Source organism: Pseudonaja textilis, chromosome 3, assembly GCF_049901715.1.
Source record: "Pseudonaja textilis isolate UNSWEBS1 chromosome 3, rPseTex1.2, whole genome shotgun sequence".
NCBI lineage: Eukaryota > Metazoa > Chordata > Lepidosauria > Squamata > Elapidae > Pseudonaja > Pseudonaja textilis.
This window is the reverse complement of record NC_141992.1, coordinates 197,370,837-197,442,925: the sequence shown is the minus strand read 5'-3', so window position 1 is coordinate 197,442,925 and position 72,089 is coordinate 197,370,837. Positions and strand designations below refer to the sequence as shown.

The 72,089-nt window shown below is 43.5% G+C and overlaps 1 protein-coding gene and 1 long non-coding RNA gene across 2 annotated transcripts; both read left to right on the top strand.

Annotated features, from left to right (window-relative positions):
* Positions 1 to 49,048: 49,048 nt before the first annotated feature.
* On the top strand, positions 49,049 to 50,611 carry ARC (activity regulated cytoskeleton associated protein). Its single transcript, XM_026716045.2, has one exon. It carries the CDS (start codon positions 49,266 to 49,268, stop codon positions 50,493 to 50,495), a length of 1,230 nt encoding a protein of 409 aa, XP_026571830.2. The 5' UTR covers positions 49,049 to 49,265; the 3' UTR covers positions 50,496 to 50,611.
* A 730-nt stretch (positions 50,612 to 51,341) lies between these two features.
* On the top strand, positions 51,342 to 55,309 carry LOC148126488 (uncharacterized). Its single transcript, XR_015743331.1, has 3 exons — positions 51,342 to 51,803; positions 52,376 to 52,539; positions 53,698 to 55,309. It is a non-coding gene; the product is annotated as an uncharacterized LOC148126488 (long non-coding RNA).
* Positions 55,310 to 72,089: the final 16,780 nt, after the last annotated feature.

The following is a 72,089-nucleotide window of genomic DNA, read 5'->3' as shown; positions in this document are numbered from 1 at the left end:
AAAGATAATAGAATCTTTGGTTGTGTCAATAGAGGCATAGAATCAAAATCACATGAAGTGTTAGTAAAGATTCTCCTAGCACATACGTCCTAGTTGTTTCTGGCTCTAGCGGGTGGTGCTCATCTCCATTACAAAGCTGAAGAGCCAGCACTGTCCGAAGACATCTTCATGGTCATGTGGCCAGCGTGACTAAACACCAAAAGCACAAGGAACACTCTTACCTTCCCACCAATGGGATCCCTATTTTTTTACTTGCATTTTTTACATGCTTTTGAACTGCTAGGTTGGCAGAAGCTGGGACAAGTAATGGGAGCTCACTCCATTACGTGGCACTAAGGATCAAACCGCCGAACTGCTGACCTTTCTGAATGACAAGCTCAGCATCTTAGCCACTGAGCCACCACATCACTGCATCACCCCATCAGTGAACCGCTGAGCCACCACAAAGTATTAGTACCACTTTATAAAACCTTAGTATGACCACACCTGGAATACAGCATCCAGTTTTAGTCACTACATTACAAAAAAAGATGTTGAGACTCTGAAAAAGGCGCAGAGAACAGCAACTGAGATAATTAAAGGCCTGGAGAACATATGAACAAGGGTTGCAGGATTTGGGTTTAGCTAATCTAGAGAAAAGAAGGACTACGGGGGACATGATAGCAGTCTTCCAGTATTTGAGGGGCTGCTACAAAGGGGTCTATCTATTTTCCAAAGCACCAGAAGGCAACCCAAGAAACAATGGGTAGAAACTATTCAAGGAGAGAAACAATGTGGAATTAAAGAGAAGCTTGCTAACAGTTAGAACAATCAACCAGTGGAACAGCTTGCCTTCAGAAGATGTGGTTCTTCACCACTGGAGGATTTTAAGAAGAGACTGGATAGCCACTTATAACAGCAGAATAACCATTTTTAGTGATGATCAACTCAAGAGGTGCTATAGGTTTGGAGTCCCTTTGCTTCCACAGCAGACCCGAGTTCAACCCTTCTTGAATTCCGTTGACTCTTATCTACTGCCAATACACTTGACCATTAATACATCCCAAAGGTGCTTTTCTGAAGGGCAACTGGAGTTTCTTGGTTATTTTGTCTTGAAAACATTTCGCTTCTCCTCCAAGAAGCTCCTTCTCTTCTGACTGAAAGATGGGGAAGTGGAAGGATTTACATTCTTCAAAGTCAATGGTATTCATTTGCAGTCATTTGTAGTCAAAGAATCTTTCCATTCCCCACCATTCCGTCAGAACGGAAGAAGCTTCTTGGATAAGAAGGAAATGTTTTTCAAAGGAAAAATAACAACAACAAAAATCCAGTTGGCTTTGGAAAAGTGCCTTTGGGGCAACCATGAACTGGATGGTTGAGGATTTCCAGGGACATTTGACTGTCGGTAGTTCAGATTCTTGTAGAGAGTTAGCATGAGATAATCTTGTACTCCTTGATTCTCAATTTCTTATGTCTGACATAATACGGCGTAAATGCCCCAGGGTAATGTTTGCAGGATCCAAGTTAAGTTGGTCACCAAGACCAGAGGTCTTGTCTTCCATGCTTTCAAACTCATGCTGAAGATCTTCAGGGATCTTCTCTGTAACCTTTGTAGAAAGCTAACACCCACCCCTCTCCTAGAAGAATAAAATATTTTAAGAAGGCAAAAGGCAGAATATTATATTTCCCTCAGGGAAGAATGGAAAAACATGCTCTTGGAAAGCAGCCCCCGCCTTTCTTAATACCTCCCAGCAGATATCTTGTGCCCATTGAGGAAGATTGGACCAGTCTATCTACAAAACAAAAGACTTTCAACTCCAGGGTTATGGGATGAAGGCATTACCCTTCAGGACATAATAGGATTAACTCTAGCACAAGGTCTTCAGACTTGGCAAGTTTAAGACTTGTGGACTTCAACTCCCAGAATTCTTGAGCTATCATGACTGGAGGAGGAATTCTGGGAGTTGAAGTCCACAAGTCTTAAACTTGCCAAGTTTGAAGACCCCTGATCTGGCAGCATAGCTCACCACACTGCACAATCTACTAAGGACATTGCATCACCTTCCAAACTTCAACCAAACTTAGCTCAGCCAGCTATGACCCCTACAACAGCCAATAGAACACATGTTCTTGCACAGGAACAGGAAGTTCAAGTGCAAAGCCCAAAAGAAGTTCAAGTACAAAGCCAAGCTCAACTCCATGTGGTTAGCTGCACCAGGACCACAAACATGTGGTTCTATTCACCAATAAATGGACTTTCTTTCCAATCGGCCTCCAGCCTCCATTTTGTCTCCGGTGCCTTTCTCCTGGATTGGACCCGGACCTGGATATTTCTTCCAACACCTTGTTAGCCTTTCTAGTTTTTCTAACAAGGCTACAGGATACGTTAGTAAAATTATCAGGCTTCGTTATCATTAATTGTCGTGAATGTTGGCTCTCTGCGCTAAATAATCCCCGCTTAAGACTCCTTCTCCCTTTCCAAACCCTTCCCCCTTTTTCTTTCTTCTTCTTTCAGACAAGTGTCAATTTCCCTTCCATCTAATTTGGAAGATTTCTCCTCAGAAAAGAGAACAAGTCAACACCCACCACATCCGTCTGGCATGAAAGTAATTTTGAAGCCAGATGCTTCAAGTGAAACACAGTGAAAAGGAGTTCCCTTAATTCTAGGAGAGAAAGAACAGGGATGAAAAACAACCAGAACTAAGCATTTCAGGAGACCAAGAGCTCAAGAGATCAAAGCAGGTGGGGAACATCTTATCGGTAGCTCCACCGTGTACCTTCTAGTTGTCCTGATTGACTTCTACACTTGTCTAGCCTGCTGACAAAGGAATCATGATATGGATAGTTTTCAACTTACAATCACTATGGAGCAACCTTGTTACATTAGAATGAGAATAGAATAGAGCCGGAAGGGACATTGGAGGTCTTCTAGTCCAGCCCCTTGAATCAGCAGTAGACCCTATATACCATTTCAGTGATGGAGCACCCACAAATTCTGGTAGCAAGCAGTTCCACTGGTTAATTGTTCTCACTCTTAGGAAGTTTCTCCTTAATTCCAGGTCACTTCTCTCCTTGGTTAGTTTCCAACCTAGTTGGATTAGTTTCTTGTCTTGCCCTCTGATGCAATCAGTCAATCAATCGGAATTGAGCTGGAAGGGACCTTGGAGGTCTTCTAGTCCAACCCCTATTTGCTTTGGAGAATAATTTGACTGCCTCTTTTTTGTGGCAGGCCCTCAAATATTTCTAGGTGAGACAGTTCTTAAGTGAGTTTTGTCCACTTTTATGACCTTCCTTGCTCCCGTTGTTAAGTGAATCACCACAGTTGTTGAGAGTCACACGGTTGTTAAGTGAATCTGGCTTTGCTTGCCAGAAGATCAGAAAAGGTGATTACATGACCCAAGACACTGTGACAGACATAAATACAAGCCAGTTGCCAAGCATCCAAATTTTGATCATGCGACCACAGCGATGCTGCAATGGTTGGAAGTGGGTCCAATTGCCCTAAGTCACTTTTTTCAGTGCCATTGTAACTTGGAATGTTCACTAAGTGAATAGTTGTAAAACTCTTCAACTGAATGTCAAATGTGATGACCCGGGGGTGGCACAAAAATAACAAAATCACCAAAGGAGATAAATTCCCTTTAATACCTCCAACTTGGCCTACAATGTCCAATTATCCTCGGCGGGAGATCAAACTCTTCCAAAAACAGTCTACAAAGGGAAGAAATGCAGTCCGAACCCAAAATACAGATAAAGTAGAAATTAAAAAACCAACACAAAACCCACACTGAAATAATTAACATGACAGACCAGGATAATAACTTGCGGACTTCCAAAAGATAATGAGGCACACAACAGTTGGGAGGATGCCAAAACCCAGATAAGCCTCGACAAAGATAATGCAAGCTTTGCTTCCAGCAACTTGGCCATGCGCAGTTTGCCCTTTTAAACAGTCTTCCCAGCTGCAGCCCGTGAAGAAGATCAGGGCCCTTTCCTCCCCCATAAACCATGTTGTTCCCTTATCCATTCCTCCCTGCGTGCCCTTAGGATGAAGAGGGGGTGGTCCTGGCTCTTCCTCTGAATGCCCAGCTGGCCTGTGGCCTTCCCCAGTTTCTTCCCCAGTCACAGGAGCCACACTCCCACGCCCGGTCAGCTGTTCCACCTCTCCCTCGGAATCAGATTTCAACTGGGGCATGACAATCAAGTATAGATAGTTTTGGAAACATTGAGTAGAACAAATGTCTATGGAGATTGTCTGTCACTCAGGTCGTGGTTGTCCCAAAGGTGCTTTTCCAAGAGGCAATTGGACTTTCTGTTTTTTTCTTTGAAGATGTTTCACTTCTCATCCAAGAAGCTTCTTCAGCTCTGACTGGACAGTGGGGAAAGGAAGGATTTATATTCCTTGCAGATAGAGCTGGTCATTTGCATCCATTTAGAGAGTTGTTAAGGCCACTTGGAGGTTTATCTGTGTCCTCAGGGTCACCCGATTGGCGCAAATGGGTGCGAAGCCTTCTTGGAACTGTTGAAAGGACTCTGTTGTAGACTGGACATAGATGATGTCATATCCCTCCCCCTCTCTTGAGGGAGGGCTGTTCAATTCTGACATCGATGGCCTCTTTGACCCCTCTCTCAAACCAGGGTTCCTCTCTATCCAAAACGTGGACTTTGCTGTCTTCAAAAGAGTGGCCATTGTCTTTTAAATGCAGGTGAACTGCTGAATCTTGTCCTGTTGGGTTTGTTGTGCTATACTGCGATTTTTAAAGGCAGATGGGACAACACATCTTCAAAGAAAAACCAGAAAGTCCAGTTGCCCCTTGAAAAAGCACCTTTGGGACATTGAGTAGGACATTTTCACCCAGGGCTTCCATGGCATCATTCTTGGACCACCAGTAGCATATCCAAAATTGCTCAGAGTCAGGGGTTTGAGATCTCTGCTGAACCTTTCCAGCTGACAGTACCTCTTGCCAATTCCTGCCTCCAGCTCCATTGTCCTTTCATTCCTTCCTTGTGTTGATTTGTGGGGCTCTGCTCAATTTTGGAGATGTTTTCTAATTGGTTTAGGCAACATGGGGATGAAAATGAATGACAATGTAGAAATGGCCTTAAGTCACGCAGACCTGACTTTGCCATGATCATTGCAACAAAGCAGTCAGGTAGATGTTAAATCTCTATGGGCTGCTGACATCTCTTCTGCTGCCAAAGATGAGCTTAATTGTTTCTCAGAAGTCCTCACGATGACAAGGAAAGAGGAGGGGGAGGAAAAGAGAAGGAGGAAGAAAGAAGGATGAAGAGAAGAAGAGGACAAAGAAGAAGACAAGGAGAAGGAGGAGAAGGAAGAGGAAGAAGAGAAAGAAGAAGAAGAGGAGGAGGAAGAAGAAGTAGTAGAAGGAGGAGGAGGAGGAGGAGGAGGAGGAGAAGAAGAAGAAGAAGAAGAAGAAGAAGAAGAAGAAGAAGAAGAAGAAGAAGAAGAAGAAGAAGAAGAAGAAGAAGAAGAAGAAGAAGAAGAAGAAGAAGAAGAAGAAGAAGAAGAAGAAGAAGAAGAAATAATTTCAGTAAAGATACTGCCCTCTTCATCGCAACTCCTATCGCAGACCATCTGGAGCACCTCTCAACCACAAATGTCATTCCCTGAAGCAAGAAACTGGCATGAAAACTGCAGTTAAACACACTCCCAAATAGGTTTTTCACAGATCTTGGCTTCTCTTGAAAAAGCAGAGTTGGCTGGGAGACTACCAGGAAATTCTCAACTTACACAGGAGAAAAGAGAGAGGAGGCAAAGAGGGAGGAGAAGGGGAAAGGTTGAGGAGGAGGAGGAGGTCGTGATGGTGGCGGTGAATGTGTCAATGTGTCCTGAAAGGTGAACGTGCTCTCTAGCCACAATTGTGGGATCAGAAATGCCTGTTCTGAGTTGCTAGGAAAAAAAGACCTTGAGAAGCTATGTGGAGATGCTGAGTAATGTAAGAGCACAGTGACTTCACCAAACAGTGAGAGTTAAATGTTCTCCCTCCGTGGGGAAGAAGGTATGGGGGATGGCATTACCATCCCTGCCCTCTCATCTCTTCCTACGGCATTAGTAATCTTGCCTTACCTCAGTGTTCATTTTCTTCAGAGTTGTGAGTGAGTCAGAGAGCAAAAAGAGGGCATTGGTTGGAGTAGAGTAGAGTAAAAGCTGGCATGCTCCTACTACATCCTCACCTCATGTGTCACAATGTAGGGCGCATTCTGAAAGATTTAGCTGATAAGCCTAAAAACTTAGAATGTACTTTATGCACCGGTCAACACAAATGGACTTCTGGATTTGAGGATTGTGAACGACTTCCTTTAAGGAACAGGACTTCAGAATAATTTCTTTATTTTTCTTTGTAAGGGTCTCCTCATTTTACTAAGTCACCAACCCATCCTGTTGTGTAAGGCATAGGGAGTCCTTAGAGAGGGTGATGTCAACACCAATCTCTGGAGCTATGTGTTTGACATCTGACTTTGTTCCATTTTATCCACTGTTCCATTTAACCCTGATTTGAAATTGCATTGCAGGCTCCAAAAATGGAAATTGGACATAAAGCGAGAAGGTTGGTGTTCAAATGTAGAGTAACAGAATAACAGAGTTGGAAGAGACCCTGGAGCAATGGTGGTATTCAGCCGGTTTCCACTGGATCACTTGATCCGGTAGCAAGGATTTGATGTGGGTCGCCAAACCTGTAGTAAGTTCTGTCTGGCCACATCCTCGACCCAGTCACCTGGTCACAGCTGGCTCTCTGGCTCCACCCACCTGATACTTGCTCACTCCGCCCACCTGACCTTTGCCCCTTAAGCTATTTCTTTCTTTTTTTTATTCCCTCCCGACAATCAGTTGTTTATACGATCAGCTGAGCTGGGATCCCCCTTCCTGAGCCCCAGAGGAGCTTTCTAGAAGCAAAAATGCCCTCCCCAGAAGCTGTTCTGAGGCCCAGAAGGCCCCCCCAAAACAGGTGAGGGTAGTGGCTGCAAAAAAGCCACACCCATCCAGTCACATGGCCACACCTACCTAGCCACATCCACCAAGCCATGCCCACAGAACCAGTAGTAAAAAATGTTGAATCCCACAACTGCCTTGGAGGACTTCTAGTCCAACTCCCTGATCTAGCAGGAGACCCTAAACCATTACAAATGATTGTCCTGTTTCTTCTTAAAAGCCTCCAGTGATGGAGCACCCACCATTTCTGGAGTCAAGATGTTCTTCTCATCAATTGTTCTAATTGTCAGGAAATTATTCCTTAGTTCTAGGTTGGCTTTCAACTTGATTAGTCTCTATCTACTGCTTCTTGTTCTACCTTCTGGTGTTTTGGAGAATAGGTTGACACCACCCCCTTCTCTTTGGGGCAGCCCCTCAAATATTGGAGCATTGTTATGATGTCACCCCTAGTCCTTCTTTTCATTAAACTAGACATACCCATTTCCTGCAACTATTCTTCATATCTTTTAGTCTCCAGCCCCCGATCATCTTTGTGGCTCTTCTCTGCACTCTTTCTAAGTTGGTTTTCTCCTTGATTAGCCTCCACCCGTTGCTTATTGTCATGCCACCAGATGCTTTGGAGAATAAGCTGACTCCCTCCCCTTGGTGATATCCCCTCAAATATTAGGACAATGCTATCATGTTCCTTCTCTTCGTTACATGAGAGATATCGAGTTTCCTTAACCATTCATGGTATAGTTTAGCCTTCAGTCCTTCAATCATCCTTGTTGTTCTTCTCTGCATTCTTTCTACGTTGGATCTCTCCTTGATTAGTTTCCATCCATTGCTTCTTGTCCTGCCTTCTGGTGCTTTGGAGAATAGCTTGACCTCTCCTCTTCTTTGTGGCAGCCCCTGAGACATTGGAAAACTGCTGTCACGTCACCCCTGGTCCTTCTCTTCATTAAACTGGACATACCCAACACCAGCAACCATTCTCTAAGTGCTTTAGCCTCCAGCCCCCTTATCATCTTTGTTGCTCTTTCCACTCTTAGAAAATTCCCCCTTAGTTCTAGGTTGTTTTTCTCTTTGATTAGTTTCTGTCAGTTGGTTCTTGTCCTGCCTTCAGGTGCTTTGGAGAATAGCTTGACATCCCCTCTTCTTTGTGGCAGCTCCTCAAATATTGGAAGTCTGCTATCATGTCACCCCTCGTCCTTCTTTTCATTAGACTAGACACACCCAGTTCCTGCAACTGTTCTCCATATGTTTTAGCCTCCAACCCCCTAATCCTCTTTGTTGCTCTTCTCTGCACTCTTTCTAGAGTCTCAACATTTTCCAGACTTCCCAACACTGGAAGAGCTTGGATAGTCATTTGTCTGAAATGGTATAGGGTTTCCTGTCTGAGAAGGGGAGGGGCAGGGTTGGACTAGAAGACCTCCAAGGTCCCTTCCAACTCTGTTATTCTAAGAAATACCTTTTTTGCATCATGGCAACCACAACTGGACACAGGATTCCCAGTGATGTCAGCAACCTGGAGGTTGTTGCAAATAGGGGTCATGTCCAGTGGTGGGTTTCAAATAGGTTTACCACTGGTTCGGTGGGCGTGGCTTGGTGGGCGTGCTTTGCATGTGTGCATGCATTTTGCATGCATGTGCACCAGAGATGCACTTTGTGCACTCGCAGAGGCTTTTCCTACTCACCTCCTGCAATGATCAATGCCTGGAATACTCTACCTGACTCTGTGGTTTCGTCCCCACACCTCAAAAACTTTAACCTTAGACTTTCTACTATTGACCTCACCCCTTTCCTAAGAGGTCTGTAGGGGGCGGGCATCAGCGCACCAACGTGCCTACCGTCCCTGTCCTATTGTTTCTTTTATTTTTCTTATATGTATCCATGTATTCATAACTGTGTTTTTACTTATACCTATCATCTTCTAAGCAATTGACAAACCAAATAAAATAAATAAAGTCCCTGTAGCTTCAACATTGGATACGTGGAAATCTGCTGTGCCGCGCAAAACAGCTGCTCTTCACTATGGGAGCCCAGGCTGGCAGGTGAGCCCAACAGCAGCTCATCAGAGAGAACTGGTTCGGTCTCAGCCGATCTTTGGGTATGCTGGTATGCCAGAATTGGGCCAAATCTGTTAAAATAGCACCACTGGTCATATCGTTGCCTTTTAGCAACCCATTTGTGTTGCCGCCTTGATAGAAAAGAAAAACTTGCAAAATTCCGTTTAATCTCTTCACTCTTTTTCTCCAGTTCTGCCAGTCGATCTGATTTACGTGACATTTGAACAACAGTCACTGTCTTTTGAGACTGAGATGAAACTGAAAGCAGAGCTGAAGGGAATCAGGAAAACAAAGGAAGGAAACGTGGTTATTTGACCAATTTTCAATGATACCTGCTGTTTAGGTGCAGGGGATATTTCTATTTTTGGAGGAGACCTGGAAGGCAGAAAAAGGGGAAACGATGACTCAGAAAGTTTCCCAGGGATTGTACTTTGTCTCTTGGTTCAGACCAAGCCTTTAAAGGCTTTCTGAACCTGTAACCACTCCCCAAAATAAGTTCTATCCATTGGGATCAGCCTCCTGTCAAAACACTGACCATATCACCCATTGCTCCTATTGACGGAGACTAAAACATACAATGAATGGTTACAGGAACTGGGCATGGCTAGTTTAGTGAAGAGAAGGACCAGGGGAGACATGATAGCAGTCTTCCAATATTTGAGGGGCTGCCACAGAGAGAAAGGGGTCAAGCTGTTTTCCAAGGCCCCTGAAGGCCTGAAAAGGAATAATGGATGGAAACTGAACAAGGAGAGATTCAACCTGGAAATAAGGAGAAACTTTCTGACAGTGAGAACAATCAACCAAGGAAACAGGAGTTTGCTTTCGGAAGTTGGAGCTTCATCACTGGAGGCTTTCAAAAAGAAATTGGACTGCCACTTGTAAGAAATGGTGTAGGGTCTCCTGCTTGGGCGGGGGGTTGGACTACATGACCTCCAAGGTCCCTTCCAACTCAATCTGTAAATCTGATTGCTATACAGGTAGTTCTCAATGTACGATCACAACTGAGCCCAACATTTCCATTGCTATGTGAGCCAGCTGTGAAGTGGACTTTGTCCTATTGGACGAACTTTCTTGCCTCAGTTGTTAAGCGAATCACCGAGGTTATTAAGTTTGCCCCATGGTTGTTCAGTGAATCTGGCTTCCCCATGGATTTTGCTTGTCGGAAGTCGCAACAGGATTACACTGGACACTGCGGCCATCATAAATAGGAGCCCATTGACAACCATCTGAATTGTAATCCACGCAATCACGGGGAGGCTGCAATGCTCGTAAGTGTGAAAAATGATTGTAAGTTTTTTTTTCAGGGCCACCGTAATTTCGAACAGTCACTGAATGAACAGTTGTATGTAGAGCGCTACCTGTATCCTACTCCCTAAACTGTCAGTTCTGAGATCCTGATTTTTCTCAGGAGTCGTTTTTTATATCCCTAAACCAACTGGCATTTCTTTCCCTCATGCCTTTTCAAAAGCTCAAGGGATAATCTTCAACCTTGAGTTTCCCTTTTGTAATGATGGGAGTTGTAGTCCGCTTCCTCCAAGGTTTCTGGATAGGTTAGTCGGTAACTTCGCTTTCCATCGAAGAGGTTTGGTGGTAACTTCTCTTTCCACCAAAGTTTTGTTCAAAAACCAATAAGAAATAAAAGAAACCCTTGTCCTTCTCTCCCCCCCTCTCTCCTTCCTTCCTTCCTTCCTTCCTTCCTTCCTTCCTTCCTTCCTTCCTTCCTTCCTTCCTTCCTTCCTTCCTTCCTTCCTTCCTTTTCTTTCCCCTTTTCTACCACTCTTTGACTGAAACGCATCTTTCCAGCTACCATGATAGCCGAACAATTTCTCCGGGGTCATCAAAGCTAAAAGCTTCCATTATTAACCACCCAAGCCTTCATCTCATCAGATCTCTCCAGCCTTCTCCCAAGTAAAGGGAGGTGAAAGTCTTGATTTCCAGGTTCACGTGGAACTACGTTCTTGAGGCAAAATGCTTGGCAACCCCACTACCTCAAATTGTCTTCCTGATGGCACTTGCTCTTTGCTTTCAGACAGAGATTTGTTCTTCCTTCCTTAAATTATTTTGGGAAGCGTTACAAGCCTCAGTGACCCCAGATGAGTCAAGAGCATCGACTTCAGTCGTTAATGACACCAACATGATAGCTTACATCAAGGTTTTTTAACCTTGGCCACTTTAAGGTGTATGGAATCCAACGCTCAGTATTCCTCTTGATTTCTCAGAATTAGGCACACGTCACCCTTTGCACCCTATCTACCAATAGATAAATCTATCAAAAAGAAATAATCCTGATCTTCAAACTATCTCTTCTGTTCTCCTCTCTTCTCCTATTCCATTCCATTCCTCTCTTCTCTTCTCTTCTCTTCTCTTCTCTTCTCTTCTCTTCTCTTCTCTTCTCTTCTCTTCTCTTCTCTTCTCTTCTCTTCTCTTCTCTTCTCTTCTCTTCTCTCCTCTCCTCTCCTCTCCTCTCCTCTCCTCTTCCATTTCATTCCATTCCTCTCCTCTCTTCTCTCCTCTTCTCTTCTCCTGCCCCCGCTTGCCCTCCACTTCTTTCTTTCTTTCTTTCTTTCTTTCTTTCTTTCTTTCTTTCTTTCTTTCTTTCTTTCTTTCTTTCTTTCTTTCTTTCTTTTCTTTCTTTCTTTCTTTCTTTCTTTCTTTCTTTCTTTCTTTCTTTCTTTCTTTCTTTCTTTCTTTCTTTCTTTCTTTCTTTCTTTCTTTCTTAGCAGTCTGGCCGCCATCAGCTGTCTTTGGAGCTGAACAGCAGTGAGACAGGAGCATCTGGAGCCGGTTCCCAGCCTACACATATGCAGATTTGCCAAAACAAAGGAACAATTATGAACTTAAGGGTTGACATGGGAGTAAGGCCACAGGTGGACAGTGAATGGCCTCTCCCACAGGGATTAAAAGAGGAGCAAATGAGGAAGCGGCTTTTTCAGGAAACAACTTGTTCATTGCAGCAGTGTGAAGATCTCTCTGTGTATCTCAGAGACACTGTGCTGAGTCCTTCCTTGTCAGCACTGTGTTTGAAAATATTTACTTGGCAGATCTCCAAGCTAGATAAGGTCTGTGCTCCTGATCACACCCTTGAAAGCCTGTTTGCCAGGCCTTTGACTGAAGGTAAAAGGGGTTTTTCCGGGACAAAAAGTCTGCTTAGTGCTTTTGGGGGAAGCCTAGGTCAGAACACCAAGGGTGTTCTACCAGGTGTTGGAGAAATATGGATCAAAGTCACCCAAGATGGTGACTGTGATCTGGTTGGACCATGTGATGGATGTGTGACCTGAGGGGAAGAACTTTGGGGTTTGATTTGGGTGGGGAAAACCTCGGGTTCTCCAGAGTCCAAGTTTTTGCCAGATGTGCCAATATGTGATGACCCAGGGCACAGTTCAAACCACCCCTCTATTGCTCCAAAGTTCCCCAAATGCTGCCACGTTTCTGGCAAGTCTCAAGCATAAGGACAAAAAAAAAAAACCTCACACAAACCTAAAGCAGCTTCTGGCTTCAGTTTGTCCAGCCTAGCGCTGTTTGCACCAAGGCTGCTCAGCCATAAATCCCAAAGCTATTTGGCAAATCAAGAAATTCAAGGAACAAAAAGATCCAGGTAATTAGTCCAGAACGCTCACCGGAACGCAAGGACTTTGGGGCAGTTCAAACATCGGCTTGCACACTTCAGAAACTCAGCGTTTGTTCCCTAAAAATGCCCCACCTTATAGCATTTTTTAAAGTTTCATTTCCCCCCCACCCTCAGTGTGCCTTGTGAAGACGGGCAGGACCAGAGGTGGTATGCTGCCAGTTTGCACAGATCTGGTAGCACCAGGCAGCAGTTGGCCTCACCCACCATTTCCTGTCCTTTATTTCCTTTGTTTGTAGCTCAGATCATCGGTGGTATGTTTGATCCGGTTCCGCCAAGCCGGTAGTGCCCAAGATCAGCGGAGATCAAACCGGTTCTCTTTGCCGCTCTGCTGTTGGGGCCTCCCTGCCTGTTGGGGCTTCCATATTCACTTTAACCTCTGCTTTTGAAGCTCAGCAGAGTGCAGGCTTGCAGGAGGTGAGTTGCAATGCCTCTGCGCCTGCGCAAAGTGCGCATTTGATGCGCGTGTGCATGCGAAATGTGTGCACGCGCGCAAAGCACACCCACTAAGCCACCGGCCGCCGAACTGGCAGTAAAACTTTTTGAATCCCACCACTGGCTCAAATAATAGCTGCGCCTTCGCTGTTTTACTCACCGGCCCTGAAGGTTAGGGTAACTTTTCATGCTTAAAATTCCCCTTTTTAAGAATGCTCCACGCACACACGAAGTGTGTGCCTACAGAACCGGTAGTAAAATATTTTGAATTCTACCACTGGGCGGGATGCTCCGCAGGCATGTTGACTGCTCCGTCTGCGCTGATCACACCTCCTATCCACTCGCTGAGCCCTTGGATCAGGAGGGGATGGTCCTAGCTCCTCACCTGAGCTCCTCTCCTCATGTTCCTCCTGCCTCCATCCCTCCCCGTCTGCAAGCCTTACTGCTTCACCTCGCCTGGACTGACTCTGCCCTTCCCCAGTCTCCTCCAAGGCCAACGGAGCTGACCTCTCCGTGTCTGGGCATTTCTTTGTTCCAGCTCATCTTCCCTCACAGATTCAGACTCTGAAGTGGGGCCATGGCACAATATGAGATGACTAATGAAAAGGTAAGGTCCCAGAAGTTTCCCCAAGCCACTGAGATGCCAAAGAGAGTGAGGCTTGAGACGAATATAAAAAATAATAATAGCTTTTTTAAAAATTCTTTGGCCAAAGCAAAAAGTCTGGGTGAATACTAATATCCAAAAACATACAAACAAAACGCATGTAAGGAATAGCCACACCCTGCGAGAGGGGCTCAGAGTATAATAAACATTTCATGCCGATAGAAACAAAGTGGATCCAGTCAGAGACAAAGGTTCGTCACCAATGTGATCTTTAAAGTATTCTTTGTTCAGGCCCCTGTTTCTGTCCTGTTATCTTACAGAGTATCCCTTGTCCTTGTGTGTTTGCGCTCCTAGGCAGCCCTCCCCGCATCTATGGAGCAGGGTGTTCCAAGGATGTGCCTAGCTCTGAAGCAAATTGCAGAAGCGAGAAACCAGACAGAAAAGGATACAATTCTCTTACAGAATGAATTCCTAACACATGATTCTCAACCATAGCAAAACCGTACGAGCAGCTTCTTTAACAGAAGCAAAGAGCAAAGATTAGATTGATTCGTGTCAATGTGTCCTTTCAAAATCTGTCCTTTTGAGAAATATGTTTGCCTTGGAGTTTTGATTCAGATTTACAAATAATCAGAGTTGGAAAAGACCTTTTGGGTCATCTAGTAGTAAAAAAAAAAATACAGTCCAGAAATTTGGGTTAACCAATGGAATCTGTCCTTTATTTTTAAAGTTACTTCTAGCCGCAATATCTTTTTTTATTTTTACTAAATCGGACAGTCACTCCCAGTTAATTGCAGCTAATTTCCTCCTTTGACTCCCACTTTCCAAGGAAAATTCCACTGCAGAAATTGGAGTGATCCTTACCAAGACTGAGCACGCTGTTACAAGATCTTTCCTTTCTTTTTCACTTCCGTCTCAGCTGCCTTCCTGGCTTCGATTCAGCCATGCTGGCGGTTCTCTTTTTAGTTCAGATGGAGGGATTTTCTCTGTCATTGTATTTCTAACAATACAACGGATCACCAAGGAAACAAACGGATGGATCACGAAACAGTTTTCACTAGAGGCACAAATGACCAGCTTGAACTATCCTACTTTAGACACATTGTGTGAAGACCCCACCCAAGCAGGAGACCCTACGCCATTTCTGACAGAGGGCAGTCCAATCTCTTCTTGAAAGCTTCCAGTGATAAAGCTCCCACAATTTCCAAAGGCAGCTTCTGTTCCATGGGTTCATTCTTCTCGCTGTCAGAAAATTTATCCAGATTGAATACTCTCCTTGATCAGTTTCCATCCATTATTCCTTGTCTGACCTTGGAAAATAGCTTGACCCCCTCCTCCTCTCTGTGGCAGCCCCTCAAATATTGGAAGACCGCTATCCTGTTTCCCCTGGTCCTTCTCTTCCCTAGACTAGCCATGCTCAGTTCCTGTAACCATTCATCATATGTTTTAGCCTCCAGTCCCCTAATCATCCTGGTTGCTCTTCTCTGCACTTCCATTGGGTGTGTTTGCTGAAACCCTGACAATGTCATCTCAGGGACATTGGGTGTTTCTGGAGGAACTTTCCATGACCTTGAAAGCCTGCAGAGATGCAATGATGACATATGAAAAAACAAAACAAAAAAACACCTCCCTCGAGACTGTCATTAAAAACATTATATTCCTGCTCAATGGTATGATGAAATCATGAAGCCCCAGGATAACTCTTCCGCTGTGGATGTCCCCCATGTACAAGAACCGGAACTTCCAGCTTCTCAATTCCATTTTCATTGAGTCTCTCTATTCACAACTAGCAGTATTATTATTATTATAATTATTTTTTGCTGAACAATCCTTCGCTTTGGGCTGACTTCCAGCCACCCGGAAGGAAGGAGTCTCTCTTTTCCCCCCTCCCACCTCTGAAAAAAAAAAACCCATCAAAGGAAGGAGGTGGAAATATTTAATTGAGATAATTTTAGCTGTTCAGAACAGTGCAGGCAATCTGGGAGAGGGAAAAAAAAAAGAAACCCACGAGCACATTTAGAGAGGAAAAGGAGAAAGGGATGATTGTAGGGTATGGTGCCGGATATACCAAAAAAGGCAAAAACGGAGATTAGGGAAGAAGGACAGCCTAAGAACTTAGTAGGCGGAAGAATAAAACACAGTTACATCAGACTAAACATTTTATTTTTTTTCATGTGTTTTCTAGAATGTGCAGGGTGGAAATTTTTGTGCACGGAGGTAACGGTTCAGATTCTTGGACTAACCAGAAATATAATCAAGAGGGTCTCATTCCATTCTTTCTTTGATTCCCAAACATAGAATAATAATAACACAGAACAGAGAACAATAGAGTTGGATGGGACCTTGGAGATCTTCTAGTCCAACCCCATGCTTGAGCAGGAGATCCTATATCAGTTCAGATAAGAGAAGTGGCTGTCCAGTCTCTTTTTGAAAGCACCCACAACTTCTGAAGGCAAGTCATTCCACTAATGAATTGTTCTCAGAGTCGGGAAACTTCTCCCTAGTTCTAGATTGCTTCTCTCCTCGATTATTTGCCATACATTGTTTCTTTCTTGCTTTTGGCGCTTTGGAATATAGTGTAACTCCCTCATTTTTGTAGGGGTCCCTCAAATATTGGAACACTACTATCATGACTCCCCTAGTCCTTCTTTTCATTACACTAGACATACCGAATTCTTGCAACTGTTCTTCGTACGTTTTAGCTTCCAATCCCCTAATCATTCTTGTTGCTCTTCTGTGCCCTCTTTCCAGGGTCTCAACATCTTTTTTACGTTATGTTGACCAGAACTGGATGCAGTTTTCCAAGGGTGGTCTTACTAAGGCTTCTTAATGCTGTACTACTTCATACAATCTTGATCCTATCCCTCTATTAATACAACCTAGGATTGCATTGGCTTTTTTTTTGGCTGCTGCCACACACTGTTGGCTCATATTTGTCCGCTAGGACTCCAAGATCTGTCTCCCAATTACTGGCATTAAACCAAGTTTCACCTAGCCTATACCTACACCATAGTTGGTTTTTCTTGCCTAAATGTAAAACCTTATTTTTGGTTATGTTAAATTTTGTTAGACAGGGCCCAGTGTTCAAGTCTGTCAAGATCTTTTTGGATCTTGAGCTGGTCTTCTTGGGTGTTGACCAGGAATAGTGTCATCTGCAAATTGGATGAATGCCCCTTCTATTCTCTCATCTAAGCATTTATGAAGATATTGAAGAATACCTGGCCTGAAACGGAACCTTGGGGCATCCCAGTACTTACTTCCCTCCATGTAGATGTGGTTCTGTTGAGGGCTACACATTGAGTATGATTTGTCAGCCCCTCTGGTGGTGCTGCGGTTTATGCCATGTTTTTTCTAGCTTTCTAACAAGTAGGTTGGGGTCTACTTTATCAAATGCCCTTTACTGAAATCGAAGTGTACTATGTCCGTAGCATTTTGCTGAGCCACCTTTGTCCAATCTTTGTCCAAAATCTCACATCCAGAATGTTTCACCTGTGCTTGTTGGCTGGGCTTCACCTGTGCTTGTTGGTAGTTCAATGGGGGAAATTGCCAGAGTTGACACCATATACCCTTTTCATGGTCATTGTATTCCAGAAATTCAATTAAATGGGCAATTCTGCAGTATCCTCTTACCCATTATGGAAAGGAGATGTGGCCTGGTGATAACACTACTCCCTGGGTTCCAAGTAATACACCCATAGTAAATAGAACTCCAAGGCAGGTGAATTCTTCAAAGAACAGCTTTATTTGGTATATCATATTGGCACAGGCTGGTGAAAACTGACTCTAAATGTTCCCGCGGTTTTTACCTAATTAAAAGTAAATGGTTTTTTTTCCCTTCTCCAAACAATCAGTCACATGGTCCAATCAAAGCACCATCCGGTTGCCTGGTAACTTCACTCCTCCTCTCTCTAACCACCTGTGGAAATGTCCTTGGTTCCCTGGAGAAAGTAGTTTTTTTTTTGGGCTGCAAACCCCAGCTATCTCTATTCTCCTCCTCCCTATCCCTCAGCTTCGGTGTGGCAACACTGAAGCCTCAAAATGGCTTCGGTCGGTTCGGTTTCAGGGTTGACAACCACTTTATACTACTGTTCTTACCGAGGTTTCCTTAGAAAGCATAAAACACGATCTTACATCCGGCAAACCCTCTTTTTATTTCCACGGCTGTGAATTACATTCATTCACAGCCTGCAAGGCTTCACAAACCATCTTTCAGGGGAACGTTTACAAACACCCATCTTATCACACTTGGAATGCTGCCAGAGAACTAATCGCCAGATGCAGGATAAGGCCAAACTTGACACAGAGTCAAGCAGAACTTTTCAAAGCTTGAATCGACCGGATGAACTAGTTGCTTCCTGCAAAAGCTCATGTCCCATTCACTCCTCTTTTATGTCCTATGGGAGGGGCCAATCATCTCCGAGGTGTGGGCCTTACTCCTGAGTTGACTCTGCTTTCTCAATTGTTCTTGTCTTCTGTAGCCCTGCACATGGCTGGGAACTAGTTCCGGAAACTCCTCCACCTCACTGTGGTGTGAGTCTGAAGGCAATGATGACTGCCAGCCTGCCCTGGCCCCAACTCTGCCTCTGATGCAGAGCCCTCGTCCGAGCCCTCCTCACCCTCCAAGACTGGCCCAGGTGCCTCCCCAACCTCCTCACTACTGTCCGACTCTTCTACCAGCTCTGTCAGCCACTAGTGGGCCACAACAACTACATTGGTGAGACCACACTTGGAATAGTGCAAGCAGTTCTGGTCCTCATGTTACAAGAAGATGCTGAGACATAGAAAGAGTATCTTATCTGTAGATAAGAGCAACAAAGATGGTACAAAATCCGGAGGCTAAACAGCATGATGAATGTTTGAAGGAACTATGTATGGACGTTATTACTTTCTGTAGTAACCTTTCACTCCTGATAGGGATGATTCAATCCCACCAAGATCACACCCAAAAGTGTCGAGGGCCAGTGTATGTACATCACAAAATACTGATATTGCACAACTGTTCCTCACCCACCTCCAAAGGAGGGAGATTTTACTCGAATAAAAAGAATAAGCCATGTAATTGGCAAGATGTCAGCAGAAAGGAATGGTAGGCAAAAAAAAATATAATTAGAAAAAAGATTATAGCATGGGAGACATTTCTGTCAATTTCCTGGCAATTCCTTCTTATCTGCCATGCTTTTCACAGTTCCAACGCAGAATTACAGAGTGAAAAAATTTGACAGTCAAATTGGGGTGACCCCAGCAGGATGCAGAGACTGCAGGTATGAATTCCACTTCTGTGCAATGAAACATCACATCATATTAGTGTCAGGAGTTGCCACCCCCGTAGATTTGCTCCTCACATCCATTTCCTAAAGATTAGAGGTACATAATGAGAAGAAAAAAAAAAGAGTGAAGCTGAATCCCAAACAGGGGTGGAAAAATATTTTTTTTGTCATTTTGGGCATTGGCGACTGGTTTTTTATTTAGGGTCTATCTAACTCTTTTTAGGAGTTCTGAATGCATAACATGCATCTATGGTAATGCTGCCTTTTGGTTGCTATAGAAAAGTCTTTTGCCAGGGTTTCCATTGGGAGCAAATTTGAATGAGTCATCCTTTCCTCCCAGGAGAAAGTCTGTGGTCTGAAGATCTCCTTGGAACTCAGGGAATGACTGAAAAGGTAGGTGGACATATCTGGAGGGGCTTTGTCCAGTTTTGACTGGTACACCAATGATATCACATTATGAGTTGTGGGAGCTCCATCGCTGGAGATTTTCAAGAAAACATTGGACAGCAATTTGTATGGGATGGTATGAGGACTCCTGTGTTGGGCAGGGCGGGGTTGGATTAGAAGACCTTGAAGGCCTTTTCTAACCTCATGATTCTATGTCCTTCCTGAAATATGGTGCCATTGTCAGGATTCTGGCAGTTACCCCAATTAAATCATGACTCTCGAGCCAAACTTCTAAAACTTCAAAAGGTTTTATTGGGAGTTAACATGTCCAGCACTGCCTCAGTATAGCCGACTCTGAGACACATAATTCATTGTCGCCCTTGACCCTGGTTTCTCCTCACCCTGCTGGGTATATCATAATTCATATTCTCCTATGGGACACATTCATAGCAAAGAGCCATCAATCATGTTCTCCAGTTAGAATTTTGCGCGGCAGAGACTTCAGTCACCTAGTTACTATCTTTGAACAGCTATTTATGGAATGCACTTTCAATTTCCAAACTGTCGCACTGCTCCCCCTCCCTTTTTGTTGGCAACTCTATAAAGACTGTAGAAATATTGCATGAGTCGACAGCCATGACGGTGAGCACTCATGCCCTTATTATCTCATGAACTGACTGCTACAAGGCACTCTACATGGGCCTGTCTTTGAAGGCTATCTGGAAACTGTAAATCCATACAGAATGTCATCTATGGACATGTGAGAACTTCTAGTCCAGTTGTGTGGGTGTTGTCTTGCAATCCGATTCCGAGTAGAATTCCAAATTTCATTCCTTACCTATAATATCCTTTATAACTTGGCACGTGGATATCTGAAAGGCCACCTAGGCCAGAGTCTGATCCATTTAGATGGGTCTGCCATTATGAAATGAGTGAGGACCAAGAACACATTTATGAATATGTCCCTCAACCATGACAAATTAGGTATATGGGTTTGAACAGTTCCCTACCTTTCATAGTTCCTGGAGAACGATGAAGATGGGACTCCATTTTTGAAGAGTTTTGAGCAGCTGAGGAGGTAATATTGTCACAAGATCTTGGGTCCCTCAAGAAGGTAGTTTTTAGGTGGTTGTTAACCAAGAGGAGTCTTTGGAATCAGCAGAATAGAACTAACAAATACCGCCCCCTCTCTCTGCCAAGTACCACTCACTCGTCACAAAATCTCCAGAACAGTAAAGTCTACAAACTTGAAATTTGGCACGTTTGCTCCTCTTGGCTTCTAGGTGCTCACTAAGAAAGGATTTTTGGAATGACCATCAGAGCATTACTATTTCTTAATACAGTAATTAACACGCTCTGATGCTAAAGTACCATCTGCTTTGTGTGAGTGACTGTTCAGGGGTTCAGAGTCAGCTGAAACTAAGGAATTCTATTCAGCCTTCCATCCATCCACCCGAGGTGGGTAAAATGAGGATCCAGATTGTTGGGGGCAAGAGGCTGACTCTGTAAACTGCCTAGAGAGGCCCATAAAGCACTGTGAAGCGGTATATAAGTCTAAGTGCTATTGCTACTTCCATGTAACCGAATCTGGCTTTCCCCAATGACTTTGTTTATTGGAAGCTGCTTTGAAATGACCATCATATGACATCAGGATGCTGCAACTATCGTAAAGACATACGGATTGCAAAAAGCCTGAAATCTGATCACACGACCGTGGGTATACTACAGCAGGCGTAAGTGGGAGATCCAGTTGTAGGCTGTAACTTCAAACAGTCACTAAACAAATGATTTGTAAGTTGTAGGCAGTTTGTATTGGAGTCCTGAGCACCTCGGTCTTGAATGACTGAGTGGAAACTGTGGTTTAATTTTGCAAAAAATTTAGCATGAGTTGAGGTTTCCCCCCCTTCTGTTTATGAAATTATAATTGCTAAGACAGCCTATAATAATAGCAGAACATTTTCTAGGCGACTTCAAAGATGCTTTTATGTTGGTCTTTATATTAAAGGGCCAATTTTATATTCTCCACAATATGTTGGAAAGTCTTTAGGCAGAGCAATCATTACATGCTAAAGAACACAAAGGAGTAAGTGTTAAAGAACACTGTCATCGTCTCTCAACATAGGTTGATACTAAAACACTTCCAAAAATCTCCCCCCCGCATCCTTATTTCGGTACAGACTGTCATCCAAACCTGAACATTTTCATCAAGCGTGTTATTAAATAGGAAGAATGAAGACTCGATAATGGCAACTATGTTTTTTTTTCTTCCCCAAGCCTCCTAATTAAAGAAAAAAAATATATTGAAGGATGAAAAGCAATTTGTTTGAGGAACGTGTTGTACAATTCTACTTCTACTGGAATTTTGCACTGATTTCTCTTCACGGAAGAGAACTGGACTTTGAAATGATGAGCTGTGCAATTTAACATTAATGAAGTAGCCAACATGATGTTCTGTCAATCCAGAAAGTAAGATAGATAGATAGATAGATAGATAGATAGATAGATAGATAGATAGATAGATAGATAGATAGATAGATAGATAGATAGATAGAGAGAGAGAGAGAGAGAGAGATCGATAGATCAATAGATAGGAAGACAGGCTGGGATAGACAGATAGATAGATGATAGATAGATAGATAGATAGATAGATAGATAGATAGATAGATAGATAGATAGACAGATAGATAGATGATAGATAGATAGATGATAGATAGATAGATAGATAGATAGATAGATAGATAGAGATAGATGATAGATAGATGAGAGATAGATAGCTATAGATGATAGATAGATAGATAGATAGATAGATAGATAGATAGATAGATAGATAGATAGATAGATAGATAGATAGATAGATAGATAGATGAGAGATAGATGAGAGATAGATAGCTATAGATAGATAGATAGATAGATAAGGTAGGTAGGTAGATAAGTAGGTAGGTGGGTAAGTAGATAGATAGATAGATAGATAGATAGATAGATAGATAGATAGATAGATAGATAGATAGATAGATAGATAGATAGATAGAGAAGGTAGGTAGGTAGATAAGTAGGTAGGTGGGTAAGTAGATAGATAGATAGATAGATAGATAGATAGATAGATAGATAGATAGATAGATAGATAGATGATAGATAGATAGATAGATAGATAGATAGATAGATAGATAGATGCAGATGCAGATACACATTAACAGAGTTGGAAGGGATCTTGTAGGTCATCTAGCCCAATCCCACACCCAAGCAGGGAACCCTACACCATTTCGGACAGATGGTAGTTCAGTCTCTTCTTGAAAGCTTCCAGGGATGAAGCTCCCATAACTTCTGTTCCATTGGTTGATTGTTCTCACTGTCAAAAAAATTCTCCTTATTTCCAGGTTGAATCTCTCCTTGTATGGCTTTCATCCATTATTCCTTGTCTGGCCTTTGGGTGCTTTGGAAAATAGCTTGACTCCTTTCTTTCTGCGGCAGCCCCTCAAATATCAGAAGACTGCTATCCTGTCTCTCCTGGTTCTTCTCTTCACTAGACTAGCCAAGCCCAGTTCCTGTAATCAGGAGTGGGATTCAAATTTCTTGACAATCGGTTCTGTGGGCATGGACTAATTTGCGGCTGTGACTTGGTGGTCATGTGACTCGGTGGGTGTGGCTTGCTGACTGGGGGTGTGTGGCTTGGTGGTCACGTGACTGGCTGGGCATGGCTTGTATGTAAATATTGTAAATATTTATGTAAATATTGAATTTTTTATCTATAAAAAAAGAGAGCAACTTTTACCCCAAATCAGGCAAAGCAGATAGAGTTGCTTGCAGAATCACAGATTCATTCACAGATCTACCTTTCTGTAATCTGCTGCCTGAGTCTGTGCTGAAAAATAGAAGCTTCAGTCCTAAGCAAGGTTCAGCTCTGCTCTCAGGCCGCTTCTCCCTCACCCTCCAACCTCCTGAACACCATTCCTAACTGGGCCTCAGGGAAGCCTTTTGAATGAAGGCAAAGCAGTACAACAGTGATTTAGATTAGCTAGAAAGCAAGAAATCCAACAGGAGGGGAGAGGAGGGGCCAGCCAGTGGCGTGATTTGCCGGTTCTCTGAACTGCACAACATCATAACAACCGGTTCTATAGAACTGGTCCGAACTGGTAGAATCCCACCCCTGCCTGTAATCATTCTTTATACGCCTTAGTTTCCAGTCCCCTAATCATCCCGGTTGGTCTTCTCTGCACTCTTTCTAAAGTCATATAAAGGGAGATCCAAACTAGAACTGAAATTTCCAGACAGTAAGAACCATTAATCAATGGATTGCCTCGAGATGCTGTGAGTCATTGGAGGTTTTCAAGAAGAGATTGAATAGCCATTGGTCTGAAATGATGCAGGGTTTTGGACTTGAGCAGGGGTTGGGCTGAAGACCTACAAGATACTTTTCAGACAAGTGGCTCTCTACTGTCTCCAGTCTCTTCTTAAAAACCACAAGTGATGAAGCCCACACAACTTCAGGTGGCCAGCTGTTCCACTGAGGAATTGCCCTCCCTGTTCGGAAGTTTCTCCTCAATTCCAGGTTGCTTCTCTCCTTGATTAGTCTCCATCCATTGTTTCTTGTCTTGTCTTCTGCTGCTTTGGAAAAAATGTCGGCCTCCCCCTCTTCTTTGTGGCAGCCCCTCAAATACTGGAAGACTGCTATCATGTCTCCCCAGTCCTTTTTTTCTCCGGAGTAGCCAAACCCAAATCCTGCAACCGTTCTTCATATGTTTTAGTCTCCAAGGCTCCAATCATCCTGGTTGCTCTTCTCCACACTTTTTCCAACGTCTTTTTTTGTAATGTGGCGAGCAAAACTGGATACACTATTCCAGGTATGGTCTCACTAAGGGTTTATAAAGAGGTTCTAATACTTCACGAGATTTTGACTCTATGCCTCTTACTTATGCAACTCTGTTTATACAGGCTAACTTCCGGATACTCCTGTTTGTCAAAGTCTTCCTAAAATTCAGCACACTGACTTGGGTACTATATTCTAGGATCATAAGGGCCAGATGATCTGGTTCTTATGATCTGGTCCAGATCAGTTTTTTTTTTTTTAAGGGTCACTTTTCTTGGTCTCAATCAGTGGTGGGATTCAATTTTTTTTTACTACCGGTTCTGTGGGCGTGGCTTGGTGTGCATGACATGGGAAGGACACTGTAAAATCTCCAGTCAGAGCTGGTATATGCTGGTTCTCCGAACTACTCAAAATTTCCACTCCCTGTTCTCCAGAACTGGTCATCCGCCCCCCCCAGTGCCCCGTTTTGGGTCTCGTAGTATGTACACATGATAAACTTGTAATTAATAAATTGTACACAAGTTTGAACAGTTTTTGTATTTCAAGCCTTGTTGGACGTTCGGAGTATTTGAGTTGATGTTTAGAGACAATTATTGCTTAGTAACTTTATCTGGTGTTCTTGGCAGCCTTGCAAAACCTTGGCAAGGCTCTTTCTTATCAATGCTAATTGGTTTGAAGCAGCCTTTTAACCGTGAAGGAATGGGATTTGAAAAGAAATTTGAAAAGAAACATTAAAAGGTTGTCCTGTGTTTGCTTCCCTGGAACCAGGTTTGGGTCAGAACAGTATCATAAAAATGGGCTAAGAACCTTGGATGCTATACAGAACATTAATGGAACAGTGGGAAAATGTGCATTAAAAAGATTGAAGTTTACAATATGCTACAACCTAAAACATATATATATTTTTTTTACAGAATGACATATTTGTGATAGATGACGCCAAAAAAAAATGTATTAAAGTATTTCAGATTTCCGTTGGATGTGTGGACCAGTGGTGCGATTCAATTTTTTTTGCTACTGGTTCTGTGGGCGTGGCTTGGTGGGCATGGCAGGGGAAGGATACTGTAAAATCTCCAGTTGGAGGTGGGATTTGCTGGTTCTCCAAACTACTCAAAATTTCTGCTCCCTGATCTCTAGAACTGGTCAGAACCTGCTGAAGACCCACCTCTGGTCTCAGTAGTATCCTTCTGTGGATACACCCTATCCCACCCACCCCCCATCCCAAAATCAGGATAACTTTCAACAAGCCACTAAATACAGCCAGAGGCTGAAAAGAAAATGGACTCCTGCCCACACAGTCTTTACAATTCAGGGAAGTAATGCTTGTTGACAGAAAATTGGTACTAGCTGGGAAAAATCAGCAGGTTTCCCCTTCCTTGGTGTATCAAAATTATATCTAGTCATTTTAATTGCATGTCATGAACATACTGCGAGGGTGATATGGATCTGTCCCTGGGCCCCTCTCCAGATGCCACTTCAGAGGAGGAGTGCCTTTTTTCAAGAGGCATCTGGACTTGCTGGTTTTTCTTTGAAGACGCTTCGCTTCTCATCCAAAAAGTTTCTTCACCTCTGACAGGATGGTGGGGAATGGAAGGATTGACATTCTTTGCAGACAGCTGGTCATTTGCTCCCTTTTAGAGAGTCACTGAGGCCACTTGGAGGTTTGTCTGTGTAAAAGATGTAAAGATGTAAAAGATACAGAAGCTAGCTGGATGGATGGATGGATAGATAGATTGATAGATAGATAGATAGATAGATAGATAGATAGATAGATAGATAGATAGATAGATAGATAGATAGATAGATAGATAGAGATAGATAGATAGATAGATAGATAGATAGATAGATGGATGGATGGATGGATGGATGGATGGATGGATAGATAGATAGATAGATAGATAGATAGATAGATAGATAGATAGATAGATAGATAGATAGATAGATAGATAGGATAGATGGATGGATGGATATGGATGGATGGAGGATGGATGGATGGATGGATGATGGATAGATGGATGGATGATGGATGGATAGATAGATAGATAGATGAAGATAGATAGATAGATAGATAGATAGATAGATAGATAGATAGATAGATAGATAGATAGATAGATAGATAGATAGATAGATAGGCTACTGAAGAGAAGGACCAGGGGAGACGGGATAGCATTCTTCCAGTATTTGAGGAGCTGCCACAGAGAAGAAGGGGTCAATCTATTTTCCAAAGCACCCGAAGGCCAGACAGGAACAATGGATGGAAACTGATCAAGAAGAGATTCAACCTGGAAATACGGAAAAAAAAATTCTGACAGTGAGGACAATCAACCCATGGAACAGAAGTTGCCTTCAGAAGTTGTGGGTGCTTCATCCCTGGAGGCTTTCAAGAAGAGACTGAACAGGTACTTGTCATAAATGGTATAAGGTACAGATAGTACAGTTACAGTATCCTGCTTGTGCAGGGTGTTGTTATTCTGTTAGACATGGATAGATAGATAGATAGATAGATAGATAGATAGATAGATAGATAGATAGATAGATAGATAGATAGATGGATGGATGGATGGATGGATGGATGGATGGATGGATGGAGGAATGGGTGGAGATAAGAGCTAGATAGATGATAAATAGATAGGTGGTAGAGGTGATTGATAACTACATAGCTAGATAGACAGAAAGACAGATAGATGATAGAGATAGACAATAGCTGGATGATAGCTACATAGCTAGCTAGAGAGATAGATAGATGATAGAGATAAACAATAGCTAGCTAGAGAGAGAGAGAGACAGAGAGAGAGACAGAGAGATGATAGCTAGATGATAGCAAGATGATGACTAGATAAGTAGGTAGTTAGGTAGATAGAATGATAGATAGATAGATAGATAGATAGATAGATAGATAGATAGATAGATAGATAGATAGATAGATAGATAGATAGAAAGATAGATAGATAGATAGATAGATAGATAGACAGACAGACAGACAGACAGACAGACAGACAGACACCCTGTATGGACAGAAGGAATACAGAGAGCAACAGGTAAAAACAAGAAAGCAGTGGGCCCAGGTTGCCCACCTTTGCCCTTTGAATCCTGCAATGAAGGCACATTGCAATGAAAGCTTGGGAAGAGCTCTCAATAGTAGCATAGACAGTTTCTAAATGGTCTATAGGAAGAGAAAGCTTTTGGTGGCTGAACCTTTGGACGTGTGCCCAGGGCCACTTATGCTTTCAACCAGCCCTGGCATTTAAACCAATAAGACGTTCTCCTTTTTTTTTTGTAAACCTTGTTTCAGACAGGAAAGGACACCGTATCATTATTTCTATTTAAATTTCTTAGGATTGCGTTTGCACAATACGCTTCATGTGGTTACGGAGTTGAGTTCCTGGGTTCAGGCCACCTATTTCTCCATCCGTGAACCCAGCAAGGGAGGTGGGACGGATTCAGCTTTTGCTGAGACACATCAAAAACCCACGATCAGAACTAATTGATCTTTTTTTCTAGTCACTTTATAGAGCCAAATTTTCCACAAAGTCTAAAAAAAAAGAAACCCCCACAAAAGTGAATTAAAGCTAATAAAGAAACCTAATAAAGAGCGACAAAAGAGACGAGAAAAAGGAAAGGAGAAGAAAAACGATAAACAAACAGCTCCAAATCATTTTGAGGACTTCATAATACAGGTAGTCTTCGATTTACTATCACAATTGAGGCCAACATTTCTGTTGCTAAATGGAACATTGGTTAAATGAATTCAGCCTCATTTTAAATGAATCACTGCAGTGGTTAAGCTAGTTAAGGGAATCTGGCTTTCGCCACTGACTTGGGTTGTCAGAAGGTTGGGCGTGAGGGTTTAGACTAGATGACCTACAAGGCCCCTTCCAACTCTGCGATTCTATTCTATTCTGTAAGGTTGACAAATATCATAAATATGAGTCAGTTGCCAAACCTCTGAATTTTGACCCATGGCCACAAAATCCGTAAGGATGAAAACCCGTCATAAGTCTCTTCTTTCATTGATGTTGTAACTTTGAATGGGTCACTAAATGAACTGTTGTCAGTCGAGACTACGTCTGTTATAAAGTAGTATAACATTTGTTCACCACATTATAAAAAAGATGTTGAGATGCTAGAAAGAATGCAGAGAATGCATGATCTTATAGACGACGATCTCTCATCCCTTGATTGGCAATCTCTATTCACTCGATGCAATACTGTTGAAGACCATTACAACATATTTTTACTTGAAGTCAAAAGAGTCATCAAACTATATGTACCAAGAACAACTCCCCCCCAAAAAACAAAAAAAAACAGATTTCCCATAACAATAAGGAAATTTCAATCCAAAAAGAGATCACTCTGGTGGAAAAACAAATCAGGTCACGTTGCCAATTTCAAAAGCCGATATAAAAATTTATGCCACCAGATAAAGACTGAATGCACCAATTATCACATTAAACAAGAGGAAAATCTTCTATGCACCAATTCCATCGCGCTTTTTACAACTTTGTAAACAACAAACTAAAAGGCTCAAGGTCCATCCCACCCCTGAAAGGACCTAATGGTAAAGATTGCAACAATGACACCATTAAAGCCAACATCGTTAACACATTCTTTGGCTCAGTATTTGTAAAGGGGCAATGTATCATGCCCAGTATTTCCTAGCCAAACCACAGACAACTACAATGATCTAATACATTTCGATTTTACAAAAGACAATATTGAAAAAGCACTGCGCAATCTAAAACCATTTCTATCTATTAGACTGGACGGAATATGTGCCTACTTCTTTAAAAAGCTATCCACTGCCGTAGCTGAACCTCTAAGCATAATCTTTGAAAAATCTTTCAGGACCAGCTCCTTGCCTAACCTATGGTCACAAGCCACGGTCATCTCCATCTTCAAAAAGGGAGACCCCAGCCTCGTTGAAAATTACAGACCAATCTCCTTATGCTGCGTCACCTGTAAAGTCATGGAATCAATTATTAACCAATCCATCATCCTCCACTTAGAGACAAACAACCTACTCTCCAATAAACCATTTGGTTTCAGGAAAAAAACTATCCTGTAATCTGCAACTTTTACACTGCAAAAACATATAGACTACACAACTCAATCAGGGCAAAGCAATAGACGCAATCTACATAGATTTTGTAAAGCCTTTGATTGAGTGGTACATGACAAACTACTCCTAAAACTAAAATCTTATGGTATCTCTGGACAACTGCATAACTGGATAGAAGCATTCCTGTCAAACAGACAACAAATGGTCAAAATTGGGAGTGTCCTATCAAATTCTGTACCTGTCAATAGTGGTGACCCCCAAGGCAGTGTTCTAGGACCAACTCTCTTCATACTCTACATAAATGACCTCTGTGATCATATTAAGAGCAACTGTATTCTTTTCACTGATGATGTAAAGCTGTTCAATACCACAGACAATACTGCTACCCTTCAAAAAGATCTTGACTTTGTATGTGAATGGTCAAACAAATGGCAACTTCAAATCTCAACAAATGAATGCTCTGTCTTACATATTGGCAAAAAAATCAGAAAATAAAATACAGGCTGAATAGTCAAGATCTTATTGATGATCCAAACTCTGTCAAGTATCTTGGAGTACTCGTCTCTAATGATCTAAGTGCTAGAGCCCACTGTAACTACATAGCCAAAAAGGCATTAAGAGTTGTTAACCTAATCTTACGTAGCTTTTTCTCTGGTAATATTACACTACTAACTAGAGCCTACAAAACATTTGCTAGACCAATACTCGAATACAGCTCATCAGTCTGGAACCCACATTACATATCTGATATTAGCACAGTTAAGAAAGTCCAGGAATATTTCACAAGAAGAGTTCTCCACTCTTCTACTAGTTGCAGAATGCCTTATTCTACCAGACTTGAAATTCTAGATCTAGAAAATCTTGAATTAGGCCGTCTTCGGTTGGATCTAAGTATGGTATATAAAATCATACATTGCAATGTCCTACCTGTCAATGAATACTTTAGCTTCAACCACAACAACACAAGAACACACAATAGATACAAACTCAAGGTTAACCACACCAAACTTGATTGCAGGAAATACGACTTCAGCAACAGAGTGGTCAATGTCTGGAATACTCTACCTGACTCTGTGGTTTCTTCTCCAAACCCCAAAAACTTTAACCTTAGACTGTCTACTATTGACCTCACCCCTTTCCTAAGAGGTCTGTAGGGGGCGTGCATAAGTGCACCAACGTGCCTACCATCCCTGTCCTATTGTTTCTTTTATTTTTCTTATATGTACCCATTTCATGTATTCATAACTATGTATACAATTATAGCTACTTATATCTTGTAAGCTATTGATAAATCAAAATAAATAGATAAAATAAAATAAAAAACTAGGATTATTAGGGGGCTGGAGACTAAAACCTATGAAGAATGGTTACAGGAACTGGGTATGGCTAGTCTACCGAAGAGAAGGACCAGGGGAGACAGGATAGCAGTGTTCCAATATTTGAGGGGCTGCCACAGAGAGGAGGAGGGGGTCAAGCTATTTTCCAAGGCCAGACAAGGAATAATGGATGGAAACTGATCAAGGAGAGATTCAATCTAGAAATAAGGAGACATTTTCTGACAGTGAGAACAATGAACCCATGGAACAGAAGTTGCCTTCGGAAGTGGTAGGAACTTCATCACTGGAGGCTTTCAAGAAGAGACTGGACTGCCACTTGTCAGAAATGGTGTAGGGTCTTCTGCTTGGCTCAGGGGTTGGACTAGTTGACCTACAAGGTCCCTTCCAACTCTGTTAATCTCTATATATGTATATGTATTATCTCTTTCTCTAAATTTGTATCATAATTTCTGTCTTTCAATTAGGTATCCTTTTAAAACTTCAAATCCATTCATCATAAATTCATTTTTCTCCGTTTTTCCTAGTAAAATGTCCACCAGTCACTGATAATAACTGTAACTTGGTTGCTTTTCTCCTTACGCTTTATATTGACTGTTTCCTAGTATGACTTGATTGCTTATTGTACCCTTAGACTATTATTAAGTGGTGTACCTGATGATTCTTGACTCTTGACGGATGTATCTTTTCTTTTATGTACACTGAGAATATTTACACCAAGACAAATTCGTTGTGTGTTCAATCACCCTTGGCCCATAAAGAATTCTATTCTATTCTATTCTATTCTATTCTATTCTATTCTATTCTATTCTATTCTATTCTTTATTCTATTCTATATTTCTATTTTTATTCTATTCTATATTCTACTCTACTCTACTCTTCTCTACATTCTATTCTATTCTATTCTATTTTATTCTATTCTATTCTGCATTTCTATTCTATATTTTTATTCTTATTCTATTCTATATTCTACTCTACTCTTCTCTATTCTACTCTACATTCTATTCTATTCTATTCTATTCTATTCTATTCTATTCTATTCTATTCTATTCTATTCTATTCTATTCTGCATTTCTATTATATTCTATTCCAATTCTGTTCTGTTCTGCTCTGTTCTGTTCTATTCTATAAAACAAGTTGATTTTTTTTCTGTTTCAAAGAAGCTAATTTTGCTTTCTCTGCTCATTCTGTCCTCTTCGTCAACTTTTGCTCCATTGTCAGTTTTTCAGGGTCTTTCTATTTTTGCACACATAATAGTTTCACAGCAGTTGTCATGTGTTAAAATAAGCTTCCGTGGCTCTTTTCAATTTGCATCCCATTGAACTCCACAAAAGAACAGTTCCGGTTTCAATGAAACATTGATCTATGAAACTCATTGTACGGAATTGAACCCAGAAACTTCTGAACAAGTCCAACAAGCATGATAAAATGATTCTTCACATGGCCCACACCAGAGGTGGGTTATTCAGCAGGTTCTGACCGGTTCTGGAGAACCAGAAGGAGAAATTTTGAGTAGTTTGGAGAACCAGCAAATCCCACCTCCGACTGGAGATTTTACAGTATCCTTCCCCTGCCATGCCCACCAAGCCACAACCACAGAACCAGTAGCAAAAAAAATTGAATCCCATCACTGGTCCACACATCGAACAGAAATCTGAAATACTTTAATACATTTTTTTTTTGTCGTCATCTATCACAAGTATGTCATTCTGTAAAAAAAAAAAATCTGTTTTAAGTTGTAGCATAATGTAAACTTCAATCTTTTTAATGTACATTTTCCCACTGTTCCATTAATGTTCTGTATAGCATCCAAGGTTCTAAGCCCATTTTTATGATGCTGTTCTGACCCAAACCTGGTTCCAGGGAAGCAAACACAGGACAACCTTTTAATGTTTCTTTTCAAATTTCTTTTCAAATCCCATTCCTTCACGGTTAAAAGGCTGCTTCAAACCAATTAGCACTGATAAGAAAGAGCCTTGCCAAGGTTTTGCAAGGCTGCCAAGAACACCAGATAAAGTTACTAAGCAATAATAGTCTCTAAACACCAACTCAGATACTCCGAACATCCAACAAGGCATGAAATGCAAAAACTGTTCGAACTTGTGTACAATTTATTAATTACAGGTTTATCATGTGTACATATCACGAGACCCAAAACGGGTTACTGGGGATGGAGAGCGCCCATATGCCTTTCATCACTTCATCAGACTAGCTCTCTGGCTGTTAAAGCATGCTAAGCTTGGGTAATCTATCTATCTATCTATCTATCTATCTATCTATCTATCTATCTATCTATCTATCATCTATCTATCTATCCATCTATCCATCTATCCATCTATCTACCTATTATCTATCTATCTATCTATCTATCTATCTATCTATCTATCTATCTATCTATCTATCTATCATCTATCATCTATCTATCTATCTATCTACCTACCTACCTACCTACCTACCTACCTATCTATCATCTATCTATCTATCTATCTATCTATCTATCTATCTATCTATCTATTATCTATCTATCTATCTATCTATCTATCTATCTATCTATCTATCTATCTATCATCTATCATATTTTATATATGTAAAAAGAAGAAACAGACATCCTGCGATCTCCGGAACTTAAAATTACATTTATTGTACTTACTAAACTTTTGTCAGCCTCTGCTGACATCGTCAAAGTATTAAGCTACCATTACAGAGATCTCTGCCTTTATATATCATTAATCAATTTAGCCCTTGAAAAAAATATAATTTTAAGTTCTGGAGATCGCAGGATGTCTGTTTCTTATTTTACAAGTATACCTGGAATTCGTATTTTTAGAACATATCTGTATCTGTATCTATATCTATATCTATTATATGTATATCTATATCTACATCTACATCTACATATCTACATATCTCTATCTCTATCTCTATCTACACACACACACATACACACACACACACACACACACACATACCACTCACGCATCATCACAAGCTCTACAGAACCGTAAAGCCAACAAACTTGAAATTTGGCACATATGTTCCTCTCCTCGTGCTCACTAAGAAAGGATTTTTCAAAATGACCATCAGAGCTATTAGCATTTTCTATATTATTATTATTATTATTAACACTCTCTGAGGCCAAGGAGTTCTACTCCCCCACCCCACCTGAAAAGAAATCTGCTCCAAATGCAAAACACAAGCAGAGGAGAGGAGTTTCAGTTTCAAGCAGCTTTAGTACAGAACAGTTGAGCTAAGCCACGCCCGGGCTCCTTGCGGTCTCCTCCTTGCTCACACAACAAATACTCTTTCCGTTTCCTCAACTCTCTCACACTCTGACAGGACACTAGCCAGATGAATACCGAGGGATGTTGGTAGGCAGAGGAAGAATTTTCCCCCAGTTATTTTCCTTCACAAAAGCTAAGCCCAACGACATAGTTTCGTAGCGAAGCACGAGTATCCAGCTAGTAAATATAATAAACAGATAAATGGACCCCGTGCCCCCATCATCTACTGTACTGGCAAAGACGCTTCCTCAAAGACCATGTTTCTACTGGCCTTCTGGGCCCTGAGCTGGCTGGGGACTAGTTTGCCCCCTTTCTGAATGAATCCTGCTGTTCCCACTATCGACAATTGCCGGTTTGAGTCGCTTGCGGCAAAAGGCATAAAGCTAATAAGCAAAATTGGTGTGTTTCTTCTCTTGATTATACCTCCCGTGGTTAGACATGGCAGCGAAAGGGATGAAAAGTGGCATCTAATCAATAGCTCATTAATATGATCCCAGCCCACTAGGCCTCCTGCTTAGAAAATTAGGAAATGATGGATTTCTATTGAGCTAACGCAGACATTTATCAAAAGAAAAAAAAAGAAAAATGTAGCATTTTCCTGAGGCAATTTCCACCCCCCCCCAAAAAAAACCATATAAGCAGGAGGGAGTCCATTTCTGAGCAGCCGATGAATTTCCCCACCGATGATGAGGAAGATGGAAATGCTCACAATATGCACCTATCAGCATCGCTTTGACTCCAGCTCTTTGAGGACCCTGCCTTCAAAAAAGAAAGCAAACAAGGGATTTTGATAATAACATTTCCAAGCAGCCGCTTTGTGGTGTCGAGAACACATCGCAGACTAGGCCCGGGGTTTCTGAATCCAATGGATTCCAATTATCTTTCAATTGCATTATTCTGTGCTTCGGAAGGGGGTATTGTTGCGATTCTGAATCTTTAAAAAACAGAACCGAGTGTAGGAAAGCAAACTTCCGCTCTCCAAAACTTACATTTCTGAAAAGGTCAATCGCAGAAGGCTACGAATAAGGCACCCTGGACTGAGATGAGAAGGCCCAAACAAAGGCAGGTTGACAAGAGGCAGGGGAAAAATATTTCTAAGGTGTGCAGATCTGGTGGTAACAAGTGCCCGCCGAGAGAGAGAAAAAGAGAGAAGAGAAGAGAGAGAGAAAGGGAGGGAGAAAGAAGAGAGAGAGACACACACACAGAGAGAAACACAGACAGAGAGAAGTAAGGAGAGAGAGAGAGGAGGAAAAGGTAGAGAGTGGGGAGGGGAAGGAAAAAGAAAGAGAGAAACGGTAGAGAGAGGGGGAAGATGGAGAGAGGGAGAAGGAAAGAGAGAAGGAGAGAGAGAGACAGGGGAGGGAGCAGTGGTGGGATTCAAATATTTTTTACTACCGGTTCTGTGGGTGTGGCAGGATACTGGAAACTCTCCAGTCAAGAGGTGGGATTTGCCAGTTCTGCAGAACTACTCAAAATTTCCGCTACCGGTTCTCCAGAACTGGTCAGAACCAGCTGAATACCACCTCTGGGAGGGAGGGAGAGAAGGGGAGAGAGGGAGAGGGGAACGAATGATCAAGACAGACACGTGGACAGGGAAAAAGAGGATGGAGAGGGAACGAGGGAGGAAGGGAGGGAGAGACAGGGAGAAAGGGTTTGAAGGGGGGAGAGAGAGAAGGAGGGAGGGGAAAGACAGAGGAAGGGAGGGGAGGGAGAGAAAGTGGGGTTGAGAAGGAGAGCAGGGGAGAGAGAGGGAGAAGAGAGGGTGGGAGGGAGGAAGAGAGAAAGGGAGGGAGGGAGAAGGGATTGGGAGAGGGAAGGAGAAAGGAAGGTGTGGGGAAGAAAGGGGGAAGAGTGTGAAGGTGAAAAAGAAAGAGGGAGGGAAGGGAAAGATGGAAGGGAGGGAGAAGGAGGGAGAAGGAAAGAGAGGAAGAGGTGGAGGGAGGGAGGAAGAAAGAGAGAAAGACAGAATGAGGCAAGGAGAGAAGAACAGTCAATAACAAGCAAGCACTTTGCTGGATTGGGCCATGGCTCCAACTTTGTCCAGCATTGAAGTGTGGACTAGAAGAAGTCAAAAGTCTCCAACCTTGGCAACTTTAAGATATGTGGACTTCAACTCCCAGAATTCCCCAGCCAGCAAAGCTGGCTGGGGAATTCTGGGAGTTGAAGCCCACAAGTCTTAAAATTATCAAGGTTGGTGTCCCCTGGACTAGTTTCTGGTTGTAAAGGTCCTACACAAGAGGTGGAGAACATCCGTTTCCCATTCTTGTTCCTTTACACAAACAGTCCTTCACACAGAGGCTCCAAGCAGGGCCGTAAACAGCGTAAAATTCATTGGACGACTATCTTGCTTAGCAATGTTGGGCTCAATTGTCGTCGTAAGTTGAGGATTACTGGTAGACATAGGTAGTTGACATCCAACCTATTTGTACAAGAAACCTTACAGAAACAGAATAACAAAACAACAGAGTTGGAAGGGACCTTGGAGGTCCTCTAGTCCAACCCCCTGCTCAGGCAGGAGACCCTATACCATTTTAGACAAGTGGCTGTCCAATCTCTCTGTCTCTTTGTCTGTCTGTCTGTCTCCCTCTCTCTCTCTCTCTCTCTCTCTCCAATCTTTTCTCAAAGCTTCCAGTGGTGGAGAATTCACAACTGGTTGATAGTTCTAACTGTCAGGAAACTTTCTCCTTACTCCTCTCCTTGATTAGGAGAGATTATTTCTCTTCTTTCTTTCTTTCTTTCTTTCTTTCTTTCTTTCTTTCTTTCTTTCTTTCTTTCTTTCTTTCTTTCTTTCTTTCTTTCTTTCTTTCTTTCTCTCTCTCTCTCTCTCTCTCTCTCTCTCTCCCTCCCTCCCTCCCTCCCTCCCTCCCTCCCCCTCTCTCTCTCCAATCTCTTCTTAAAGACTTTCAGTGTTGGAGCATTTACAACTTCTGGAGGCAGGTTGTTCCACTGGTTCACTGTTCTCACTGTTAGGAAATCCCTCCTTAGTTCTAGGTTGCTTCTCTCCTTGATTAGTTTCTATCCATTGTTTCTTGTCACTTAGATATTGAAGGACTGCTATCATGTCCCCTCTAGTCCTTCTTTTCTTTAGACTGGCCATACTCAATGCCTGCAACCATTCTTCATCAAACTATTCTCCAAAGCACCTGAAGGCCAGACAAGGAATAAGGGATGGAAACTGATCAAGGACAGATTCAACCTGGAAATAAGGAGGAATTTTCTGACAGTGAGAACAGTCACCCAATGGAACAGCTTTGCCTTTGGAAGTTGTGGGAGCTTCATCACTGGAGGCTTTCAAGAAGAGACCGAACTGCCATTTGTCAGAAATGGTGTAGGGTCTCCTGCTTAGGTGAGGGGTTGGACCAGATGACCCCAAAGGTCCCTTCCAACTCTGATTGTCCGTATCTGTATCAATCATCCTGGTTGCTCTTCTCTGCACTCTTTCTAGAGTCTCAACATCTTTTTATAGTGTGGCGACAAAAACTAGATACAGTATTCTAGGTGTGGTCTTACTAAGGCTTTACAGAGTGGTATTAGTACCTCCCTTGATCTGGATTGTATCCCTCTGTTAATGCAATTTAGGATTGCATTGGCTTTTTTGGCTGCTGCTGCTGCACATTGCTGGCTTATATTTAATTGGTTGTCCAAGATCCCTCTCCCAGTTCCTGCTATTAAGAAGTCTGGTTTCACCCAGTCTATATGTGTCCTTTTAGCTTTTCTTGCCTAAGACTTTTCTCTACATTGAATTTCACTTTGTTCATCATCTCTGTTGCTCTTCTCTGCACTCTTTCCAGAGTCTCAACATCTTTCAACCAGTGGTGGGATTCAAATTTTTTTTTTTACTACTGGTTCTGTGGGCGTGGCTTGGTGGGCGTGGCTTGGTGGCCATAGCAGAGGAAGGTTACTGCAAAATCCCCATTCCTTCCCCACCCCACTAGCCTGCTTTCCAGCTCCGTTCTCCTGCGCAGGGCAACCAAAGAAGACCCAGCCGATCAGCTGGGACTTGGGAGGCAGGGAATAGATGGGATTGGCAGGGTCAGTCGGAGGAGGCATTGGCTGGTTTTCCGAACTACTCAAAATTTCCACGACCAGTTCTGCAGAACTGTTCGGAACCTGCTGAATATCACCTCTGCTTTTTACCCTGTAAAATAGAACAGGATTTTTTTCAGAGGGAAGGAAGAAGGCGCCTACTCGCATGGAGAGTCCATGAATCTGAACTCAATCTCTCAAAGGGGAGGCTAAATTGGGAGCCTTCATAACCGTCAAACTCAAGGAGGAGGTGGACAGGAAGTGACCTTCTTCCATTTTAATTTTCATTTAATTGATTGCCAAGGCCAGGAAGAACCAAACTGAGCCGGGGGAAAAAAAAAATATCTCGTCAGTGGAGGGGAAAAAAAAAAAAAAAACGCAGAAAGCTCTTGGCATTCTCCTTTGCATCTGGTTGCCACAGCAACCAGACCTGGGTATATCCGAAATTGGAAAGGGCACAGAAACAAAATAGTTTGAGCATCCTGGTATGGTGATGTAACACCATTGGTGACTTCCCAGTTCACCGACCTCTTATGTCGAGGGCTATTTATGAAGGACAGACTTGTCAGAGATGGAAAAAACTGGATCTTCTAAATACATAATTAAATAACTTGAGTTTGACCTTGGAGGTCTTCTAGTCTAAGTAGGAGATGCTATACTAATTCAGACAAATGCTTGTCCATTGTCTTCTTAAAAACTTCCAGTGATGGAGGTCTCATAACTTCTACAGGCAAGCTATTCCGTTATTTAATTGCTGTCACCATTAGGAAATTTCTCCTTAGTTCTAAGTTGCTTCTCTCCTTCTTTAGTTTCCACCCGTTGCTTCTTGTCCTGCCTTCTGGTGCTTTGGAGAATAGCTTGAAAGCTCCTCTTTCTGGCAGCCCGTAACATATTCGAACATCCTTCTTTCCCCTAGATGTTGTTGTTAGTTGCGAAGTCGTGTCTGACCCCTCGTGGCCCCATGGACAACGTTCTTCCAGGCCTTCCTGTCCTCTACCATCTTCTGGAGTCCATTTAAGCTCACGCCGACTGCTTCCGTCACTCCATTTAGCCACCTCATTCTCTGCCGTCTCCTTCTTTTGCCCTCAATCGTTCCCAGCATTAGGCTCTTCTCCAGAGAGTCCTTCCTTCTCATGGGGTGGCCAAAGTCTTTTGAGTTTCATCTTCAAATTCTGGCCTTCTAAAGAGCAGTGAAGGTTGATCGCCTCTAGGACTGACCAGTTGGATCATCTAAACTAAATACACCCAATTCCTGCAGCCATTCTTCATAAGTTTTCACCAGGGGTGGGATTCTACCCGTTCGCACCTATTCGCTAGAACCGCTTGTTAACCTTCTAAGCAGTTCGGAGAACCGGTTGTTAGAAGAAATTACTGGCCTAATCCTGTAAGGAAGGCAGGAAGGAAACATTCTGGTGTTGCTTATAGAAACTGCCTCTCCGTTAACCCTTTTTATGTTCTTGGCAGGACTAGACTTCCTGTCTCAGGAACATCTCTGGAGTTTTTTTTCCCCCTCCTTTGCTGGTACTTTGTTTGTGTGGAGTGACCATTCAAAGTTACAATGGCACTGAAAAAAGTGACTTATGACCATTTTTCACACTTAGGACTGTTGCAGCATTCCCACAGTCACGAGAAGCCAGGCCATGAGATGCGTGCCTCGATGTGAGTGATATTGAGTTGGCCACACCCAGCCATTAACATGACCACCAAGCCATGTCCACCCAGTCACATGACCACCAAGCCACACCCATCACCTAAGCCATGCCCACAGAACTGGTTGTTAAAAAAATTGAATCCCGCCCCTGGTTTTCGCCCTTCTAAAACACTTCTGCCTGTCTCCATCCATATCTGCTGGAAAAGTGAGAGCCATCACCTCACCAGCCCCATTTACCTTTCTGAAATGGGTAGAAAATGGGCAGAGACAGTGACTCAGTCTCTGCTCCGGGGAAGAAGGCGTCGAGCTATTCTCCAATGCAGCTGAGGGCAAGACAAGAAGTGACAGGTGAAATATTATACAAGAAACATTTGTCTGGAATGGTTTCAGGTCTCCTGCTTAAGCAAGGAGTTGGTCTAGAAGACCTCCAAGGCCCCTTTCAACCGAATATTCTATGTCAGGGGTGTCAAACTCGCATCGTCATGGTGGCGTCACGTGACATATTGGGACTTTTTCTCTAGCACGTGATGCATCCAGCCTGCGGGCCACGAGTTTGACACCCCTGTTCTAATGTTTCTGATCTCCTTGGGTTGCATCAAACATCTGGGGATGACATCGCAAGGAAAGGAGAGGCTGAGATTTGTTCATCATTTATTTTGAAAAAGGGCAATGCAGGAAGGAAGGAAGAGAGGGAGATGGGCGGGGAGGAGGACAGGAGAAAGGAAGGAAGGAAGGAAGGAAGGAAGGAAGGAAGGAAGGAAGGAAGGAAGGAAGGAAGGAAGGAAGGAAGGAAGGAAGGAAGGAAGGAATTTCCCTTGTGTTATATCCTCATCCTGGAAACTTTTGAAATGTTTTGTGCACCTTGTGCCAAAGTCATCCCTGACCACTTGAGGAAAATCAAATCCAGAATCAAACATTTTGATGATTCTGTTTTATTCATGTAGACTAATAACATAAATGTGAAAATCTCTCTCCTCCCTCCCCGCTTATACGAAGACAAAGCAACCATTTTTTTTCCTGTACTTCCTTCAATTTCTGGAAATTATTCTCTCATCTAAGTCCCTCCCTTAATGGCTTGGTCAGGCCTTCCTCAAGGACAATTCTAAATCTCTTTACCAAGATATCGGCCATCTGTTCACATCCTTCAAAATTCTGACAAAAACCAGAATTCTGGATGAAGACGTTTCCCTGCTGCGGGGTGGGTGGATGCACCGGCTTTCTGCTCCACAGTCTTGAGACCCCTGATTAGATGGGGGAAAACTTCCTGAAATGAAGGCGGAACAGGTTTCCCTCGAATGGGACATTTCGTAAGCTCGGGGAAATCTCGCCCACTGGGATTTTCGGAGGAATTCTCAGCTGCCTGGTTCCGTGAAAAGCTGCCATACCATAAAAGGGCATAGAATCACTTTCAGCACCACGGAGAGCGGCTGCTCTTGGCAAGGAAGCCAAGTTTTCCAAAAACTTCCTGTTCCCATGCCTTGTTTTTTTAGGAGGAGTAAAACATGTCAAAAACAACAGCACCCTAATATATCATACTGCTAAAAGATAAAACCAAGCCACTTTGCCCCCAATTTTTAGCACCATGTGGCTCCCTGTCGACCCTCCCTTTAAACATGGCCACTCGTGTGGAGTGGCAGCATCACAGCTTTAGTTGATCAAGTGGGTTGGATGCTGTATGCAGGAAACGTGTCGAACGTGGATGGAAGATGCTGCAAACAAAGCACTTGCTATAAAGCATTAAAAAAAAAATTGTGTTTTCTTTGTGTTTACAGAAAATATGGTTTTCCAGACTGCCAGGGTTAGTGGAAAGTTAAAGTAGTATTTCTTTAAAACCTGCCTTATGGCAATTGCCTCACCTGGATTAGATGAATCAGCCTGCGGGATTATTTTCCTAGTCTTGTTTTGGTGCATTTTTTGGGGGGGTGGAAATGAGAATGTAGTTGCGGTGAAACAACTAGCAGAATAATATAGTTGCGAGAGACCTTGGAAGTCCAACCTCTTGGCTCAGGCAGGAGATCCTATAGCATTCCAGACAAATGGTTGTCCAGTCTCTTCTTAAAAACCTCTCGTGGTGGAGCATTCACAACTTCCGGAGGTAGACCATTCATCCTCTCTCATTCGTTGGCCTAATATGGCCCATAACGGCCCAGAGTCACTCAGATTGCGTGAAATGACCTGTCTTTGGGCCAATCTCCAGGAGAGGGTGAGTTCTAGTCCCATCTTGGGCATGAAAGCTAGCTGGGTGACTTTGGGCCGATGACCAGGAGATAGTGAGTTCTAGTCCCATTTTAGGCATGAAAGCGATCTGAGTGATGTTGGGCCAACCCACTGGGAGAAGGAGAATTCTAGTGCTATTTGAGGCATAAAAGCAATCTGAGTGACATAGGGCCAATCCATCGGGTGAAGGAGAGTTCTAGTCCCATTTTAGCCATGAAAGCAATCAAAGTGACTTTGGTTCAATCACCAGGAGTGGGTGAGGTGAGTTCTAGTCCATCTCAGGCATGAAAGTGATGTGAGTGACGTTGGGCCAATCCACTGGGAAAAGGAGAGTTCTAGTCCTATTTAAGGCACGAAAGCAATCTGCTTAGGGAAGAAAAACAATCTGGGTGACTTTGGGTCGATTACCAGGAGACTGTAAATTCTAGTGCCACCTTAACCATGAAAGCCGCTGGGTGAGTTTGGACAAGTTTCTGTCTGTTAGCTCAACCCACCTCACAGGTTGCTGCAAGTAGGGAAAATCGGAGGAGGAGATACACTGGATATATTCCCTGCCTTGAATTATTTGTAAAAACAATAAAGGCAGGATACAAACAAACCAATTATCTCTCCTAGAATACATTCACAGGCTGATTTTTCAATGTCCTAACAGAATAGAATAGAATAGAATAGAATAGAATAGAATAGAATAGAATAGAATAGAATAGAATAGAATAGAATAGAATAGAATAGAATAGAATAGAATAGGATGAAGGGAAAGGAGAATGGAATGGAACGGAACGAAACGGAACAGAACAGAACAGAATAGAATAGAATAGAATAGAATAGGATGAAGGGAAGGGAGAATGGAATGGAATGGAATGGAATGAAATGGAATGGAATGGAATGGAATGGAATAGAATAGGATAGGATAGGATAGGATGAAGGGAAGGGAGAATGGAATGGAATGGAATGGAATGGAATGGAATGGAATAGAATAGAATAGAATAGAATAGAATAGAATAGAATAGAATAGAATAGAATAGAATAGAATAGAATAGAAGGGAGAATGGAATGGAATGGAATAGAATGGAATGGAATGGAATGGAATGGAATGGAATGGAATAGAATAGAATAGAATAGAATAGAATAGAATAGAATAGAATAGGATGAAGGGAAGGGAAAATGGAATGGAACAGAACAGAACAGAACAGAACAGAATAGAATAGGATGAAGGGAAGGGAGAATGGAATGGAATGGAATGGAATGGAATAGAATAGAATAGAATAGAATAGAATAGAATAGAATAGAATAGAATAGAATAGAATGAAGGGAAGGGAGAATGGAATGGAATGGAATGGAATGGAAAGGAGTGGAGTGGAATAGAATGGAATGGAATGGAATAACAGAGTTGGAAGGGACCTTGGAGGTCTTCTAGTCCAACCCCCTACTCAGACAGGAAACCCCATACCATTTCAGACAAATGTCTGTCCAATCTCTTCTCAAAAGCTTCCAGTGGTGGAGAATTCACAACTTCTGGAGGCAAGTTGTTCCACTGGTTGATCGTTCTAACTGTCAGGAAACTTTCCCCTTACTTCTCTTCCTTGATTAGTTTCCACCTGTTACTTCTTGTCCTGCAATTCAGGCGCATTCCCATAAGCCAGTTTTCTGCATGTATCTGCCTTCCTCCCCCCCCATCAACTGTAAGTACAATTAATCCTCGAGTTACAACCATTCATTCAGTGACTATTCGAAGTGACACTGGCACTGAAAACGACTCACGACTGTCATTTTCTGTGTTTTTCTTCCTCCTCGGTCATCCAGCTTCCAATTCTTCTCCTCTATCTGGTTCTGTCGGCTCCTTTTTCCTTTTTATTAGCACGGGCGTCTGAACGGTTGTCATGGTATTTGCATCAGCCAGGATATCCAAAAGGAATATCTTCTTTTCATTTTCTTCCTCCGCCTTAGAAAATACCAGGCGGCAAAATAGCCAGCTGGTAAATCACCACAACAGGAGGTAAGGATAGGGTAGGCAGAAGATTAGGTGCTCGTAAATCAAGGGAGAAGAGAGAATAACAGAGCTGAAAGGGTCCTTGGAGGTCATCTAGTCCAACCCCCTGCTCGAGCAGGAAAGTCTTCCGACGGCAGGCCACCCATAACTTCTGAAGGCAAGCCATTCCACTGGTTAATTAACGGAGTAACAGAATAATAGAGTTGGAAGGGATCTCGGAGGTCATCTAGTCCAACCCCCTGCTCGAGCTGGAGAGTCTATACCATTTCAGACAAATGGCCATCCAGTCTCTTCTTGAAAGCCTCCAGGGATGGGCCAACCACAACTGGAGGCAAGCCATCCCACTGGTTAATGGTTCTAGCCGCTAGGAAATTTCTCCTTAGTTCTAGGATGGATCTCTCCTTCGTTCCCATCCATTGCTTCTTGTTCTGCCGTCTGGTGCTTTGGCTGGATCTAGTCCAGGGGTCTTCAAACTTGGCAAGTTTAAGACTTGTGGACTTCAATTCCCAGAATTCCTCCTCCAGTCATGTTAGCTCAAGAATTCTGGGAATTGAAGTCCATAAATCTTAAACTTGCCAAGTTTGAAGACCCTTGTGTTAGAGTAATACAAGAACAGGAAATGCATCACAGGAACAATAGAGATGAAACCTGGAGGGGCAATGTGATACAGGACACCACCCCAATAGAGGGGAATGATAGAGCTGCATATAAGATAGAGCAGGGATCTTCAAACTTGATAGCTTTAAGACTTGTGGACTTCAACTCCCAGGATTCCTCCTCCTCGTCATGTTAGCTCAAGAATTCTGGGAATTGAAGTCCACAAATCTTAAACTTGTCAAGTTTGAAGACCCTTGTGTTAGAGTAATACAAGAACAGGAAATGCATCACAGGAACAATAGAGATGAAACCTGGAGGGGCAATGTGATACAGGAAACCACCCCAATAGAGGGGAATGATAGAGCTGCATATAAGATAGAGCAGGGGTCTTGAAACTTGACAGCTTTAAGACTTGTGGACTTCCAACTCCCAGAATTCCTCCTCCAGTCATGTTAGCTCAGGAATTCTGGGAATTGAAGTCCACAAATCTTAAACTGGCCAAGTTTGAAGACCCTTGATCTAGTTTACAATTCTGGGGGATCTGGAAAGAAAGCAGATGATTCCTTGAAGAGACCATCCCCAGAACAGTCATGTAAAATTAGGCATTCTCATAACATCTCCCTGCTCCTAATTTTTTTTTTGGGGGTGGGAGAGGAAGGAAGATTGAAAAGTATGAAAACATGCAAAAGGTTGTCCCCCCAAAAAAAAAAAAAAAACCCTGAGAGATTTCAGAGGAGGTTAAGATAGGGTTCTTCAGAGGACATCAGGAAAGCGAATTCCCCTGTGGAAAACAAAGCTGGCTGTGGAAATCTAACCAAGCCTAATATATATACAGTATTTGCAGTTCAGGATTGAACTCTCTGAGCCCTTGCAGGTGTTTCATTACCCAGCCAGGTTACATCATCAGTGGCAGAAGGGAGTGGAGAAAAGAGGAGGAGGGTTACAGATTACAAATTAACAGTTAGAAGGGACCTTGTAGGTCATCTAGTCCAACTCCCCACCCAAGCGGGAGACCCTACACCATTTCTGACAGAGGGAAGTCCAGTCACTTCTTCAAAGCCTCCAGTGATGAAGCTCCCACAACTTCCAAAGGCAACTTCTGTTCCATGGGTTGATTGTTCTCACTGTCAGAATATTTCTCCTTATTTCCAGTTTGAATCTTCTCCTTGGTCAGTTTCCATCCATTCAGTTGTCATCCATCCGGTTTCCATTCTTCTCCTTGTTCAGTTTCCAAGGAGGAGGAGGAAAAGGAGGAGGAGGAAGAGGAGGAGGAAGAGAGAGAGAGAGGGAGGGAGGGAGGAGAGAGAGAGAGAGAGAGAGAGAGAGAGACCTGGTACAAGAAGTTGATGACACATCATTCTTCTCTGCCTCGCAGGGAGCCCTGTTGGAGGTTTATGTAATGGGGATTAAATGCCAAGTACCCCCCTTTAACCCAAGGCATGATTGGCAGGTTTTGTCAGGGCTGAAGTTTCCTGATTTAAATTAGCATCAGGAGCCAAGCTGTGGCCTCTGGCCTCTCAGATGCTTCTCTTGAGGTTGTGCCTTCTGTTTTTATGCTTGGGGAAAAATATATATATGGAACAATATAGGAGCTATTGCACGCAAGGATGGAAGACAATGACTGAATAGCTCGAAACTGCCTGTTGAAATATATGAGGAGAAGCGAGATGTTATGACAATGCCTATTTTTAACATGGCTGTTCTGGGGATTGTCTCTTCAAGGAATCGTTATAGAACAGCTTATCCTTGCAAATTAAATTCTGACCTCTGGCCTTGCTTATTGTATCCGATAGATAGATAGATAGATAGATAGATAGATAGATAGATAGATAGATAGATAGATAGATAGATATAGATATAGAGACAGACAGACAGACAGACAGACAGACACACACACACACACACACACATTTATATATATATAAAGTTGTAGTGACGTTTCGGCAGAATCTCATCTGCCATCATCAGGCTTCTGTCTGTCTGTCTGTCTGTCTATCTATCTATCTATCTATCTATCTATCTATCTATCTATCTATCTATCTATATCTATATCTATATCTATATCTATATCTATATCTATATCTATCTATCTATCTATCTATCTATCTATCTATCTATCTATCTATCTATCTATCTATCTATCTCACATGCATCGGGGTCTGGAGGGAGTAGTGAGCATGTAAGGTATACAGTTAAATGTAGGGTCTTTAGTGCTCTCAAGTTTGGGTTTCTTGCAGACATTTCATTACCCAGCTAGATAACATCATCAGTGCTAGAAGGGAGTGAGAACCACTCCCACTAACTCTGTTAGGATAAGTCACTTGTATATCAACCAAGAGCAAACCCCGCTGCCTTCTACCACTAATGATATTATCTAGTTGGGTAATGAAACATTTGCAAAAATGCCACCAAGCTCAGAGAGCACTAAGGATTCCACAATCCCCTTTCTCCCCCTCCCCCTCTTTCTCCTCCTCCTCCTCCTCTCCACAAACCTCACTGCCATCTAGCACTGATAATGTTATCTAGTTGGGTAAAGAAATGTCAGCAAATAAACAACCAAGCTCAGAAAGCATCAAGGACCCCACAGCCGCCCTCCTCCTCCTCCTCCTCCTCCTCCTCCTCCTCCTCCTCCTCCTCCTCCTCCTCCTCCTCCTCCTCCTCCTCCTCCTCTTCTTCCTCCTCCTCTCCACAAACCTCACTCCCTTCTAGCACTGATGATGTTACCTAGCTGGGTAATGAAACATCCGCAAAAATACAACCAAGCTCAAAAAGTACGAAGTATCATGCAATACCCCTCATCTCCTCCTCCCTCACCTCTAGGATTGATGATGTTACCTAGCTGGATAATGAAATGTCTGCAAGAAAACTCCTAAACAGAGAGAGCACTACATTTAACTATTCGCATTACATGCTCACTCCCCCTTCGAGACCCTGCTGCACATGAGTGTGTATGTGTATACACACACATACACACATATTTTATACGCATATACATATGCACACACACACATGCATACATATATACATGCACATACACACACACATACATATATACACACACATACATACATACATATACACACATACATACGTACACACACACACATATACAAGCTGTTTTATAATGCTTCCTTGAAGAGACAATCCCCAGAACAGCCATGTTAAAAATAGGCACTGTCATAACATCTCGCTACTCCTAATGTATTTCAACAGGCAGTTTCGAGCTATTCAGTCATTATCTTCCATTCTTGCATGCTCTATAACCTATATTGTTTTGGTTTTTTTATATATTTCCCCCCCTCCCCAAGCAGAAAACAGGAGGCACAACCTCAAGAGAAGCACTCGAGAGGCCAGATGCCATAGCTCGGCTCCCGACGCTAATTTAAATCGGGGGACTTTCAGCCCTGACCAAAACCTGCCAATCACACCTTCGGTTAAAGGGGGTGTCGTGGCATTTAATCCCCCGTTACATAAGCCCTCCAACCTCTGCCTCCCCGAAAGGCAGAGAACAACGATGTGTCACCAACGTCTTGTCATGCCGGGTCTCCATCCGAGATGACAGGTTGGGGGTTCCGGAGGGGGAACCACTTTCGCTGCCTTTCTAGAAAAAGGGAAATCTCTTCATCTGCCCTGGTTACATAAGAACCCTTCCCGGTTTCCTTTTATGGACCGCTTCCTGATTCCATAACAAGCTCCAGGAACAAGTTGCCAGTGAGCTTCGGCTGCGACGATGTCGGGTGGGCGGGACGGAGCGCGACAAAGCAACCCATTCAAGGGCTTAGCACTGGGAAACCGCGGTGGTGGGCGGGGTTGATGAGTTGGGGACCCCGGGTGAGAAGGGAGTGACCCCTTCTGACCCACCCCATGGTTCAGGAATTCCCCCTCCCCCTTATCTGTGGGAAGGATGGGTTCCTTTTTGAGTCCATAGGCCTCTGTCTCCCTCCCCCCACCTTGGACACCTGTTCCTCATTGTCCCATAGAGAAGATTCTGGGACTTAAACCTCCACCTCTTATTTGGAGAAGCTCATTCTGATCTCTCTGCTCAGATCTGGGGTGTCGCCCAAGGGGAAGGGCTTTGCAATTCACCGTGTAGGGGAATCCATCCTAAACTGTGGCCAGTGGGGCAGTGACGCTCCTCGGCTTAGTCTCCCCGCTTTGTCAAGAGAGGGATTTCATAAAGACCTAGCTGATTAGAGGATGAATAAGCTCTTTCTCTGCCCTTGAGCTGGGGCTGTGGGAGGGGGAGAGAGAGAGAGAGAGAGAGAGAAGGAGGATGCCAGGGAGGGAGAGGGAGGGGGAGGGATAAAAGAGAGAGAGAGAGAAAAGGTAAAGGGATTACTCATCCAGCTCTCCAACTGTCTCCCAAACCGTTCGAGCGCTTCTCGCCCCAAGTCTGGAGGTGTGCACGAGGGGGTGGCAAAAACTGAACAGGAGGGGGAAGCCGAGAAATTTGCCAGAAGCTGTGTTTTCCCCTGAATCTCTTTCTCCTCCAATCAGAGGCACGTTGCCGATGAGCAAAGAGGCCTGGCTACACCCACGTACGGAGCTGTGTGCAGTATAAGTATGGGTCTCCATCGGAGAGAGCGGCAGAGCAGAGCAGAGAGAGCAACCGAAGAGGCACTCTCTGTTTTGTTCCAACTCCCGGAGGAAAGAGAACCAAACTCTCCTTAGCTCAGAGTTCTCAGGAGGGTCTGGAAGCCAGGGAGAAGCTGCACCAGCCACGGAGAGGTGGCCTTCCACCCATCAAGAGAGACCTGACGGATCTGCTTAGGGATTAAAGCCTTCTAGGCGAGGAGGAAGAAGAAGTCAAGGCTGGAAAGAATCCCCCTGGTCTGCTTTGTGGACTTCTGCTTCGACGCCAAGTGGAGTTGGACCACCACGCTTTTTCTGGGGTGACCTCTGAATTCAGTTGTATATTGCGCTTTAGAAGAAGGCAAGTCAGCTTTCTGGGCAGAGCGGTTTCGGACAAAGAATTGTTGGGGTGGAAGTGTACTGAGTCTTTAGTAGAGATGATGCAGGTGGACAACTTCAACCATGGGAGCCTCCATTCTTGTCAGGGCCATCGCGGGATGGCCAACCACAAGCCCAACGTCATCCTTCAGATAGGGAAGTGCAGGGCTGAGATGTTAGACCACGTGAGGAGAACCCACCGGCACCTCCTGACCGAGGTGTCCAAACAGGTGGAGCGAGAGCTGAAAAGCCTGCAGAAATCGGTAGGGAAACTTGAGAACAATCTGGAAGACCACGTTCCTTCAGCTGCGGAGAACCAGAGGTGGAAAAAATCCATCAAGGCTTGCCTGTCTAGATGCCAGGAGACCATAGCTCACCTGGAGAGGTGGGTCAAGAGGGAGATTAATGTCTGGAAGGAAGTATTTTTCCGCTTGGAGAAATGGGCTGACCGGTTGGAATCCGGTGGGGGGAAATACTACCCTAGTGACCAGAGCAGACAAACTGTCTCGGTAGGAGTAGGGGCCCCGGAAATCCAACCCAGGAAAGAGGAGATTTATGATTATGCCTTAGACATGAGTCAGATGTATGCCCTGACCCCTCCTCCAATGGGGGAAGACCCTAATGCGCCTCTGTCCCACGACTCCTACCAGTGGATCACTGTTTCAGATGATACCCCACCTTCCCCAGTGGAGACCCAGATTTTTGAGGATCCCAGGGAATTCCTGACTCATCTGGAGGACTATCTGAAGCAGGTGGGCGGGACGGAAGAGTATTGGCTCTCGCAGATCCAGAACCATATGAACGGCCCTGCCAAAAAGTGGTGGGAATACAAGCAGGACTCGGTCAAGAACTGGCTGGAGTTTAAGAAAGAGTTCCTCCAATACAGCGAGGGTACTCTGACCAGGGACGCCATCAAGCAGGAACTGGATCTCCCCCAGAAAGATGGGGAGCCCCTTGACCAGTTCCTCTGGCGCAAAAGGGACTTGTACCAGACTCTCTACATAGATGCTGAGGAAGAAGAGGTCATCCAGTATGTCGTAGGGACCCTCCAGCCCAAACTCAAGCGTTTCCTTAGCCACCCCTACCCCAAAACTTTAGAGCAGCTGATCCAACGGGGCAAGGAAGTTGAGGGCAACCTAGATCATTCTGAGGAGCCCAGTCCCCAGAGGTCCCCTAAACACCCGTTAGGAGGATCGGTGGAAAGTTTGCCGCCTTCTTCTACTGCCAGCCCTGTTGCGAGTGATGAGACTCATCCAGATGTCTCCGCTCCGCCAGCCACAGTGATCTGAGCCCAGAAATCAAGGCACAAGAAACACAGGTGGGAACTATCAGCTTCTTCTTCAGCAGGTTGGTTTCCATTCAGTGGGCGCCTTGGGCTACCCTGATGATTCTGAGATCTCAGCTCAGTAGCTGGTTGGAGATGATTGGCTTTTTCTTCTGAGATCCCATGTGGAGAACATAGCAAGCTTGAATCACCTGGTGTGCTTCAAGCTGGAACATTGGTAGCTGAGTTTGAGGATGGCTTTCTAAAAGCAAAGATCGAACTATGTTACCAAGGTAGGAAATCCTTCTTTGGGGGCAGAGACAACTGTATCACCTTGTGGGGGTTGACTCCCTAGGGATTTAAACAGACACTCTCACAGAAGGTCCTTCTAGCGTTAGTTCCATGCGTCAACATGCTTTTCCTTCCAGACATTCCCTCATCCTTCCAGGTAGCCATTGAGAGATGACTTCTGTTTATCTCTGCCTTGGCCAATGGATTTGCTTGCTTTCTAGGAAGTTTCTATTTTTTTATAACTTCTTCGACATCTTTTAGACTGAGCTCCAAAACACGTTGGAAAGCAAGTTTCAGGTTGTCCTGGCAGAATTTCAACTGAAAATTCCACCCAACACTTGAAACTCTGTTGTTTTGGCCTCAGTTTCGATCCTCAGGTGGGTCTCTGGATTCTCTCTGACCTGATTTTTTTTTAAGGTCCTTCAGCTCCAGAAAAGCCATTAGGAGACACCCTTTTCACCTTTCCTTCTCTCAATCCAAGCCGTTGAGATGAGATGGATTCGTGCCCTCTAATTTCTTGCTTCGTTCATGAGGGCAATAAGCGGAGTTCTAGTGGAGAGAGAGATTCTTAAGAAAGATCTAAGGGGGTTCAGAAAAAGAAAGAAGAGGTTGGAGGGAGGCATAGACTACAAGAAGGGTAAAAAATGTGGCACGGACACAGCTGAATTTGGAACTTAACCCCTCCACAAGAATTTCTACTAAAGTTGTACTAGCTTTTGCTAGTTGGAAAAAAAAAGGACTGCATTTTCAGTGATGGAGATTACCTTACCCAAGGTGTAAAGACCCTTGAATGGAAGCTTTTTAGCTGAGCCTCACTTGATGATCAAATAAGAACCAAAGTAGGAAGAAGATCAGCAATGTTGAGAGTCTGATGCTGTTGAAGAAAGAAAAGAGAAATGAAACCAACGTTCATATCATAGGCAGTTGGCCCTTTCTGGCCAAAAGAGACAACATTGACACGCAAACGCCGAGATTCAAGAGCAGCTGTGAAAAGTCTTGCTGGGAACTGTGGGGAGGTGTGACTCCTTCCCATGAGCTAGAGGTAAGTAACAACTCTTGACTTTTTGTCTTTACCAAGTTCAATGATGTGGTTGTAGATATTGACAACTTGGGCTAGTTTAGGCTGGTTTCACACCGCGCATGAAGTAAACATGGTTTTGGGGTCTTGGTGGTTTAGCAGGTCCTCATGTTAAGGCACAATGCGGTTGGGACCTAGCATGAGCACTAGAACACCTGTCAGGTTGGGCTTTTCAGGTGTCAACAAAAATTTAGGGAGTTGATTTCGGACATGAATTTTCTCCTCCCCTTGTTCCTGCCAGCAGCCCAAAGTCTTTTCCGAACGGAAGGAACAGTCAAAATTATATTTTGCTCCTCTGAAAAAGAAGAGGAATCACAATTGGCTCGAATGGAAAGAAATCCCTTTTCCCAACTGCTGTGCATAAACATTTCTTTATCTCTGAGAGCAAACTGGCCGAGGGACTTTTGTGTAGATGAAACAATCCAAGCGGAGCTTACCGGGGGTGGGGGTGGGTGGGAAGAAATGAATATCTAGTATAAAGGATGATTTGCTGAAGTAACTTTAGCTCACACTTCATGCTTCTGCTTCTATTACAGTGACTCATTCGAAACTGGCTCAGCACTTCCTGAATCGCATGTGGAGCAGAGATGGAGATGCAGAAACTGTTCTACAAAAGCCCAGCAAGCGACAGAGTTGAATGGAGGTCATCTTCCCCAAACTCCTGCTGCTCTTGGAGGACGAGCGCCTGAAGAAGGAGAAGGTAATTATGAGTTCTTGGCCAGATGGAGAAATTCCTTTGCCCGCTCTCAGCTAACCTCCAGATACGCCTATGGAGGTTCTCAGTCCTCCAGGTCATGGTTATCAAGGTTGTCTTTTTCAAGAGGGCAACTGACTTCCTGGTTTTTTTTAATCTTTGAAGACATTTTGCATCTCCTCCAAGAAGCTTGTTCAGCTCTGACTGGATGGTGGGGAATGGAAGGAACGATGCTCCTTGCAGATAGCTGGTCATTTGCCTTCTTTTTAGAGAAATGTTGAGGCCACTTAGAGGTTTATCTGTGTCCTCAGGGTCACCGGGTTTGAACAAGGTCTCAAAGAGGCCATCCATGGTCCAAATGGAACAGCCCTCTCTCAACAGAGAGGGAGGGATGCGGCCTCATCTATCTCCAATCTACAATATAGTCCTTTTCGTGGTTCCAAGAAGGCTCCATACCCATTTGCACCACTTGGGTGGCCCCAGAGGACGCAGATAAACCTCCAAGTGGCCTCAATGGGTCTTTAAACTTCCGGGTGGCCTCAATGACCCTCTAAAAGGATGCAAATGACCAGCTGTCTGCAAGGAGTATAAATCCTTCCATTCCCCACCACCCAGTCAGTCAGAACTGAAGAAGCTTCTTGGTAGGAGAAGTGAAGCATCATCAAAGAAAAACCAGAAAGTCCCGTTGCCTCTTGAAAAGAGCATCTTTGGAATAACCTCCAGATAGAAGTTTTGAATTTTCCTGATAACTTATATAGCTAGACCTCCTCCTGAACAGGGAAGGAGAAGTTTAAATTCCCAATTTCAGAGCACACTTTGGGAAAGAGGTGCTGGAAATATTTCTTCGGAGCTTCCCTAAAGAGGCCAGAATCAAGAATATCCTGTTTCAGATAGGTCCTACTTCAAATAGGTCCTATCACCTTTTCTTCTCCAGAGTTTTTCCTGCATCATATGGAAATGATAGGAAACATTGTGCCCCTAATTCCAGATTTGGGTTGGGAATTCCCCAACCTCTTGCCGTTGGCCATGTCGGCTTGGATAGACCCCACCAACCATGAGGAAACCTACTACCATAATTCTCCAGATCACTTTTTTTTAGCACTTTTCTTCCCATTTTATTATCCTGTCTCCTAATCGCCATTCTCTCTCTTTTTATTATTGTAGGGAGTTGTCTTCTTTTGTTGTGGGTGACACGGCTCCTGAACTCTTCAACGGCTTTAGCTTTTGCGTGCAGAAGTGGTGTTCTTTGAGGAACTGAGGTAGCAACGTCAACATCTCAGGATGGGCTGCTACCAAGAAAGCAGAGAAGATGTATGGAAGAAGCTCTACAAGAAGCAAAGGCCAGCAAAGCGACATTCAAGGGACTCCGTAGGGACATTCATCCATTATTCAGATGGCCTCAGTCCAAGTTATGACCATGTGAATGTTGTGACTGTGGGTCGGGGAGGGAAAAATTGTGGAGGATTTTGGTGGAGGACTTCAACCAGAGTGCCAAAATATCTGGAACTGAGAGAACGTCTTTTCTAAAGGGCCACTCTTCGTTTTCCTGTCATCTATGTGGCTCATGAAGATGTTGTAAAAAAACAAAACTGGAGGATAAATGTTAGAACAAACAAACCTTTGGAGTCAAATGTATTTGGTTAAACAATGTTAGGGTCTATAATTAGGAGCTGGACGACCATGTATGACAAATGGGGCAATCCAACTTTCTCCACTAGCCAGTAGAGTAAGGAATGCAATATTTCTTCCATTTCTTGAGCCTACTAAGAAGTGTAAAATGTACACACCATTGCATACAATGGACATTTATCAGAACTTTTTTTTGATGTTCAAAGAAGGTTTGCTTCACATTCCACCTGTCAAACAGGTTGGATTGGAGATAGGTGTAGATGATTATTGTATATTACTATTTTCATCATGGTATTCAGCATTGGGTCTCCTATCCTTGGGTAGGAGTGACTTCCCACGAATGTATGTTTACGTGCCAAATTTGATCGTATCATCAAATTCGGTGCCATGGTTACTTGATCCGTTCAGAGCTGAATGCAGTGTTAGCCTTCAAATAAATGATGATGGTTGTATTAAAAATAGCCTGTTCCTGAGTCACCACAGAAAGCCAATGGTAGACTTTTCAGAAGGTCTACCATGCCTACGTAGACTTTCAACATCTGCTTCTTTAGCTTCACAAGCAACTGTGTAGTAATGCTTCTGGGGTTACCAGAGAAGCTTCTGAAGGGAATCCATGGATTTTGGATTGCTTCTAATGAATTGAAGCCTCAGCTCTTCTTTATGGATCACTGTTTCTCACTGAGAGAGTTGATGCTCTTATTCTCTGTTAAGGAGAACCTGGGAAAGATCTACCAGACCAAGCAGATCGTCATATCTGTTGTGCAATATTAATCCATCAGATCTGCTCTTGACTTTTGATCTGTTTCTTTTGTGTTAAACTACTGGAACTGGTCTGTTCAAAGAAAGCCATGAAGAAGAAGATGGGTCCACCACTGCATTATGAGCTGTGGTTTTGATACATGGGCTTGGGAACGCGTGCTTTCTTGGGCGCTTAAGTCACTTGACTTTGTTCCAGTTGTATGATGTTTCTTCTACCTTATCACATTGGTGGTGAGTCTTATGAGGCTGTGTCAGCCAATTAACATTAGAAGAAGAAGAGAAACAAAAACCAGCATTCCCCACATGTAAAAGGATTGTAGTGAAACCAGTTCATTGTGTGTTTGTAGATTTCTACAATAAAACATTGTGTAATAATTGCTTAAAACAATGCAGCTTGACTTCTCTCATTCGTTGATTCCATTCCTTGTTTCTCCTGCCCAAAATCTCTCTCTCTTTCTCTCTATCTCTATCTCTTACACACACACACATACACACATAAAAATGAAGGTTCCACTAAATTGATTTATTACTAAAAAGCCTAAGCCCAGGAATCTTCTGACATAATAGTCAGCATGTGCTTAGAGTTAGATAAGGTTGAATGGCACTCAAGGAGGGTTGGACTTAGTTTCCTTGTGCCTACATAGGGATTCTAGGCTGATACCCTCTTTCACTCCTCCTCCGGGTTCTGCCATTTCTTCTATCCATGGGATATTACCTATTTTCCTTTCACTGTATCCCTGGATAGCTTTATTGATTTATTCTTATGAGAAAGGTCAATAATACAGGTAATCCTTGACTTGAAATAATTCATTCAGTGACCGTTTGAAGTTACAATGGCACTGGGAAAAGTGACTTTGTGACCATTTTTCACACTTACAACTGTTGCAGCACCCCTGTGGTCACATGATCCAAATTCAAAGGCTTATCAGCCAGCTCCTATTCATGACTTTTGCCCTGTCTTTTCTCTTGAAGTTCTCCTATGAAATGAGAAACAGAAACTTTTTTCTCAAGGTCAGGATTTTCTTAGGAAGGGCAGAGATGTTGCTAAAGAGGCTTTCAGGAAGAGCGTGGACAACCGTTGGTCTGAAACGGTATAGGGTCTCCTACTTGAGCGGGGGGTTGGACTAGAAGACCTCCAAGGTCTCTTCCAACTCTTGTTATTCTGTTAATTAATCAATAGAATGGCTTGCCTCCAAAAGCTGTGGATGCTCCATCACTGGAGGCTATTTTAAGAAGAGATTGGACAGCCATGCACCTGAAATGGTCCGGGGTTCCCCACTGAGCAGGGAGAGGGTTGGACTGGATGACCTCCAAGGTCCCTTCCAGCTCTGTTCCTCTGGTTAAAAATCCCCCCTCCCCATGAGTTCCTTTTTATGAGGTTTGAGAGAAATGTGGGAAGCCAGGAAGAGGATAACCCCCCAAAAACCCTCCAAAAAGCAGATATTTTACATCTGCCAGTGGAATGAAAGAAACACAAGAAGATCATATTTTTTCGTAAAATTTTAATAATGTGCACCAGATCCTGTTAATTAAGGAATTCCAGTGGAGGCATATTGCTGCTGTGGCCATTGGAACATTGCCCCTCCCCCATTTGAGATGAGGTCTCCATCCACCCTCTTGGTTCTCTGAAAGGGCCTAAGGCCAACTTCCGTCAACTGGCCTGGGGCACCAGTGAGACAGTGTCATTCTGAAGTTGGTCAAAAGACTACGGTCATACCCCCCATCTCCTCCCCATGTGCATCTTCCTCACTTTGTGGGGCCAACCAGGAGTGGGATTTGGGGGGTTCTCTGAACTGCCCAGAATCTTAGCTAAGGGGGTCTCTCCCAAACCCCTGAAAACCCCCTGCAAACCCCCTGCAGTGTCTGAAGTACTGCCGTCTAACCATTGCGCCACCGTGGCTCAGTGCAGGAAGTAGACCTGGTTTAACGTCAAAGCTCTGACTAATGAACCCAACCAATTCAGCCAACTCTGAAACTTTCCCCTTTCTCAAAGGACTGCTTCGTTGAGTACATCATTTCGGCATGAATGAAGAACAAACCAGCTCTGACTATTTCCCGCGCATTAAAAAAATAGATAATTCCCTCCCTCATTGTGACAGGTCACACGGTCCAATTAGGTGTTTTGCTGTCTCCTTGGTAACCACTTCCAGTTTCTGTCCAGCACCTGTTGAGATGACCTCAGGAATAGGTTGCTATGGGTTCACCTGGGTTTGGGCAGACCTATAGTTAATGTTATGGCTGCTGCTCCCAGGAGTCTCTACGCGGCCCATTTTGGATGCGAGGTAAGTGCAGGACCTGTGGGGAAGCTCAGAGAGGGGGGAAAATGGGCCTACGAGAAGTTCCAGAAGTCCAGAAAAGGGCCTGCTTCTGGCCTCCGGAGTCTGGGGGAGGCAGTTTTCGCCATCCCAGAGGCTCAAGGAAACCCTCCAGAGCCTGGTGATGGTGAACCCCCTTTTGCTGTGGTGCAGAAGGCTGGCTAGACCACACCCACTATGGCCATGCCCACCCACCAACCAGGCAAAGAACCTGTTGCTGAAATTATTGAAGCCCACTCTCGAATGACCTTGGTTCTCATGAGATAGTAAGTTGTTTTGTCTGGTCTGACATTCCAGAGGTCCCTCCCCTGAAAGCGTGTCAAGCTGAGAAACTGAGAAAATCTGTTTCAAAGTTGATATGAGGACCCTTCTTTGTTTTTTAGCTGTGATACCATCCTCCATCACTGGAGGTTTGGAAGAAGAGATTGGGCAGGCATTTGTCCAAAATGGTATAGGATCTCCTGCTTGAGAAGGGGGCTGGACTAGAAGTTCTCCAAGGACCCTTCCAGCTCTGTTATTCTGTTACGCTCCTGCCGGCTAAGAAGAGATCTTGTTGAGAAATGTTCCTCTGCTACCGAGATTTGGGCCAGGATGGGCAAATATCCCATCCAGTTCATAAGCTACAGATTGAATTGAAGGGGCATTGGGGCCAAATCTAAGTTGTGTAAGACATGGTGGGAGAGAATGAAAGGTCCATCTTCAGAAGTTGTAGGCACTCCATCATGGAAGGATTGGACAATGATTTGGCTGAAATGGTATCGGATGTTCTTCTATCCTGTCCAATGAGAATGGGTGAACATTGCTTTGCTCACTCCTCTTTAGCCCTTGAAGGACTGAGTGTGGACTTCTCCCATAACCAGCAGCCTACTACTCTTATCCTATGCAACAGTGGTGGGCTATTAGCAGGAATGGGATTCTACAGGTTCACATTTATTTGCTAGAACCAGTTGTTAACATTCTAAGCAGTTCGGAGAACCGGTTGTTAGAAGAAATTACTGGGCTAATCCTGTAAGGAAGTCAGGAAGGAAACATTCTGGTGTTGCTTATAGAAACTGCCTCTCCATTAACCTTTATTCCATTTTTGGCAGGACTAGACTTTCTGACTCAGGAATGTCTCTGGGTTTTTTCCCCCCTCCTTTGCTGGTACTTTGCTTGCGTGGAGGGACCATTCAAAGTTACAATGGCACCGAAAAAAGTGACTTATGACCCTTTTTCACACTTACGACTGTTGCAGTATCCCCACAGTCACGAGAGGACAGGCGAGGAGATGCGTGCCTCGATGTGAGTGATGTTGAGTTGGCCACGCCGAGCCAGTCACATTCCCACCAAGCCATGCCCACTGACTAAGCCACACCCACAGAACCGGTTGTTAAAATAATTGAATCCCACCCCTGGCTACTAGTTATGGTATGCACCTATACTTAGTCCTTCAAGGGCTTAAGCCAGTTGGTCGAGACATCCATGTTCAGCCATCTTTTCTTCTACGGAAGGAGGACTTGAAAGCGGCATGCTTGCCAATGACCAAGGATTAGGGATAACTAAACTAAAATAGTGTTCTGATATTTGAGGGACTGTCACAAAGACGAGGGGGTCGGCTTATTCTCCAGAAGACCTGAAGGCAGGACAAGAAACAATGGATGGAAACTAATCAAGGAGAGAAGCAACCTAGAACTAAAGAGAAATTTATTGACACTGAGAACAATTCATCAGTAGAACAACGTGCCTCCAGAAGTTATGGGCGCTCAATCTCTGGAGTTGGTTAAAAAAAAAAAAATCTGGAATGTGCAGAGAATTTTTAGGCTATCCCTAAAAATAAAAGGAAAAGAAGATTCAGGCTGTTTCATAACATGGGAACTATTCTATAAATGGTTAAATGACAGATACTGACGTTAGAGGACTGGAATTAGGGGAAATATGGTTTATAGGAGAAAAAAAACAGATGAGTAAATATTTCTGATGGTTATATAATTGATACTATAATGGAAGATAATATAATATGATTGATTGATATGATTGATGTATCATATCTCTCTCTCTCTCTCTCTCTCTCTCTCTCTCTCTCTCTCTCTCTATATATATATATATATATATATATATATATATATATATATATATATATATATATATATTTGTTTTCTGAGGTTCTCATGGTATTTGTATGTGGATCTTTGGTTGTCTGGGTTTTCTCACGTAAGATTCAAGTATCTAGGCTAGATACTTGAATCTTACGGGAGAAACCCAACAACCAAAGATCCATATATATATATATATATATATATATATATATATATATATATATATATATATATAAAGCTTTGTTCGGGTATTTTCCCACGTCATTGTAGTTATGCTTTAAAAGTTGTAGCAACATTCCAGCAGAATCTCATCTGCCATCATCAGGCTTCTGTATAGTGTTCATCTGTGAGTCAGACTTTTACAGTGGTTTCAGATTTAAATTTGGGGCAGCCTGTTGCTGACGTGGGAAAATACCTGAACAAAGCTGAATGCCATACATGTAAGTACCCGCGAAAACTTAAGAAAACATATATATATATATTTATTCATAAATTTTCATGGGTATAGGTGTGCGTCTAGGTGTGTTTGGGTATTCTCCCATGTAAAATTAAGAGTATCTTGATGACGTTTCAGCGAGGTCCCACTCGCCATCCTCAGTTTATGAAAAACCTTGCAACAATTGCCCAGCCACATACATTGGACAAACCAACAGGAGAATAAATGCACGCATCACAGAACACAAAAATGCAGTCAGAAGAGAAGAAAATACTTCCAGCACCTTAAAGCCACAGGACATGAAATTAATTTTGAAGGAACCAAATTAATATCCAACACTGAACACTCCAGTAAGAGAATAATCAGGGAAGCCATCGAGATAGAGAAACACCCCCATAACATGAATAGAGGGGATGATACCTCCCACCTACCAGACATCTGGAAGCGAGCCCTCACTAGCAAATGAATCCCAGCCACAAAAACCAACACCAGACCCGAAACAACATGGGACACCACCGCCACCCCCCCTCATCAGACCCAGGCCCAAACCCATCCTATAAACGAAGGACAACCACCATCCAGAAACCAGACCATGGCTGCTTCGCCAGCTGTTGCACCCCCCAACCCCAAAATGAAACAATCTGACACACACCAAGAACACAGACACAGACCCCAAACTCGAAGCCAGACCAAAACCCAGAATGCTACATCATAGCCACCCGCTCAGGATATCACATCAGAAAACTCAGGAAATTAAACCGCAAGAACTCAAGAAGTTGCAACACAGACCCAGGAAATCACAGCACAAGACCAAGGATACCACAGCAATAAAACTCACAAGGTCACCACACAACCCATTACCCAAGCTGTTACAACACAGGAGGCTAATGGAAAAGAGATCAAAACACAGACCCAGGAGATTAAAGTACAACATCCAGATATCTCCACAACAAAACTCACAAGGCCATCATACAGCCCATTACACCAACATCAACTCCATCAACCAATCAAGAGGCAGCAGCGCAGCCAACCAGCCCAGCACACCAGCCCCCACCACCAGTATTTATAGTGAGACAGCAGCTCCAATCACACACTGCTTGCACTGGCATGAAGCCGAAAGCACCAGCCTGAGGATGGCGAGTGGGACCTCACCAAAACGTCACCAAGATACTCTTAATCTTACATGGGAAAAGATTTGAACACACCTAGATCTACATACCTGTACCCGTGAAAATCTACGAATATATATACATACATACATACATACATACATACATACATACATATATTTTCTTAAGTTTTCGCGGGTACTTACATGTATGGCATTCAGCTTTGTTTGGGTATTTTCCCATGTCATTGTAGTTGTGCTTTTAAAGTTGTAGCGACGTTTCAGCAGAATCTCATCTGCCATCATCAGGCTTGTGTAAACCATCATCAGAAGCCTGATGATGGCAGATGAGATTCTGCTGAAACGTCGCTACAACTTTAAAAGCACAACTACAATGACGTGGAAATGTATGTATGTATGTATGTATGTATGTATGTATGTATATGTATATGTATATGTATATGTATATATATATGTATATATGTATGTATATATATATATATATATTGTTTTCGTAGATTTTCACGGGTACAGGTATGTACGTCTAGGTATGTTCGGGTCTTTTCCCGTGTAAGATTAAGAGTATCTTGGTGACGTTTTGGCGAGGTCTTACTCGCCATCCTCAGGCTGGTGCTTTCGGCTTCGTGCCAGTGCAAACAGTATATATACATATTTGTTTTCTTAAGTTTTTGTGGGTATCTATATGTATGGTATTCAGCTTTGTTCGGGTATTTTCCCACATCATTATAGTTGTGCTTTTAAAGTTGTAGCAACTTTCGGCCTGATGATGGCAGATGAGATTCTGCCAAAACATTGCTACAACTTTAAAAGCACAACTATAATGATGTGGGAAAATACCCGAACAAAGCTGAATACCAGATGGATGGATGGATGGATGGATAGATAGATAGATAGATAGATAGATAGATAGATATAGATATAGATATAGATATAGATATAGATATAGATATAGATATAGATATAGATATAGATATAGATATAGATATGATCATAATTACGACATTTGTATGTCTGTATATTAATACCTTGGACACCTAGAGAGCAAAAAAAAAAAATTCACTGAAGAAGGGATTAGACAGCCATTTGACTGGAATGCTATAGGGTCCGTGGCTTGAGCAGGGGGTGGACTAGAAGATCTCCAATGTTCCTTCCAACTGTCGTATTCTATTACCCTCCATCTCCCTGACTCTCTGGTAAGGTTGCATCTGCTTGGCGATGACACACCACACAGACATCCTGGGCTTTTGTGCCTCGGAGGAGGATGGAGGGCTGACACCCACAGGCCCTCAGCTTTCGGAGCTCAAATGCCAGCCTCTCGCCACCCACTCCCCCAGCGTAGGCTATTCACACTGTTTGGGGGTGAGTCAGAAGGTAAGGAGGAGCTGCCAGCTCACCTTCAACAGCATGTTGCTGTTCCCCCGGGTCTTTAAAACGCAAGAGGACTTCTTGGCAGCTGTTGAGCCAAGCCGGCCAGATGCCAACCCTCCTTTCAACTGTGGGAAAGGTCTCCTTTTCACGAATTGCTCCTGGCTTCTCTGGGATCCACCCTTCCAGGCACAAACACCCCATAACGCTCACAACCCCAACATCCTTTGCCGATTTCACGACGTTAGCCTCCTCCCTTTCCCCATTCCACCTTCTCCTCTTTGTACCTCCGTGATAGATGTCAACCCAAGACCAAAGAAACTTCTGACTCTCTCGTAGACTGGAACCTCTTCGATATTCTCTGGAGGGGGTGGATGGGTTGGCTGGAGTGGGGGGGCGAGTGTGTTTTCTGCATGGATGTGTTGCTGTCTTCAGCTTCAGGGTGGGGCGGAGGCTTCCCTGCACGACAATCTGCAGTGTCAATCTGTACAGCACCACAACTGGAGCGCTGGTTTCCATGGGAACCGAATGCAGGTTATTAGGTTACCCCATTGAGATGCAAATACTTTTGACTAGCCAGCATCTTCTCTGCAAGACGCTGGAGGTCTGGGTGAAGGTAGGCAGCCTAATCAGCAGGTCCACTCCCCTTCTTCCAGTTTCCCAGGTCTTGACTGAACAGGCTTGATTAGGAAAGAGGAGGCTGGCTAGTCAAAAGTATTTGCATCTCAATGGGTAACCTAGTGACCTGCATTTGGTTATCCCCAAAGAAATGAATGCATCCCTTTGCTTTGGAGAGAGGGGGGGAGAAGAGGGAGAGAGAGGCAAAAGAAGAGAGAGAGGAGAAAGAAGAAAAAGAGAGAAATGGGAGAGAGAGAAAGAGAGAGAAGAAAGAAGGAGAAAGAAGAGAGAGGAGAGAGAGGCGAAAGAAGAGACAGAGGAGAAAGAAGAGAGAGAGAGAGGATAAAAAACAGAAAGAGAGAGAGAGGAGAGAGAAGAGAGAGAGAAAAAGAGAGGATAGAAAACAGCAAGAGAGAGAGAGGAGAAAGAACAGAAAGAGAGAGAAATGGGAGAGAGAGAGAGAGAGAAGAAAGAAGGAGAAAGAAGAGAGAGGAGAGAGAGGCAAAAGAAGAGACAGAGGAAAAAGAAGAGAGAGAGAGAAATGGGAGAGAGAGAGAGAGAAGAAAGGAGAAAGAAGAGAGAGGAGAGAGAGAGGCGAAAGAAGAGACAGAGGAGAAAGAAGAGAGAGAGAGAGGATAAAAACAGAAAGAGAGAGAGAGAGAGAGAGAAGAGAGAGAGAAAAAGAGAGGATAGAAAACAGCAAGAGAGAGAGAGGAGAAAGAAGAGAGAGAGAGAGAAATGGGAGAGAGAGAGAGAAAGAAGGAGAAAGAAGAGAGAGGAGAGAGAGGAAAAGAAGAGAGAGAGGAAAAAGAAGAGAGAGAGAGAAATGGGAGAGAGAGAGAGAGAAAGGGAGAAAGAAGAGAGAGGAGAGAGAGAGGCGAAAGAAGAGACAGAGGAGAAAGAAGAGAGAGAGAGAAATGGGAGAGAGAGAGAGAGAAGAAAGAAGGAGAAAGAAGAGAGAGGAGAGAGAGAGGCGAAAGAAGAGACAGAGGAGAAAGAAGAGAGAGAGAGAGGATAAAAAACAGAAAGAGAGAGAGAGGAGAGAGAAGAGAGAGAGAAAAAGAGAGGATAGAAAACAGCAAAAGAGAGAGAGGAGAAAGAAGAGAGAGAGAGAGAAATGGGAGAGAGAGAGAGAGAGAAGAAAGAAGGAGAAAGAAGAGAGAGGAGAGAGAGGCAAAAGAAGAGACAGAGGAAAAAGAAGAGAGAGAGAGAAATGGGAGAGAGAGAGAGAGAGAGAGAAAGAAAGGAGAAAGAAGAGAGAGGAGAGAGAGAGGCGAAAGAAGAGACAGAGGAGAAAGAAGAGAGAGAGAGAGGATAAAAAACAGAAAGAGAGAGAGAGGAGAGAGAAGAGAGGAGAAAGGAGAGAGAGAGGAGAAAGGAGAGAGAGAGGAAAAGAAGAGAGAGAGAAATGGGAGAGAGAGAGAGAGAGAAGAAAGAAGGAGAAAGAAGAGAGGAGAAAGAGAGGCGAAAGAAGAGACAGAGGAGAAAGAAGAGAGAGAGAGAAAGAGAGGATAGAAAACAGCAAAAGAGAGAGAGGAGAAAGAAGAGAGAGAGAGAGAAATGGGAGAGAGAGAGAGAGAGAAGAAAGAAGGAGAAAGAAGAGAGAGGAGAGAGAGGCAAAAGAAGAGACAGAGGAAAAAGAAGAGAGAGAGAGAAATGGGAGAGAGAGAGAGAGAGAGAAAGAAAGGAGAAAGAAGAGAGAGGAGAGAGAGAGGCGAAAGAAGAGACAGAGGAGAAAGAAGAGAGAGAGAGAGGATAAAAACAGAAAGAGAGAGAGAGAGAGAGAAGAGAGGAGAAAGGAGAGAGAGAGGAGAAAGGAGAGAGAGAGGAAAAAGAAGAGAGAGAGAGAAATGGGAGAGAGAGAGAGAGAGAAGAAAGAAGGAGAAAGAAGAGAGGAGAAAGAGAGGCGAAAGAAGAGACAGAGGAGAAAGAAGAGAGAGAGAGAAAGAGAGGATAAAAAACAGCAAGAGAGAGAGAGGAGAAAGAAAAGAGAGAGAGAAATGGGAGAGAGAGAGAGAAGAAAGGAGAAAGAAGAGAGAGGAGAGAGACAGGCAAAAAGAAGAGAGAAGAAAGAAGAAAGAGAGAGAGGATAAAAACAGAAAGAGAGAGAGGAGAGAGAAGAGAGGAGAAAGGAGAGAGAGAGGAAAAAGGAGAGAGAGAGGAAAAAGAAGAGAGAGAGAGAAATGGAGAGAGAGAGAGAAGAAAGAAAGAGAAAGGAGAGAGAGGAGAGAGAGAGGAGAAAGAAGAGAAAAGAGAGAGGAGAGAGAGAGAGTCAAAAGTAAAATTATATATACATATATATTTACAAACATACACATATGTATACACACACACACACACACACACACACACACGGTACCAGAAAAAAAATGGGTGGCCCCATTTTCATCCTCTGGGTGTCCCAGTTTCACCAGTAGTATTCTCCTAGGTGTCTAGTAGGTTCTAAAATCTACCTGCCTTTATTTTTTTTTTGGGGGGGGGGGGGGGGGGGGGGGGGGGGGGGGGGGGGGGGGGGTGGGGGGGGGGGGGGGGGGGGGGAGAACCCCCGACAAAAAAAAAAAAAAGGGAGAAAACGGGGGGGGGGGGAAGGGGGGGGGGGGGGGGGGGGGGGGGGGGGGGGGGGGGGGGGGGGGAGGAGGGGAGGAAGAGGAGGAGGAGAAGGACAACACTGACTGTGGGGTCCTTGTTGCTCTCTAAGTTTGGTTGTTTTCTTGAAGACATATTCATGACCCCATTAGGTAACATCATCAGTGCTAGAAGGGCGTGGGCCATTTTGGACAAGTGGTTTTCCAGTCTCTTCTTAAAAGCCCCCAGTGATGGAACACCCAAAACTTCTGAAGGCAAGCTGTTCCAATGATTAATTGTCTTCATGGTCAGGAAGTTCCTCCTAAGTTCTAGGCTGCTTCTCTCCTTGATTGGTTTCCATCTGTTGCTTCTTGTCCTGCCTTCAGGGGCTTTGGAGAAGAGGTTGATCCCAGGGGTGGGCTGACACCGGTTCCTCCCAGTTCTGGCTTTATGGCCACTTCAGTGAACCAGCAAATCCCACCCCTGTCTGCCCCTGTCTGACCCTCCCAGGCGTCCCCACACAGCCTGTTCGGATACCAGATAAGTACGGGGCCCTTGCAGAAGATTGGAGAGGGCGAAAAACGGGCCTCCTGCAGACTCTGGAAGGCCAGAGGGGCAGTTTTCACCCTCCCAGAGGCTCGAGACAGAACCAGTTGTGGATATATTTAAAGCCTGCCTCTGGTTGATCCCTTCTTCTTTGTGGCAACCCTTCAACTATTGGAACATTTATTTTATTTTTTAATTATTTATTTATTTTTATTTGTCAATTGCTTACAAGATAATAGGTATATGTAAAAACATAGTTATGAATACATGGATGCATATAAGAAAAATAAAAATAAAAGAAATAAAAATAAAATAAGACAGGGACGGTAGGTACGTTGGCGCGCTTATGCAGGCCCCTTACAGACCTCTTAGGAAAGGGGTGAGGTCAATAGTAGATAGTCTAAGGTTAAAGTTTTGGGGGTTTGGGGAAGAAACCACAGAGTCAGGTAGAGTATTCCAGACATTGACCACTCTGTGGCTGAAGTTGTATTTCCTGCAACCAAGTTTGGTGCGATTAACCTTGAGTTTGTATCTATTGTGTGCTCTTGTGTTGTTATGGTTGAAGCTGAAGTATTCCTTGACAGGTAGGACATTGCAATGTATGATTTTATATACCATACTTAGATCGGACTGAAGGGGGCGTAGTTCAAGGTTTTCTAGGTCTAGAATTTCGAGTCTGGTGGCATGCTATCATCTCACCCCTAGTCCTTTTTTTCACTAGACTATCTATTTGTAGGTCATATAACATGCATGCCTCGGAGCTGGCACCACTAGAGAGAGAAGCAGATTCTTATTTTCTCAGTGCCTTCAAAGTTGCCATTCCTGAATTGTTTAAGTTGACCAGGGAGTTTGGCCTCCTGACTAACGTGGAATTTATCTGCAAGTAAGCAGACACACTTATATCAATTTGCCTGGCCAAGATTTGCACAACACCCGAATCCTAACACCTCATTCCTTTTGTTCTTTCTGACATGGATGTGGGCCAGTGGTGGGATTCAAATAATTTAACAACCGGTTCTCCGCCCTGATGTTTCCTTCCCACAACCAGTTCACCAAACTGCTCAGAAAGTTAGCAACCGGTTCTCCCAAAGTAATACGAACTGGCTGAATCCCACCACTGATGTGGGCCTAGCCTTCATGTTGTAGCTTGTAAGGTGGGGTTTCATGGCTTAGCATGGCTTCTAAGCCTAAGTAACTGTGCCTTGTGCAGAGAAATGTGATTTTAGAAAACTGCCCAGCGCGTCCGCCTTTTCAACGATCTGACCTGCTGTTTGCTTCTTCAGCCTGCATCGCTGCTGTGTGACAATATTATTGGATGCGGAGAGAAATCTTCACTTTTTCCAGCAAAGGAACAATCGAAGCCAGCGGGTCCTATGTTCCAGACGGCTGCCAAAATTGCAGCTGACGTTGAATTGCCGTCAGTAGCAATCGTGGAGCCTGCAAACAAACAAACAAGGAAACATTCATCGCTTGGAATGCGAAAGCTTTCATTGTGGGATCTTATGAACGTATGAAGAATGGCTGCAGGATTTGGGCTTGGCTAGTCTGAAGGGAAGAAGGACTAGGGGTGACATGACAGTAGTTTTCCAGTCTTTGAGGGGCTGCCACAAAGAAGGGGGGGTCAAATTATTCCCCAAAGCATCTGAAGGCAGGACATGAAGGAATGGATGGAAGCTAATCAGTTCCCGTTTAATGAAGAAAAACCATCAAGCACATAGTTCTCTAGTGCAGCTGACCACATGGAGTTGAGGATGAGGGTTATTTATACCTTCACTTGGGCCTTGCCCTTGAACTTCCTGTTCCTGTGCAAGAACATATATTCTATTGGTTGTTTTCAGGCTCCCACGGGGCCATGTAGGGGGTCATGTTTACTTGAATCAAACTTGGTTGAAGCCTGGAGGGTGATGCAATGAAGCGGCTTGTGTTCTGTCGTTGGGCAATTCCTATTGTGTCTTCTTGGCTTTCTCCTGGTTTGGATCTCGAGTGAGGGCTAATCCCACCACCCTGGAGCTGAAAGTCTTTTGTCTTGTCGATAGGATGGCCCAGTCCTGCAGAGGCTATTAACAAAGGCGGGGGCTGCTTTCCAAGAGCATGTTTCTCTTTTAGGGAAATATCGTATTCTGCCTTTTTAAATATTTCCCAAAATATTTCATTCTTCTAGGAGAGGGATGGGTGCTAACTTTGTACACTGGCATTAAGGAGAAACTTTCTAACAGTGAGGACAATTAACCAGCGGGACAGCCTCAGAAATTGTGTGTGATCCATCACTGATTGTTTTTAAGTAGAGCCTAGATAGTCACTTCTCTGAAATGATATAGGAGGCTGGACTAGAAGACCTCTAAGGTCCCTTCCAGCTCACTCATTCTATTCTATTCTATTCTGTTCCATTCTATTCCATTCATTCCATTCCATTCCGTTCCGTTCCATTCTATTCTATTTTCTATTCTATTCTACTATTCTATTCTATTTCTGTTCCTATTCTATTCTATTCTATTCTGTTCTGTTCTGTTCTGTTCTGTTCTGTTCTGTTCTGTTCTGTGCTGTGCTGTTCTGTTCCGTTCCATTCTATTCTATTTTCTATTCTATTCTACTATTCTATTCTATTCTATTCTGTTCTGTTCTGTTCTGTTCTGTTCTGTGCTGTGCTGTGCTGTTCCGTTCCACCCATTCTATTCTATTTTCTATTCTATTCTACTATTCTATTCTATTTCTATTTCTATTCTATTCTACTCTATTCTATTCTATTCTATTCTTATTCCTATTTCTATTCTATTCTATTCTATTCTGTTCTGTTCTGTTCTGTTCTGTGCTGTGCTGTGCTGTTCTGTTCTGTTCTGTTCCGTTCCGTTCCATTCCATTCTATTTTCTATTCTATTCTACTATTCTATTCTATTTCTGTTTCTATTCTATTCTATTCTATTCTATTCTATTCTATTCTATTCTATTCTATTCTATTCTACCCTGTTTCTCCAACAATACAGCCTCCCCCAAAGGAAGTCCCAGCATGTTTTATAGGCATGAAATGAATTTTCATTTCCCCCCAAATTAAGGCCTATATTAAAACATGCGAAATGGGGGGAATGGTGGTGGGGGCTTGCCATTAGGAAGTACTTTTGTTGCACACCCGGATATGGTGCTGCCTGCGTTGACCCCGATACGAAGTGCCCCACCAATGCCGAGGTCAACATCCAAGCCGTCACCAACCTCCTACCCAAAGATGCAAGGGGGGGGGGGGAATTAAGTCACCCGAAAAGACGGCCTAGCCATTTTTTCGGGGCTCAAAAAAAGAAAAAAGACCCGGCCTTATTATATGAGAAACACAGTATTCTATTCTATTCTATTCTATTCTATTCTATTCTATTCTATTCTATTCTATTCTATTCTATTCTATTCTATTCTATTCTGTTCTATTCTTGTGTCTCTTTTCTACAAACACACAAGAGCTTCTCTTTGTAAACAAGTCCTCCGATCCCTTGGAAAATGGCTATTTTGGGCACCAGAAGCCTTGAAATGAACTTAATTTGAATGAAGTATTCTGCCAAACGGGGTGGCAGTCTATTACTTGCAGATAATGGGCTCCCAGCTGTGTTTGGCGGAGCTGGAAGCGGGGAATCAAGGCATCAGAACCGGAAAGCATGGCAGTGTTGTGCTAATGGACAGAAAGGCAACAACAGACACAAACACACACAACCCGAAGATCATACATTCTAAGCAAGAAAAGCATATTCAGATTAAAAGAGGAGAAGGTTAGGAGAGATGACTTATAAAGAGGACCAAGAATAATAGAGCATTGTGTACCTGCATTATGTACAAGGAGGGAATTGTGTTAGTGTGGATGTCTGTATCCAACTGAGCTGAAATGTGCTGGAAAATGTGTGTCATTTGCGGGGTATTCAGCCCCCAACACATTCCTAACTTCCACACAGATGCTACCCCATTCAGAGAGAATAAAGTATAACCGGAAGTATATTTAGGAAACATTTGCCCAAACCATAAACAATTACAGGAAGTCCTGAATTTCTGTTGCTCAAAGAGGTGGTTGTTCAGTGAGTCATTTTATAACCATTTTGGCCATATTGTTAAGCAAACCGCTACAGCTGTTGAGTGAATCACAGGGTTGTTATGCCAATCCAGATTTTTGCCATTCGACTTGGCTTGTTGGAAGCCTGCTGGGGTACTGCAACCGTTGTAAATCTATCCCGTCTGCCATTTTGAATTTTGCTCATATGACAGTTGGGGCTCTTGCCAACAGATTGTAAGTCAACTTTTTCAGTTCTGTTGCATCTTGGAATGATCACTAAAGGAATGGTTCTAAGACTACCTGTAACGAGAGAGAGAGAGAGAGAGAGAGAGAGAGAGACAGAGACAGAGACAGAGACAGAGACAGAGACAGAGAGAATGAGAGAATGAGACAGAGAGAATGAGAGACAGAGAGAAAGAGAGAGAAAGAGAGAGAAAGAGAGGGGGAAACAGAGGGAGAGAATGAGAAAGAGAAAGAATGAGAGAGAGAGAAAGAGAGAGGGGGAAGAGAGGGAGAGAATGAGAGAGAGAAAGAGAAGAGAAGAGAGAAGAGAAAGGGAGGGGGAGAAAGAAGAGAGAGAGGGAGAGAGAGAGAACAGAGAGAGAATGAGAGAGAGAGAAAAAGAGAGGAGAGAGGGAAAGAGAGAGAGAATGAGAGAGAGAGAGAAGAGAAAGGAGGGAGAAAGAAGAGGGGGGAGAGAGAGAGAGAGAAGAGAGACACAGAGAGAATGAGAGAGAGAAAGAGAGAGGGAAAGAGAGGGAGAGAATGAGAAAGAGAGAAGAGAGAGAGAAGAGAAAGGGAGGAAGAAAGAGAGATGAGAGAAAAAAGAGAAAGAGAACAGAGAGAATGAGAGAGAGAGAAAAAGAGAGACAGGGGAGAGAGAGGAAAGAGAGAGAGAAAGAGAGAGAGAAGAGAGAAGAGAAAGGGAGAAAGAAGAGGGAGAGAGAGAGAGAAAGAGAGACACAGAGAGAGAATGAGAGGGGGAGAGTGGGAGAGAATGAAAGAGAGAAAGAGAGAGAAGAGAAAGGAAGGGGGAAAGAGAGATGAGAGAAAAAAGAGAGAAGAGGAGGGAGGGAGGGAGAAGAGAGAGAATGAGAGAGAAAGAGGGAGAAAAGAGAGCGGGGAGACAGAGAGAAGAGAGAGGGAGGGAAGGAGAGAGAGAGAGAGAGAAGTAGCAGAGAAAATATCTAAATAGGCCAGAATTTGCACGATCTACATCTATATTAAAGAGCATAGGACTTTGCAGGACCCCTGGAATTCAGAGAGAAACAAGAGACCAGACAGCCATTTGTCCAGAATGTTTCAGGGCCTCTTCCTTAAGCAAGGGATTGGACTAGAAGACCTCCAAGGTCTCTTCCAACTCCGTTATTCTCCAAAACACCTGAAGGCAGGACCAGAAGCAACAATTGGAAACAGGGGGTGAGATTCAGTTCTGTGGGCTTGGCTTGGTGGGCATGGCTTGGTGATCATGTGACTGGGTGAGGCACCAAAATAACCCAGATGTCTCCTGCTGGAGACAGGGGGTTGGACTAGATGACCTCCGAGCTCCCTTCCAGCACTGGATTGCTGTGCTGTTTCAAAGCATCCTCTGAAGCTGCATCTAGTGCTAGGGATTGTAATCCTTCCTTCCTCTCCTTTTTTTCTCCATCCCTCTCTCCATCCCTCCATCCAACCATATCTCATTCACTTGCCCTTCCCTTCCCTTCCCTTCCCCTCTTTCTTTCTTTCTTTCTTTCTTTCTTTCTTTCTTTCTTTCTTTCTTTCTTTCTTTCTTTCTTTCTTTCTTTCTTTCTTTCTTTCTTTCTTTCTCCCTTCCCTCCCTCTCTCTTTCTTCCTCTCTCTTCCTTCCTTCTTTTTCTTTCTTTCTCTCTTCCCTCCCTCACTCTTTCTTTCTCCCTTCCCTCCCTCTCTCTTTCTTCCTCTCTCTTCCTTCCTTCTTTTCTTTCTTTCTCTCTCCTCCTCACTCTTTTTCTCCCTTCCTTCCCTCTCTCTTTCTCTCTCTCTCTCTTTCCTTCTCTTTCTTTCTTTCTTTCTTTCTTTCTTTCTTTCTTTCTTTCTTTCTTTCTTTCTTTCTTTCTTTCTTTCTCCTTCCCTCCCT

Coding starts and splice junctions, on each gene's coding strand:
- ARC (XM_026716045.2), top strand. CDS start 49,266: ATGATGCAGGTGGACAACTTCAACCATGGGAGCCTCCATTCTTGTCAG.